Source organism: Pinus tabuliformis, chromosome 7 (genome assembly GCF_031772625.1).
Source record: "Pinus tabuliformis cultivar Carrire ecotype Pingquan chromosome 7, CPIR1, whole genome shotgun sequence".
Lineage (NCBI taxonomy): Eukaryota > Viridiplantae > Streptophyta > Pinopsida > Pinales > Pinaceae > Pinus > Pinus tabuliformis.
The window spans coordinates 265718386-265790474 of NC_142293.1; the positions used below are offsets into that span (position 1 = coordinate 265718386).

Sequence of the window (72089 nt, forward strand, 5' to 3'; positions counted from 1 at the left end):
GAGTAGAGACATCTACTCATGCAGATACCTCTAGTAGGGGAAACTTCGAGCCAGGTGGGCTGAGGAATCACATGCAGCCATACCTCCAGGTAGGAGGTGGGGCGATATAGAGTGATCGTCCCAAGGAGGAGGGGCAAGATCCTTGAGGTACCCAACCTCTTGGATGAGACCTTGCTACGGGAGCCCCGATGTGGAGTAGCAGGAACTGACTGATTGGGTAGAGACAGATGCGGATGGAGCGGCAGAGAGAGCGACAGTGTAGGGAATCCAAGGACCACGCATAGCTAGCAGGCTGGAGCAATGCGAGAGGCACAAGTGTTTTGCACAGTGCTAGGTGGCATAGAGAAGTGTGCAATGGTGCGAGATGCATGGAGATGTTGCAGTAGCGCATATGTCAAAGAGGGAGCACTTGTCAGCAGCAGGTAGAGCTTCAGCATCAGAGTATGTTCCTAGCCCAACAGAGTGGTCAGTTGGGAGTGTTTTTGTTCCAAGTGTTGTTGGAGCAAGTGGACCGGGCAAATGTGTTGCATGCAGAACATTCTAGAGTTGCAGGATAGGGGTTGCAGATAATCCATATCTTGTTTAGAGGGAGTGTTGAAAATGCAACAAGATGATGGAGCTTAGTGGAAAGGAGTCGTCTTCACTAAGTGGGCCCGCAGGCTATTTTTGGCGCAAAGTCTATTTTTAGACATATGGATCATGGTCTATGAGTTGCAGGATGCTATTTGTGGATGATTGGTCATGTTGGTAAAAATAGATGGACTACTATTTTTAAACAAATGGGTGGAGTCTATTTTTAGACTGCCAGTCTAAAAATAGAACAGTCGAATATTATTAACTCTAAATAATATTTGTACTATAAACATTATCTTATCCTCTTGGAGCACTTCAGTTTGAGCTACGGATGTGGCACATGCAAATGCCAGAAGGAAATGTGTTTTTCTTGTGGGTTAGTTGAGTTATTGCATGATGGACTTCAGTTAGAACTCAAGTGATTGAGTTTTGTGGAGTTGATTGAGGAGTTGATGGAGTTGATGGAGTTGTGCTCAGTTTGACTTAGTTGAACTAGTTGTATTTAGTCTAACTGCCAAATACACTAGTGATGAGTGATGTGAATTAATTATTAATTAATTCACTAATTATTAACTCATAAAGCAACTAAAGAATACATCAATTAACTCAGTGCATGGACAGTTCAGTGGAGACAGGTGTTAGAGGTGGAGACAGCTGTCAGTTGTGACTATAGTTGTGCATGAGATTTGCACAATCAATGGATTGAGTATTTCCAATGAGGATTACGTGGTTCAGCCAAGGGAAATACGAGTTTGGATCAACCATTCTCATCTATTCTCATGCAGGATTGTGCAGTGGAGGCAGGCAAGCAGCGGAGGAGATTTGAACCTATGATTGATTCAGATCTGAGCTAGTTTGTGTGTAACAGGTGGAGATAGTACTGAGTACTTGTGAGGAGTATTGTAGTATGTATTGTTACATGTTCTCAATCAATATAATATACAGATAGTTGGGGGTTTTCAGCTGTATGTTTTCCCCGTGATATACTATGTTGATATGTGTGATTGATCCTTCAATGTGCTCATGCGATTGTTTCTGAATACTGCAAATTGATGATCAATGTAGAGGAGGTTATGTAATATGCATGCATTCCGCAATAGTGTATAATCAGGATAATCTCTGTGAATAAGTGTCATATTATTCAAAATTTCTACAAATAATGATAGAAGGTCGATATCATTCTATACAACTTTTTTGATCCCTTTTATAACTTAATTGATGCTCTAAATAAGTTTAAAGGAAAGGACTTATGCCTAGAGTTTTTAGGATGAAATTTTCATGAACATCAAAATTTGTGCTTAAAGGAGGAGTTAAACCCTTAATTGAAAGTTTTGATGTCAACCTATAAGGGTCCTTTATTCTATTCATAATAAAAGGACGAAATTCTTTACTGGGAGACGATCTAATTGACTTGGGAGTCGACCTGTCTATTATTGGACAAGGATGCCAGATATCTGAATTGCAATGAAGTGTGAGAGGTATGAGTCTAATTAAAAGGGTCTGAAGTAAGACTTGTCCAAAAATGGTTTTCATTGTAATCCTAAAAGTGAAGTTCGAAAAAGGGAAATTCTGAGACAAACCTTATGAATATTGATTAAGTGATGGATGGTAAGTAGTAAATATTGCCATAACATTGCCTTGGAATCTCAAGTACTAAATAAAGCCTAGAAGTTTCTTTGAATATTTGTGTAGATGTTGAAGCTCTATATGATAATACTAGAGGAAATTATGTTCTTACAAATTCGGTGTGATAAAAGAGTTACTTGATCATTGCAAACATATTGGAAGTGCATGCAAAGTTGTTGAGACATATCAAGAGGTCAAATATATTTTTCAAATCTTGAAGAGTGATTAAATTATGTGCAAAATACATCTTTTGATATCTTGTTGAAAGATTGAGACTTAATGGGATTGCAAAATATAGGATTTGAAAGATTGAATGGCTGACCAAATTCTTGGAATGTATTGGGTTTGCAAAACCCTGGTAAGGGTTTGAATAAGAATGCCCTAGGGTTTGTGAGAAAATCCCTAGGATTGATCATTCATAATGTTGATACTGAAATCAAGAATGATGAGGTTGGAAAAGAACGCAAGGATGAGTGGGTTTGTAAACCCTAGACTAAGCTTGAATAAATTTTAGGGTTTAGAGTCAAAACCCTAGCTATACAATTAATAACCCTGTCTAGTGTTGGAGATGAAATCCTAGGGCTTATGAATTAATTGCTTCTGCTTAAAAGAAGAAACCCTAGCTCCTAGAAGATATGACATCTTGATAATAATGTTAAGTTTGTAGGTTGGACACAAGAAGGATAACATTAAGAGGGAGCTTACTTGTTCTCTAAAAGTAAGTATCTTATATCTCTCTTTTTAAATTATTACTATTGTTGTTATTCTTCTTGTCCTTGTATATCTTGCTTGGTTGTATTTGTTCTTCCTTGGCCTCCTAGTAAGGATTGCAAGTACATGATGAAGCTTGTCAAGGTTGTGGCAATAAATGAAAAGATTGGAAGAACAAAGCTTGTGACAAGAAGACTCGTATTGAATGAAGCTTTGGACTCGGAGGGAGCAAACAAGATCAACTTGATTGAAGCATGCTTTAATCTATGATGAAAAGAAGTCAGTTATGACTTCCAAGATGAAGATGGCTAGAAGTTTTAAAGAGCAATGTTGATCCAAATCTGATGAAGATGAGCTTGTGATTCTTCTACTATGTATTGATGATATGTTTCTGACAAGGGCTAAAGACTTATATGTCCTATTTAAGAGGGAGTTGTTTTCAAAAAGGCATGAGCCTTGTGAAATATTTGTTGCAATTTGACATAATGGACTGCAAGTCCATGGACATCTCCATGATGAAAAATTCAAAGAAATTGCAAGACTTTGTTGTTGACTTGTTTGATTCTCTAATTGGCTCATTGAACTATTTGTTGCATATTCTGATGATTGCTTCTGTGAAAAGCCATGACTGGAGCTAAATAAATAGTTGGTTGTTCAACATATTGTTCTCTGCTGGAATGTTTGATCAAATGCTAAAATCCACCATGGCTACTTTTTTGCTATTAAGCAGGTTGCTAATGTTTATCTATGTGAGAAGCCTGGAATGGCCAAGAGTCCCTCTTGGAGAGGGAGCATTGATTGATAGCATCATGAATCTTCCTTGGGATGTCGCTAATGTTGGCGTTATGATACAAGTGTTGTCCTTGATGGCAACTCACTCATAGGTCAGTTCAGTTTTGATGAAAGGCAACCCACAATGTAACAGGTCCATTTAGATGTAATAGGGCATTGGTACAGAAGAACAGGAAGATGGAACTAAAGTCTACTAATCAGAATGAAGAAGTTGAAGGTAAAGGATGGTGAAAAGCAGTTTAAGATGTATACGCAGGTCCACTTAGTCAAAACAGCGTATACACGCTGGTTCACAGAACAAAAAGAGTGTATATGTATACACGTACTTTCACAAGAAGAAAAGTGTGTATATGTTGGAAAATCAAGGAAATTCAAGAAGAGACAATACCATGGGTCAATACCATGATATTAGCCCACAATATTGAGCGGAGTAATGACTATTTGATCCCGTCTAAGAATACCACGAGTCCTAAGTGGTTTTGGTCTGAGGTATTTAGAAAGGCTTAAAACTATATAAGGAGGAGAAGATCATAAGGCTAGGGTGTGCAAGTGAAAGGGTTTCTAAGGAATACTTCTATCTGAAGTATATTTTATGTTGCAGGGGCTATGTTTGTGATTTGATCTAAAATATTTTGTGCACCTTGAATTCAATGTTGGATCAGGATCATGAGACCTAAAATGACTTATCATTGAATGATCTGATATTGGTTGGGCTAGATCTGATGGTATACACCTATTTTATTCTTTAAATGTCATGATCTAGGTTTGTCTAAAGTCCGGAATAGCAACGAAGTTATGAGTTAATATTTGCAAATCTATACGTTGGTTTGTCTCAGTAAAAGCGTGTACACACAAGTTGTACTCTTCCAAGTAGTGTATACAAAGGAAAAGCCTTTTGTTCAAATCTGACTGATCTATCTAATCAGTTTTGATGTTTTATTGTTGTTTGTCAATGAAGTCTTCTTAGATCTGAATGTAAAACTGAATGCATAAGGAGTTTGGTATCTGATTAATTGATTGTATAAGTGAGAAGGGTGATCTCTGCTACTATCTTTGTAAAGCTCTGTAAGTTGACAGTAGATGTTTGATATATTGTTGGTTGATACATACTTGATTCAAAAGTTTTATGTTTCAGTAGTTTAGAAGGTATACGCGGGTTTCATTAAAAGAAGTAGCGTATACACGCAAGTTGGGTTCAGTAAAGTAGTGTATACATTCTGATGCATTATTTTTGAGGTTGTCGTTGGTTCTGAATGGTGATGCAGGTTTCTGGGTTCATCACAGTGTTCTGGTGACACTGATCTGACTGTTCAGATTAATTGATTATTGGTTGATGCAGAGTGAAAGTTCTTATGGGTCCAGTATGAAAATTTAATGAAACAAGGCCTTCATGTGTATTGTTGTGTGCCAGGAGGATTTGGTCTAAAAATTTATGAAACATGGTCCCTGGAAAAAGAGAGAAGGTTGTAGCCTTCTGTAGGCTGGCACCTACGTACTAGTAAACACATTGGCTAGTACAAGAGCTATGGGGTTGCAGCTCCCTTCCAGTAGAAGCTGGAAAACAAGAGAAGGTTGTAGCCTTCTACAGGTGGGTGCCTACGTACTGGTATGAGTTTGCACCAGTACAAGATTGTAAACAGATTTTCTTATTATTAAAAGAAGACAGAGACGACAACAGCAGGTGGTTTTTCTCCCGCATTGGGTTTCCACCTTAAATCTTGGTGTTCATGTGTGTTGCTTATGTGTGATTGTTTATTATGGTTTTACTACATTGTTTAACAAGTTACTGATGCACTGATTAAAGATCAACACATGATAAACTGATTAAATCATAAGTTCTCTAGGTATACGTTGGTTTCTCTAATAACAGTAGCGTGTACATGCTAGTTCACTTCACAGAAGTAGCGTATATAAATCTGTTTGGGAAATGAAAAATTATTGAACTGATAATACTGATTCACCCCCCCTCTCAGTATTATTTCAAATAGCTAAGAGACCATAGATTATGGTCAGGAAAATTGTCTCTCCCTTAGGTCAGTTGATCGAGAGGCCAATGCATCTGGTCGGGGAGCTTGGTTTTGAGGCATGTAGTGATCCCTTAGGTTAGTTGACTTAGAGACTAATGGGTTTGGGCGGGGACACTGATTTTGCGACCTCTCCCTTAGGCAATTGCTCAGAGACCTATGGATTGATCGGGGACACTGATTTTGCAATCTCTCCCTTAGGCAATTGCTCAAACCTATGGATTGGTCGGGAAGATTGATCTTGAGTTCCCTTCATTGGGTCGTTGACTGAGAGGCCAATGAGTTTGGTCAGGAAGGATGAGTTCTCTCCCCTGGGTCATGGACCGAGAGATTATATAGTCGGGGATTGAGATAGGGATTCCCCCCTTGGGTCGTGGACCGAGAGACCTTATTATGTTAGGGGAGATGGACCATGTGTAATTATTGGATATGGTTAGAAAGTTTGGCCTCATGAACAATGTTGATTGATGGAACGTGTTTGATGCTATGTATCTTTCCTTATGATGATACTTGTGATCTCTCCCTTGGGTTGTCACCAAGAAGCCTATGGATTGGTCGAGGAGATTGATCTTGAGAGATAATGAAAAGTATCTTCCTAGCTAAGAGGGAGTGTTCGAAATTTTGGTAGCCATGGTCGATATTTTCATCAAAAGAAAAAGAAAATTAAATTTGAATTTAATGACTGTTAAGTCAGCCTCCACATTGATAAAGTCGGTGAGGCCCCTTGGAGGCACCCTTTCAACACCTTTGGAGGACTATAAATATGAGACCTCTCCTTCTCACTTGGACACATCAATGATCTATTGTTCTATCTTTGTTCTACCGAAGGAAAGAGGGGAAGACCGAATTTCAAAAGGAAGGAGGAGAGGCTTGGCATTTACTCTTGTGATTGGTTAGATGTTATTTTGATGTTTTTGTTTCTAGATTGATTGATGAACATTGACTCTCACTCATGATTGATGAACATTGACTCTCACTCATAAGAAAAGATTTCTGGGTTTCTCCCTATGGGTTTTGCCCTGGCATCAAGCCCACTTTTCTGTCTCTTTTCTCATTGTCTCATGGTTATTTTTTACTATTCTTTCATGTTTAATGGCTGAAATTATCTTATGTATAACTACTTAATGATATTGGATGTTATTAATGCTAATAAAATCACTGTTAAAGGAAATTGTTTCTAGTTTCCGTGAACCCTAGAAATATCAACAAGAAACATTACATATCCTCTATTTTATTCATTTTTCTTTGTGAATGTTGAAGGATCAATAATAATGCATAAAATAACTAATTAAATAATGATTCGAGCTTTTTTCTTGTAAAGAACCGTGTTAAGAACAATGTTGTTGCCAGAGTAAAAATAGTGTTGCTGCCAAAAACGATGCCTTACTATAAAGACAACAATCTGAACCCCTAGAAAGCTTATCAAAAAAAATAAAATGAAATATTCATGTCTTTTCATAGCCAAATGGCTCCAAGGTTGTAATTAGTTATTATTATTAACTTTTGTATAGATATATTGATTTGTGTATCTTATTCTATATGGTAAAAATTAATTGATTGACAAATTCCATCCCTGTTATGCAAAAATATAACACAGCTTTATTGACCCTTTATCCCATTTTGTGTGAATCAATAATAAAGTCCACTGTTTTTGTATATCCTTAATGAGATTTTATGCGTGGACCATCACGTTGAAAGTCAATTTTCCCACTTAAAAATTCTGGATTGGTATTCCAAATTTTGGTTTTCCCACTCAATTGAAAATTTTGCATTGGTATTCCATTTGAGATTGGTTAGCATTATCACCCGCCATTATAATTAGACAGTATCTTAAAATATAATTAGACATATCTTCATTTAATTACAATTGCAGTTTCATTGAAATTATCACCTACTTCTAGAAGTAAGGTGCAAAGACATTATAAGAGTTTGAGCCGTAAATTTCCAATTTAGGAATATCAGAACAAATCTCATCATTTGTTATTGTCTTGAGCAATAGGAAAATAAGAATTGATGTAGAATTGACCACATCTGCTTGGCCTGAAATGTTGATAATATTAATATGATTATGATTCATCCAGAAGGCTGTATCCACAAAGCCAGTTAAAATGGCAAAGCACCAGTTAAAATGGCAAAGCACCATCATCAGCGCCACCCCAGTAATCATCATCTTCTTCTTCTTCAGCGTTTACAGCGGCCTCCTTCTTTTCGTTTTCTTTTCTGAAGGCTTTAGCCTTTATCATTCGCCTGCAAAGAACAGATATGTGAGTTCAAAATACTTCCATCACCTTGCCACATCAGTCTTTAGATATCAAACTGAGAAAAACTTAACCAATGTAGGGAAAACTTTTAAAAGCTATTTGTTTCCAAATGACTGTATCTTATCAATTTCAATTTCAAGAATGAGTGTTAGCGCTATGAATTAGAGATTATTAAGCTTACTTGCTAAATTTCATGGGATGGGCTATGACTTTTTTCCCTGAGCCTTTTTTAAAGATGAACTATTCTAAAATATTTTTAACTAGAATATCATGTAGAAAGAATAATTACTCCTTACAACTTACATTCTCCCCATTGTAAAACGCTATTATAAATGAGCTTTTTTTAAGATTAACTATTCTAAAATAATTTTAACTAGAATAACATGCAGAAAGAATAATTACTCCTTACAGCCTACATTCTCCCCATTGTAAAACGCTATTGTAAATGGATATACAAACATGTGCACATTTCCACCTCACACCTATGAACAGGGTATAGTAGATGTCAAATTGCAGCAGATGATTGCATGCATTGTATATCAAGGTTATTTATGTAGTTTTTTCTATAAAAGTTATTTTTCATTATGTTAATAGGCATGTATATTTTGGAATATGATTTTTATAATTTTAATTTAATTATCAATATTTATTAGGTCGATGGTAGGGATTTAATTTTCAATGAATATTTTAAAATATTCTTAGTAGTATACATAAATCAAAGTTTGAGATTTATCTCCACAGTAGTTATGCTCATTTTTCCCCTTTCATTTAAATTGATTAATTAAAAAAAATGCCATATGAGGCAGCGTCATATGAAGTGAGTTATGGTTTCTTCGGCATGTGGTACTGATAAGCCATAGTATTGGTCCATGGTATTGTTAAAAAACTTGTTTAGAAATTAAGAATCTCTTTAGTAAAGTAAAAGTAAATCTCCAAGGTTAAAATCATGTTCCATATTTTTTAAATGTATGTATATTTAACTTATATATTCATTATTTTTTATAATAATTTAAAATAAAGTTAAAAATTTTAGGATTTTTTTTAAATTAGCAATGTAAGATGTATTATGAAGTAACTGTTTTGACGCTTATTATGGATTGATGTCTATCTGTATTTACCAGCCATTTAATTTATATGGCTGTGCTAGTATTTAAGAAAACTGACTTCCCATGTACTATCATCTAAAATTTGTTGACCTACCATGTACTATCATCTAGAGTTTATTGAGAAAAGAATCTTTGATTCTCAAGGGCAAGATTTTGGTGTCTTCAGCTCATTTAGAATATCTTTTCAGCTCTTCTCATCTTGCTCCATACGCGGCCCAAATTAATTACCAACCTTGAAAATATCACAATGCACAGATGACTTGTTTTCTAAGACTGCAAACTTATTGGTAGGAACCTATAGCGAGGCACCAAGCTTTTAATCTGAGGTTTGCTTGTATTTTCGAAAATCTAAGCGTCTTTAAATAATGAAGGCAGTGAAACCCTGCAAACCGCTTTGCTGGAGATAAGAATCAGCGTTTCAGTCCATCTCTAGTAACCAGTTGTATCTATTTGGTAAGTGAGAGCGCTACTGTCACACAACTCCAAACCTTACCATATGGGGAATGGGTCAATTGCTAACAGCCTCCCATAATTTTTTGCTGTTGTTTGCCCATAAGAAAGAAATGCGTGCACAGAAATTGCAATATTATGGGCTTCTTTTTCAGTATGTAAACGGAGAAAATTCGTTCTAACGAGTATTAGTATTCAACAGGCTAATAGTCATCACAAGCTTCATACCCATTCACTCCAACCTTGTAGAGGGCAGAAGTTAAAAGCAAACCGACTACCACCGGAATCTTGTAGCTGGATGACTAATAAAGTTGCATCAATCTTTTGCATCTACACCAAGCCGTACAAGGAAAAATAGATGGATCTCTCAGCTTAAAACATTCATTATACTGTTATATATAGTAATGCTTGTTATGAAGCATAACATCTTTCCAAAAGCACTTTTGTACAAAGACAGATGTCTACCGACATAAAGTTCCCTAGTTTTTCATCATAAAACATTCTGGAGTGGATTTATGTATAAAATTCTTTAGTCGATCAGACCGTTTCAAATGTTGTCAGGATTTTTTCTGCTACCATGTGGGGATGAATGATTTAGGACCGTTTCAAGTGTTGTCAGGATTTTTTCTGCTACCATGTGGTGATGAATGATTTAGGTGATTGTATATCATGATTAAATTTCTTCTACCAATTTTAAAAATTTTCATCAATACATTCATTGTTTCTCTTGCACTGTCCCTTCAAACTTTGTTCTATCATTAGTCATCATGTATATCTAGTATATATCATATATTATAGCTCATCACATCAGTAGAAGCAACCTTCCATGACTCTGCAAGCCAGCACTTATAACCTGAAATCTTCTAGTTATGAATTAGCTAACTCTATGATGTTATATATGTCATCATATTTTTCTCTGCATCTTTAATTAATGCTGAGTATGAATCCCATCAAAGTCAGACGACATAAAATCTAGGGCTATTTGTACTCTAGTTTTCAACCTAGGTCATTAGTGTGGTGATGTCCTATGTTGACTCTCAACTACTAGACCACAGCCCAACAGACTTTTCTTTTCATTTTATCTTATTGCAATCTTCTTTAGCACTGTGGCAACTCATTTTGACTCAGACACCACGTTTAGTTCCTGTACTTGAGCATATATAATGGCCCACCATTTTGTTACACCATTATTTTCCCATAGTCGTCATCATCAATGATAGCTATCTATATAGAAATGATGAACCGTAAATTACAAGTAGAGATTCACTCCCTCACCAACCAGGCAGCGAATTTAGAGTATGAGAACCCAATTTTGAAACGGCCTATGAATGATGCCAAGATCCAAGGGACTCTTCACCCACCAAGAGATTCCCTCCACGCAAAAATCTTAGATCTTAAAAACAAACAACAGGAACTTCTTTCCTAGCGGGCTATTTCCAAACAAAAGGCAATAACTCTGCAAGAAAGCCTCCAGTCCTTGATTCAGATTGTTGGAAGGAAGGATCAACCCCCACCCATGCCAAGGATGTTGAGATGGTTATAGAGGAAAAACTCGTTGAGGAGAACACTAGACAAGCCCAAGGACTAAAACAAGAGGTGATAGTCTCCCCACGACCCCACCAGCTACCCCCCTCAACACTCAAGTCTGGCTGATCATACGCAAGTAGGAGATTTCTTCCTTCGGGATACCTTGAATCTTGCCAACCTAAGTATTGAGGGTGCATGGTTCGTTTTTGACTCTACCCCTTTTCTCTAATTTAGGTTGTCAGGGGACCCTCTACGAGCCCTTCGGGAGAAGCCGCAACTTGTCTCCCTCCCCACAAAGTTTTCTTGGATGAGCATCTCAATCAATCCCAAGCTGCAGAGCTTAAGGGCTCCAAGGAACGGGTAGTAGTAGCACAAGAAGTCAGGAAATGCACAATCTTTAAAGTTTATATAACTCAAGAAAAACATTCCGAATAACCCTCCTCTAGGGTGAACCTAACCTAGTTTCCCTGGATGTTGGGTTTTTTTGGGGAAGGTGAGGAGTTTTTAGAGATATTTTTTATTTATATTTATATTATTTTTAATATTTTTACTTTATTAATATTTTAGAGACATGTTTTTATTTATATTTATTCACTTAAATTTATATGTAAATATAAAAAAAAATTATATGTAAATATAAATTTTTTTTATAAATATAAATATATTAATATCATTAGATTTGTTTGTCCTTTTCCTGTGATTCTTTGTTTGTACTTATTTATTTATTCAAATATACATAAATAAACATCTATTTTGAATTTCTCAGTGTTATTTTTTTATATTAATATTATACAAGAATATATTTAATACATAAATATAGATGTATTAATAAGATTGGTTTGTTTTGGTCTTTATATTATACACGAATATATTTAATACATAACTACAAATCTAAAATTCGTTTGTTTTGGTCCTTTTTTTCTCATGATTTGTTTTTGTACTTTTACGTAAATACATATTTATTAGTAAATAGATATATATTTTTATGAATAATTTATTTAATTTAACCTTTTACTTTTACTATTCTTTATTTTTATTTGAAATTTATTTCATTATTTTATTATATTTGATTTTTTTTATTTCCTTTTCTTATTTGTTTCATTTGAATTAACTATTATTAGTTATTTCATTTTTTATTGTTAAAATTTGAACGTTGTAATTTCTTTTTTTCCATCTTCGCATCTCTATGCTATTTAATTGTTGGTTTAGTTTAGACTCTCCATCTTACTCCCGATGAACCACAAAGGGTGGTTCGAAACACAATAAACTTTCTATGTGATTGATCTGGAAAAGCTCTCAGAGAGATTAGGCGAGTGTTGGAAGTCCCAAAAATCGAGGAAAGAAGAAAAGGTTATGTATGATTGATTTCAACAAGATCAAGGCTCATGAAACCTTCAAGGAAGTCCTCAAGTTGAGAGAAGAAAACTAGGGTTTCCTTCTTAGGGCAAACACCTAGGGCAAGAGATTTTATGGATGAAATTGAAGTGGATGCCCACCAAAATGAGAGATCTTGTAGCCAAGACACTCCTCTTGATGTTTAGGCTCTCCAACCACCAAAAATCTCCTTCCCTGTGTTGAGAAATCTAGAGGCAGCTAGATTAGGTGATTTCTCTTACTTTTATAAGAGCTTGTGATGTCCTTTTATTTAACTTGATTAGCTTCTTCTATAACTTAATTATTATTGTGTTTCTATCATCAAACTGCTACCAAACAATAAAGATCAAAGAGACAAGAGGACACAAAATGTACGCTGCTAGCCAGGGCCAAAACCTCTCCTCTTGAGAGGAAAACCCACAAGAATTCTTCTCTTCTTATAGAATCTTCAAATGACAAATTCCAAGACCTAAGACCCTTAACAAAGACCCCTCCAAGACCAACTCAACCTTCCTTCTTGATGAGCTTTCCTTACACAGCTTACGACGTCAAACTTTGACCTTCCAACAACAACTTTCACCCCAGCAACTTGGAACCCCAGTAACTTTGACTTCCAACAACTTTGTCTTCCAACAACCTCGTCCTCCAGCGACTTTCCAGCGAATTTTCAGCAACTTCAACTTCCAACAACTTTCTAGCAATTTTGACCTCCAACAACTTTTACCCAGCAGCTTTAGAAATTCGTTGCACTTAAGAGAGGGAGAGAGAGAAACCCAAAAACTTTGACTCTAGCTTTCTTCTCGAATTTTGCTTGCCTTAGGACTTCTTCCTTTTAAGATCGAACTCTTTTTCTTGCTTCTTCGCATGTGCTATATGTGTGCTCCAAATGAGGTCGAATGCCTCTTATAAATAGGCTTTCCAGGGGTACGAATTGCCTCCATGGGGCCGACTTGATCTTTCATGTAGGTCCACTCGTTGTAGCTTGTTGACAAGGTCTTGGAGGGTCTTTTATGACTCAAATAAATTTATTTCACATAATACAAGATGCCCAAAGGGATCTTACATGCTTGACAATGACTCTTTTGACTTCATGATTCTATGACAAACCTAGAAGCACTCAATGGGTGCTTGACCTACAAATAAATTTACCTTGAGCATAAAACCCATGCATCAAGAATGAAATAATAAATTTATTTTTCTCTTTTCATCAAATACATAAAATCATGATTACAATAGATATTATAAATACCGAACCTAGTTACACATTTCAACACCCTAGAATTTCACACCAAGCCCTAGTTGACTAGTCTAGCCTTAAAAGGACCGAATTTTAGGAGGGAGAAAAGATGGATGAAAAATAGGATTGATCACCAATGGTTTGGACTAGTGCCTTGTCCCTTGGGTATATGGAGTCAAGGATGTCAAAGATAAGCCAATCTTGTTCCTAAGGAGGCCGAAATTTGATGCCCTAGCACAAATTTCAAGCATTTACCCACTCAAGGAATAATGGAGTTTATGGGAAGAGCTTCAAAGAGTTTCACCACTAGGACAATTCTTACAATGTCATGTATGAGTAATGCATGCAATTTTCTTCTAGCTAGCATTCAATAGATATTCAACAAAATTAGGGCACAATTTAGCATAAACTAGAATTAATCATTCCATACATTAGACATAGAAATAAATATCTTTAACAATTAAGAGCACTTACAAGACAATTATGCAAGAAATCCATCCATTATGCCAAGAATAGCTCCAAATGTCAAAGTGCATCCAAGATCCAATATAATCCAAGAGAACAAGAAGTGTGAGTCTCTCTAAGGAGGCCGAAAATCCAAAGATGTGTGATGATGTGAGATGAAATGATATCTCACAAATATATATGAGGTCTAACATGTGTAATTTAGTCCCTAAAGTTATAAAATAATGTGCAGCAAAACCTCTAAGTCACATGCCGACCTAGTAACCAATGTGAAAATAAAGATAAATCCCTAACAAGAGGGCCAAAACGTTGACATCATGCAAGTGTAGGCCTTTGTTTTTCCACCCCTCCATATATTTCCTTTTACTTTTTCTTTATTTTTCCTTATATTATTGCTCGTAGCTCGAGGAATGAGAGTATGCTTTGTATGATGTATAACAATTATTACCCCATTTAATATGGGGCAGTTTATCGCCCATCAGGGGTTGGGACATGCAAGGGTTCCATGTCTTCTATGAGATAGGGCAACATTGGCCCGGGAACCAGGTGATGGCCATATGATAGATGTAAATCTCATGCTTGGCTTTTGTCCACGTGCTAGTTTATAAGTCGTAGCCATCTTTTGCATTTTACTTTTCCTTTTTATTTTTCTTATGGCCATCATATGCTCTTTCTTTTTCTTTTAGCTACATCAACCTCCCAGGGTGCATTTCCAGACCCTACCCAAGATATGAGGATGTGTGGTTGCCAAATCCCAATGAAACAATGGTTAGTTGACCTAAAGAAGGAAGGTGGAATAAGGACTCAAAATGTATGAAGGGAGTGATAAGCATGGAAAAGGGATAGATGGGACATGCTATCTCAATCATGGATTCTCAAGTAGTGCCACTTCCTAAAGCCAAGGGCCATTTGGGGTGGTCCCACTGAACTAGGATACAAAAATAACCCCTATTTAAGGTGAGGGGACAAGGCTACGGCTAAGACTCTTTCTTCCAAGTCACCCCATAATCCATGTTAAAATGCCCAAATACAAACAAGCATAAGCACCCAAATGCATAATGAATAAAGTATCTTTTAATAAGAAGCCCACCTTCCAACATGTGCTCTTGACAAATGGGCGAGGGAGCATATGACTAATGCAAATGGTAGAGATATGAATGGCACGTCACATCAGCTATAAGGTGGCTTGTTACCACACAATCTAGCAGGGCCCTAAGGAAGGGAAAACCTAAGGGACAACTACTAGACTAAGTGACAACAATGGGACAAAGACCCACTGTCACCTCAGTTAAGTCCCCTGCTCTTTACGGACTTTCACCAATGGGAGAAGCCTTGGTAGGAAGGGAATCACTAAGAATGAATAGATCAATGATTTAGATATAGCGTGGTTCCACAAGGCCCATTCAAATAGAGACACAAAAATGATTCAATGCTTTAAGGAAGCTAAACGCTCTCCAAGAAAGGCCTATGAGGACATCAAGACCTAGGGTTTATGACGATAATACTAGGTCCTAAGGTCAAGACTCTAGGAGATGAGGTAGGACCTCTCAAAGAAGCTCTATGTGATGATTTAACACTTCCAAAAGGCTCTTCGCTCTCTTTGAGAGACCTAAGAAAGACTTGCACTAGACCTAAAGCTTTATGAATAAACGTGGGAAGAAATGCTTCCAAGGTAGTCACTAGGTCAAGGCAAGGGAGGAAAAAGGGGTTCTTATTATTTATTCCAATGAATACTAAGCTCATACAACCCTCAAAGAAATCCCCAAGGTGAGAGAGAAAGACCTAGGTTTTCCCTCTTAGAGTAGCACCTAGGGCAAGATATTTTATGGATGAAACTCGGGTGGATGCCCACCAAACTTGGAGCATAGGTAGCCTAGACCCTAAGCTTGATGTTTGGACCCTCGAATTCCCGAAAAATCACCTCCCTAAAATTTCGTTGCAAGCCCCAGAATTTTCCCTACCTTTAGGGGATTAAAATTTAGGAGAAAATATGGAGAAAAAGGCGTTTAATCACCAAAATCCTTGGACTAGTGCCTAGTCCTCTGGGCTATGGAGTTCTAGATGTGTTAGATTAGCCAAAGTTGTCTTCAAAGAGGTCAAAAGTTGATGCCCTAGCTACCAACCTTCAACAATTATCTAGTATTAGAATATGGTGTTTCATGAAGAAAAATAGCATTTCATCACTAGGAACATTTGTTGCATGCTATATCATGAGTAACATATGCAAGAGCCAACCAAATAGCTTCCAAAAAAAATCAACAAAATTAGGGCATAATAACATTTATATTAGTTGCAGCAATTACATACATTAGACATTTTCAAGAGAAAGATTTTATCAACAAAAGAACATACAAGATAATCATGCAATATATCCATCCATATTCAAGAAGTAGCTCCAAGACAAGATCAAAAATCAGCGCCAAATATCATAGTGCATCCCAGATACTCCAATAGCTTCCAAAGAAAAAGTGTTGTTCTTTTACAAGACAAGAATCCAAGTGATAATGATGAGTTCTCACAAATGAGACTCACTTCTATTTATATGACTCTCAGTCAAATTTGCCTAATGAGTCACCAAAATTATAAATAATGTACCAGAAACAAGTCTTGGTCAGAAGCTAACCAAGTAGTTATCACAAATTATGAATTAGTCATCCATATGCAAGCCAAGTTGATGACGTCATGATGATGTAGGGTCATTGGAGAGCCACGTTGAGTCCTCTACATACCATGATGAGAGAGAGGACTCCAATAAAGATGAATTAGGGGATGGCCCCTAATTTTCCATGCAAGTCATCATGTGGGGAAATGTTCGTCTCATGGGTCTCTGGATGAAAGATAAGCCTGTAAACTACTCCAAATGAGGGCTCTAATGATGGTGCCTGCCCTCCCAAGTCTCAAAGGTGAGACAAACCTCCTTTGGGCCTTGGATCAGTTATCATGATCATGCTAAGTCGGTTGGGGCACACTGGTCCAAGTGCATCATCTCGTGAATAATGTGGGACAATGAACAAATTGTTGAAGTTGTTGAGGGTGCCCATGGCATGAACTGATGCTCTAACACATGATGGAGTGTCGTGGCTCTCAACGCATTCCTTAGGGGTGTCAATATGATCCTTTGGTGGGCTTGGGCCCTAGTTAAGTTTCCCAACCCATGATGAAACTACCTGCCAATTACACATAACATCTAATGTGCTTCCTCACCATCAGGTACAACAGTTCACTAGTGCATCTAAGTGAACCAAGCTTGTTAATCAAGGGCACATTGAGACTTCATAATGGGCTTCCCTTCCAAATTTGGGACTTTAAGCTTGTAATAGCGTTACCTCCCTAGGTAGGAGTGGATAATAAACAACCCTATTAGGTGTTCCCAACCCCTAAGGGAAAGACAGGTCCAAGGTATATCCTTCAAGTGATAGGGATCATATGAATAATGATGAGAAGGATAGGAACACAGGAGTCTCAAAGCCAAATGCCATGGGTTCAAGGATGGTAATGATGAGGAATGTCCACATATTTAGGTGTACAGATGCAGGAGGGAGCGATCGTGGATACATGAGTTGCCCCGGCCTTTACTTTTCCACCCTTCTTCATTTGTCTTTTGCCTTTTCTTGAATTTTCTTTGTACTACTGCTAGGGGCTCCAAGAGATGATAGCATGTTGTGTATGATATAAGCAGTTATTAGCCCCTTAAGGTGGGGTAGTTCATCACCCACCAAGGGTTGGGACATGCATGGGTCCCTCAATGATGTGGGGGCACTCATGGGACCATAGGAACCAGGGTGATGGCCACAATGATAAGGGGTAGAGCTCGTATGTGGCTTTTTCCCGCGTGTTATTTTAATGTCTCGACCATCTTTTGCATTTTATAATACTCTTACCTTTTGTTTCTTACTTGTGGCAATTATATGCTTCTAACGCTCTTTTAGTTGCAGCAACCTTCGAGGCAACATTTCCAAGCCCGACCCAAACATGTGGACAGGGGGACAGGGTGTATCAGTGCCTTGCGGACACAATGATCATGTGGATCCAGAGAGGGGAAATGATGAAATAGGGCTTGTAATGTGTAAAAGGGAGTGAAAAATGTGAAATGGGAAAATGGAACCACGCTACCAAAAGCGGGGTTTCCTAAGTAGTGCCCTTCTTGAAGCTATAAGCCAACAAGGGAGATCCCACGGGATTAGGATTGCGGATTAGCCCCCCATTTAAGGTGAGGGAACAAAACTACAGTCAAAACCCTTCCTTCTTCCAAGCCACCCAATAATCCATGCCCAAAGTTCCCAAGGAAAAACAAGCATAAGCACCCGATTGCACAATGAAACACATACCTTTAGGATTGGATTGTCCACCTTCAAACATATGCTCTCGACAGATGGGAAAGGGGACATATCACTAGATCAAGGAACAGAGATCAAGTGGCACAACACATCAACTACACTGCTGGCTTTCAGGGGCTACTAGCTACCAACTGAAGACACATCTTAGAGAATTTCTCCTATGGGGTCACCCACTTTTGGTGGGTAACATCTGGCTCCAACTAGGACATGAGCTCTCTGTAGAATGCATGAACCATGTACTCGAACAGGGAAATCATGAGAACACCAAGAATCTTATGGAACCGTCGACCTGTATCCTACACATCCCAAACAATGTTGGAACTTGGAACATTTGTCCTAGGCATACTTTTATCGCCAATGTTTTCATCAAATAATAAAACCGTACAGAAAAGAAAATTTATTCTCTGATGCAAACCTATTCTAAATGTACCTACTCTAACATGAGGACATGAGATGATGATAATAGCTATGCAAAATCAACATGCAATGCATCCTACTCGAACATGCATGCTACACTATGCAAATGTTAAGTATAATCATATAGCCAATGTAACCAGCATATCATTAGATCAAAGATCATATTTCCTATCCCTATGATCAATTATGATATACATTTGAAAGTAAACATGACAATCACAACACTCATATGCAAGGCCACAAGGGTGGGAGGTGGGAAAATAACGAAACCATGATTCATGTAAAGGAACAATGGACAAAGGAGGGGAACACGAATCAGGCAAGTTGAAAAGTGTAACTAAGTTCGGTCTTCATAAATATGAAATGTACTTTTGATTCTTGTATATTGTAAAAAGACAGAAAAAATTATTATTGTTATTTTTGTAGCATGGGTTTCATGCTCAAGGTCTTTTATTTCGAGGTCAAGCACCCATCGAGTGCTTCTAGGGCTTGTCCTAGGGTCAAGAAGTCAAAAGAGTCATTGTCATATGAAGAAGACCCCATCGAGCACATTGTAACTTGTAAAAAGAATTATTTTTGTATTTAAGAGAGTCAAATTACCCACCAAGACCAAGTCGACCTCATTAAGGCATGTTGTCCTCCTTGGAAACCTATATATAAGAGGGAACTCGATCTCCTATGGACATTCACTCATCTTCTCATCATCTAAGCAAAGGAGAAGCAAAAGGAGGCTAGTGAAGAAGGAAGAAGGACAAAGGACAAAGGTTTGGATTATTTCTCTCTCTCTCACATGAGCGAAGAAGGAAGGCTAGGGTTTCGATGCTCCAAGATCGAACTTGAGAAAATTGTAGGAAGAAGGTCGAAGGAAGGTTTATTACGTCACCTACAAGCCCTAGAAGAAGGAGAAACCCAAGCAAAGTTCAAAGGAAGCCTTGGATGCCCTGAAATTGCTCACACATGTGGAAGAGGAAAATGTTGCAAGGGCCAAAAATTTCAGACCTGCAATGGACGCCAAAATTCTATAGTTGGGGTCGAAGTTGTGCAACTGGAAGAGATTTGACTAGGTTTGACTTGGACAAAGGAAGCACATCATCAAAAAGGTCTAACTTGGTCTTGGAAGGGTATTGGTCTTGGTCTAGAGGTCTTGGAATTTGTCATTTGAAGAATTTATAAGAAGAGAAGAGATTTGCGGGTTTTCCTCTCAAGTGGAGAGGTTTTGGCCCTGGCTTGCAGCCTACATCCTGTGTGGCCTTGGCTTGCAGCCTACATCCTTTGTTCTTGTGTATTGTTGATCTTCTTGTTTTGGTAGTTGTTTTATGATAAGAACAACATAATAATAAGAGAAGAAGTTAATAATCAAGAAAAATAAAAATACATCACAAGCAGTTATCAAATTTAAGAGAAATCATCCTAATTGTAGCCCTTTAGATTTCTCAACATGGTATTAGAGCTAAGGTTGGCTAAGGGCATGATGAAGATCACTACATACTTGAAGAAATCTTTGAAGCAGTGTTCTATGGTAGTAAGTCATCTCAAGCAAGGTATCAAGGTATTGTGGAATCTCCTATTATCCATCGAGAATAGTATGACCAAGACTTCTACAAAGGACGAAGGGTTAATCTCAACACTTACAAATACATTTGAGGATGAGAATATTTGGGTAATTGACAGTGGAGCATCAAGATATATGAAAAGTGAGCACAAACAACTAAGAACCTTATCAAGAGGAAAATCTTCCTACTCTGTTGAACTTGGTGATAAGAAAAACAATCATGTAAGAGGAATTGGATCAACTTCGTTGGAGCTAGAAAATGGAGGAAACATCCATCTCAATAACATTTTGCTTGTGCCAGGTTTGCAGAAGAACTTACTTTCTATTTCATGTCTAGAAGGTAAGGGAGATAGAGTTGCTTTTATCGATGGAAAAGTTTTGGTATGGGATAAAAGCTCTAGCATCGAAAATGCAAAGATCACTGGGATTCGTGAAGGAAGACTCTACAAATTGGTGACCCCTCTCTCTCAAGCCTTGGTTCACATTGAAGTAAGTCCATGTGAACTTTGGCATAGAAGGTTTGGACACCTTCACTACAAAATATTAACAACTCTAAATTCAATGGTGAATGGCATCCCTGAACTCAAGGAGGATCATGAAGGAGTATGCAAGGGATGTGCATTAGGTAAAAATGTTTAGAGACCATTTGGAAGCAGTGCTTCAAGGTCAAAAGAAATTATGGATCTCATTCACTATGATGTCTGTGGTCCTATGTCTACAAAGTCTCTTGGAGGTCATCTATACTATGTAACATTCATTGATGACCACTCAAGGAAAACTTGGATCTATTTGCTGAAGTCCAAGGATGAAGTATTCGAAAAATTTCAAGAATTCAAAGTTGAAGTAGAGAACCTTACAAAAAGGAGGATAAAGGTACTAAGATCTGACAATGGAGGAGAATACACATCTAAGGAACTCATAGCTTTCTATAAGGAGGCTGGGATTAAGAGGGAGTTGATAGTCCCATATAATCCTGAACAAAATGGAGTTGTTGAACGAAAGAATCGATTGATTGAGGAAAGTGTTAGAGTCATGTTACATGATCAAGACTTGCCTAAATTTCTGTGGGGTGAAGCAACAAAAATTGTTGTGTATGTTCAAAATCGAAGTCCTCACATATCACTAGACAACATGAATCATGAGGAAGCATTCACTGGGAAGAAACCAAGTGTAGACCATCTCCGAATATTTGGTTGTCCTGTCTATATTCACATTCTTAAAGATAAGACAAAGAAGTTGGATACAACAAGCATTAAGGGAATATTTGTTGGCTATATTAACACTTCAAAAGCATATAGGATCTACATAAAGGAAGGACACTGAATAGAAGAAAGCCGAGATGTGATCTTTGATGAAAGTATTGCATTCAAGAAATCAAAGGACCTTCTGATCAACTCTGATGATGAAGAACTTCCAATATTTGAAGAAGGACACACTAGGGAGGAAGAGGATTCAAATCATGAAGAAGTAGGTCTCAGTGAACCTGTTCAACATGTCATCATCCCCAAGAGTAGAAAGAGACCTAATTGGTTAAAGTCTTCTCTTCTAGATGTGGAGGGACATGGAGCATTCATGGGTAACTTTAGAGAAAGTATGAAACCCAAAAGATATGTAGGGTATGCAACCTATATGACAAAGTTAATCGAAGCATAAACATCCACTTTTGAAGAGGTTGTCAAACATCAAGAATGGAAAGATGCCATGAATGAAGAATATCAATCAATAATGAAGGACGAAGTTTGGGAGATCATTCCTAAGCCTAAAGACAAATCTATGGTAAATTCCAAGTGGCTCTACAAGCTTAAACATGCAGCAAATGGAAGTATTGATAAATATAAGGCAAGAATCATGGCTAGGGGTTTCTCCCAACAAGAAGGAATCAATTATGAAGAGACATTTGCACCTACAACAAGATATACAACTATACGATCATTGCTCTCTTTGGTAGCATCGATGGGATGGAACATCCATCAAATGGATGTCAAGACAGCATTCCTGAATGGTACTATCGATGAAGACATCTATATAGAACAACCCTTGGGATTTGAAGTGAAATATATAGAGACTCATGTTTGCGGGTTGAAGAAGCCATTTTATGGCCTTAAGCAAGCACCAAGGGCTTGGTATGCAAGGATGGACATATACCTAACTAGGGAGGTATTTATAATGGTACTTGGTCATTCTCAATCTGAAGAATTTCTCATAAGAAGAATCAGATTGGTAACCCATGTATATAGCATCATAGTAACCAACATTGTTTCCACAGCAAGGTCTTGATTGATAGCTCTATCTCTCATTAGATCAGAGCACAATGTTGGAGAGACCAATGAGTATAGACACCTTCATCATTGTCTCTCAAGGTACATACCCACCCAGGTGTTCACTAAGTATGACCTTCTAGGACTACTCTTATCTTGGGTTCCCAGCCCTCAAAGAATATCGGTCCTCTTGCCTACTCTTGTCTTGGATGCCCTACACATCCTCAAAGAGCATCGAATGCCAAATGATTACCCAATCCTCCATTCTGTCTTCCAAAGTGAAGACAAGAATGTTGTGTCTATCTCTCCCTTTCAACTAGGGAGGATATCATGTGTTTACATTTCTCTTCAAGGCCTTCACCTAGACTTACGGTTGTTAGTCCTGGTCTAGTGCATGATACATGAAATAGAATAACACAACTGTCACTCCTTTTTAATCATGGGTGATCCAATACAAGCTCCCTCTTGATCAAGGACCTATCAGAGCTCCCTCTTAGCTAGGGACTCTTAAGCAACTTCTTCTTCGTGGGTCCTTCAACTACTTGATCAACTTCTCTGCTTCATGTCATGAAAATCAGTTGAGCTTCTTCCTTGTAGGGCAACAGCCATCGACCACTTTCCTCAATTCATCATGTCATTCCTTTCTTCACGGAAAGTGGCCTTCTTCATATTTGGAACCTTCGTTGTATGACTACTTCTTTCTCATCATGCTTCTTCCATCCACCACATGAATGCTAGTTGAACTTGAATTTACAACTCTTGTTCAAGTAGCCTTGCATTATCTAGATATTAATCAAGAAATCAAAGTATCATATTAAATCAAATCATACCTTACGAGATGGCTCTTCATCATGACATCTTCTTGTAGGTATCAGCATCCTGCACACATATTGACACATCTCCCAAAGATATCCATTGTCAAGGGTCTTCATCTTTTTCAGACTTTCATCAGTCTTCATATCTTTCTGGGAGATTTCCTAGTCAAATTTTTTTGGTCTTTTGGATGTTGATTGCCTTCATCATGGTTGCATATCTCACGATCTCTTCCTTCCTCACACATTATATTCCCAGGAGATTTCAATCAGAGTTTCTTAATTGTAGTCAACCACCTCATACTTCATATGAGGACATATTGTGTTGATTTCATCTAGTGTGACTTATGCCTTCTTGTATCCTTTCAGAGGAGGAGATTTTTTTCTCTTGATTATGCTTCTCAAGATAGAAGCAATGATCCATGTTACTTGCAACCGTATGACATGACGTTTAAACATAAGCATACATACCTTATTTAACCTTCAGGTCATCGAGGCTTCTTCCAGCAGCTTCCTTGATTGAAAAGATCTTCAATCCCTTGATCTGCTTCATGTCATCACATCATCATTTCATGGATTCCATAAGTTGGAGTTCCTATTGAATCACTTGCTTCCTCTCTAGATTAGTGAACCCTAAAATGAGAATTCCATCAGAGAATTTTGAGGATCTTGTATATCCCCAGTTGGCAGATGTTTCCTTTTGATGTATGATGAGCCTTGTCCTAGATGATTTCTTCCTTTCCTTCAATGTCCACCAAGGTTCCCAAGAGCTATATCCTTCATGTTTTGTCTGTCATGGATTTTGTCCTTCATGATTCCCATGGTGATGTCACAAGCTCTTGTTTCTAATGCTTCCATGATGCCACGATGCATCTTATTATCATGGTCATATATTTAACAAAAGATCAAGGAACTTATGATAATATCCTTTTGTGAGGGAGGCCATCTTAATCGTAGTGGATATCTATTGCTCCCTCTTTCCTTGGCCCTTTTCTTCAGCTTCATCTTTCCGGCGATATGAGCTTCTTTCCATATTCTTTTCATAGCATTGAATCTTATACTATTATGTCTTTTCCTTTCCTTTCTGCACATAATTGTGTCCTTCAACATTTTTGCCTTCTATCTAACATAGATACCACAAGTTGTCAAATGAGGTAACCTTCTTTGTTCATGGATATTTGTTACCTTGATGATTATCTTCTTATCATCTTTCCTAGATCTCTCAATTGAGATCTCATGAAGATATTCTTTCTTTCTTTGATACCTTCATTTTGTGTAGATCAGGTCTAAGTGATGTGACCTTCTATACTGCATTTTTCAAAGAATGTATCCTCTAGCATTTCATATATCTCTTTGATGTCTTCTTTCTTGGTACATGGGGATGAGAGAACCTTAAGAGTTCCTTCCCATGAATTCAAAGAAATTTTTCGTTGATATGTTCACTGACTTCTTTTACCTATGAGGATTATGGAAATCCTCCTCATTTCATGCAAGGACCTTTGATGGCCCATTCAATCCATAGATCTCCTTGCAATCATGAAGTCATTTAACCAAACTTGATTATAAAAATAAAAGATACTTACTTGACAAGTGAAGATGAACTCTTTTACTTGATCACTTTGATGTTGGTTGGAGAAGATGTATTGGAGTTTCCTCTTGGATGATCTTATCTTTGATGGAAAGCCTTTCTTCAATGGAAAAGGTTGCTCCCTTTTGATGAGGATGATATGTTGCTTCCTTTGGATGATCTTCTTCTAGGGCAAGGAAATGACCCTTGCTTTTATAAACTTGAAGGTGATGACAATGCTTTTTCTTCTTCAATATGCTTTGCCTTCTTTAGTAGTGTAGATCAAGATTGTTGCTAGGGTTTCAAGATGAGGTGATCTTTGATTTTGAGATCCTTTGCATTACCTTGCTTTGTAACCATCTTGATGAGGGTCTAGGTGGTCTTTTGATGATGGTTGTAGAGACACAAGTTCGTGTTGTTGTACACTGTTTGTTGTAGACTTGATCCTTCAATCTTGACAAAACCCTTCAACTTGCTTTGATGCCCTTGAAGACTAATCCTTGTATATCTCTTTGCTACCATTCCTTTGACTTATGAACCTTGGCTTTGATACCATGTTGAAGAATCTAGGGCAATTATAGTTAATGTGATTCTTCTTAGCATGATAACTATTTGTGAGGTGTTTTTCAATTTTTCTTCTTACTCCAATGTTCACTTATTGTTATTAGAGTTTGTCTTCGTTAGTTCATCAAATAGCTACCAAAAACAAAGAGACAAGAACACAAGATGTTGGCATCCTGCCAAGGCCAAAACCTCTCCCTCTTGGAGAGGAAAACCCGCACAAAATTCTTCTTATGGAGATTCCAATTGACGAATACCAAGACCATGACCCTTGACCTACTAGTCCACTCCAAGACCAAGTCACCAATCCTCTTCTTGCTGTTGAGATCATCATCATCATTACTGCTTCACCGAGATATGCTTCCTTCACTGAGATATTCATGAGAGCATGACTGCTGCACCATATCTCCATCTTTACTTCATTCATTCCTGCTCACCAAGATCATCATCATATAGATGAGGTTTCCATAATGAGATATGTATGTATATACATGTGACTGTTGCACCGAAGTCTTCATTATGACTGTGTTCGATTATGACTGTGTTCAGAATGTCGAGACAGAGTATGTCTCTGTTTGATCACCGAGATTCTCTTATCACAGTTATCCGAAGGCTTCAACTGTAAATCTTCTTCAGTATGTCGAGATTGTATCTCTCCATCCACAAGTATGTCGAGACTATAACAGTAAGTATGCCGAGAATATCTTACACGGTGACTGTGTTTAGCATGTTGAGACTGTGATGAGGAGACCGAGATATTTATCACTGTAATTTCTACCGAAGTTGCAAAGGTATCCTTACTCCTGTAATGCGGATCTTTGTCATGTACCCATACAAAGATCACCCTGTGACAGACCTCTGAAAATCTCAGACAAGTCTGAGTTCTTCACTGTTGTTTTGTGGATACCCTAGTTGGGTATTTATAGTAGTTCGTCCTCCATAATTAGCCGATGTGTCCATTGAAAGGATGTGTCTATTATTTGAGCCGACTTGTCATTTATATATATATTTGCAGGCCGACATGACTATGTTTTACATCGTTTTGTTAGTTGATGTCTTCAGGAGGTTGTGCTTGTCTTGGAGGGCCTTTTAGACTAGTATACATTTACACATAGGCTCAAGAAGAGCTCCTTATACATGACTTTGACTCTTTGACTTTCCTAGACCTATGAAATGAGCAAGAAACTCATTCTTATAATTTACAAAAATAATATTTCTTTTTCTTGACAAGTACAAAGATCAAAATTACATTTGTAAATACCAAACCTAGTTACACTTTCTTCAACACAAAATGCCCCAAGGAAAAACAAGCATAAGCACCTGATTGCACAATGAAAAACATACCTTTAGGATTGGATTGCTTAGCTTCAAATATATTCTCTTGACAGATGGGCAAGGGGACATGTGATTGGCTCAGGGAGCGGAGATCAAGTGGCACAACACATTGTCTACAATGGTGATTGTCAGAGGTTGTTAGTTGCCAACTGAAGACACATTTAGGCGAACATTTAGGGTTGACCCACTTTTGGTGGGTAACATGGCTCTTTGGGGTTGATGGCTGCTGGCTAGAAGAGTTGAATAGGAATAGGAGAAAAGTTTCTCCTATGGGTCACCCACTTTTGGTGGGTAACAAACACATCTAGGACAAAAGCACAACTTTCTTTTATAGCCAAAAGTTTTTTTATATTCAAATGTTGCTTGACCAATGTTGACCATGTACATGTCAATCGTCCAAGAAGTAGGGCATCAAGCAGCAGACAAAAACTTTTATGTCAATATCATCACTGTAATCCCAAATTCTACTTTTGTATTGTAAAAATGATTCTAGTATGACTATTAAGTTGTGTAAAAACACGTAGGTAAGCCTATGATTCTTCACAAAGAGTTTCATTCTAGGGAGTTTTTTAACCTCCCTAAATTATTTGTGTTTGTAAACATGAATAATTGGCGGAGTTTTCCTCCTAGATATACCCCAAAGCTAGGGTCGAACCCATTGACGAGGTCTTAGGTGAGTCCTAGTGTTTATCAAATCTATGTATTTTTCATACTACATCATGTATGTTAAACACATACATGGCAGCAACAGAATATGAATAATAAGCATGAGAGTACATCTATTATTGACAATGATATACATTTATAGTACATGGTGTGACCCTTGGATTCATATTCCAAGTGGTCTCTTGGACTCCCTTTGGTTGTTCAGCTTCCACACCAACCCTTAGAGGATTAGGTGTCCAACATTCCCCCCCTTAATCCGAAGGGTTATGTATGAGTCCAAGAAGAGAGTTGTAATACAAAACATGCAAAAATGCATGGCAGCACTAGGTTGAATGTGCTCTCTGAAATGTTGGTATAAAGGGAGGTGGTTTAAGGATGACCACCAACACTGGAACGCTTAGTGCAGTTCCTAGAATTCTTCCAAGTCTGGCAAGAAGCTGAAGTCTTCTGCTAGAAGAAGTGCTCCTCATGAAGAGGGAAACCTTCAACCTTGAAAGGGAGGCCTCACCCCAGATAAAAAGGGAGAACTTCAACCTGAAAAGGGAGGTCTCAACCTGTGATGGTTTAAGGATTACCACCAACTCTGGAATGCTTAATGCAATTCCTAGAACTCTTCCAAAACTGGAAAGAAGATGAAGTCTTCTGCTAGAGGAAGTGTCCTCAATTCTTTGAAGAGGCATCACCAACTGAAGGCATGCTTAGGGGCATCTTTGTCTCTGGCTACAACTCTGAATCTGGTATGGCAGGTTGTGGCTCAGGCTTGCTTGATGTGGCTTTGAAGCCATCACTTCCCCCCTATCAGATACAAGGTCAGATGATGGAGAAAATTCAACTGCAAGATTGTTCAATATTCGTGAACAAATCCTATTGTATGAGAGAAATATCTTCTTGGCTATTGAAGCTCATTGCCAAGAAATGATCCATCCAAGATGAATCTTTGTTCTTGCAGGACGTTTGTTTCTAAAGCATCTGTTTGAAGCATGACTGGTTTTATGACAGTGCTTACATGGATGAAGATCAAAACAGTGATCTTTAATATGGCCAACTCGGTCATAGTGTTGGCATTTAACAACTTGTTGTGGCTGTTGTGGAAGAGGAGCCAAATCTAGAACAGATGAAGGTGAACTGCCATGAAGAAATCCGGCACTCTGAAACTGTATGGGCTTTGAGTAATCTGGAATATGAAAGGACACATCCTTGTCATACTCATATCTAAGACCAGTTTTGTGCTTGTTGTGGACAAGCTCTTCCCAAGGTCTGATGACCGACTTGGGAAGTGCAAACTGAATTTCTGCATCTGCATGTACAACTGTTGCTTCATTGGGTACTAAATCTAAATGAACTTCAATAATATTGACTTGTTGCTGATGGGATTTTATCTCAATGTTCTGAACAGAATGGTGCTTACGACGTTGTACCTCTTCTTGTTGTAGCTTTGTCTCAAGCTACAAAAACTCAATATTCTCCTTTGCATTTTGGAGACAATTTTTAATATTGGAAAGAGAGGTTTTGTTGATCTTAACCATCTCATCAACAATGGAATGTATTAAATTATTCGGTAGTTTCAATACATCATCCGTTCGATCCATTTCAAACCAATATAATCAGAGAAATGTTGTTATCTTCAACTACAAATTGACCTATAAAATGATAAATAGCTGCAACTATTAGATGAGTGGCAACATACCAATATCACCAAGCCACTGTAGCAGATAGCACAGTAAAAATTTCAACGCAGCAAATGACTCGCTGCTTCAATGTACTTCTCAAATTATTCAAACTACTCACACTGTGAAAAAGGAGAGTCAATCTTCGACTTTCTTTGCAAATGAAATTTGTCGACAGTTCTAGAGCCTGCTTACAAAACATCTTTTCATAACATCTGAATACAAATTCAAGATTCACAAATGCAATCATCTATTATCACTAAATTTACTTCAGTAATTTCTAGTGTTTAATGGGGTCTCACCCTTTGAAATCCGAGCAGCACAATGACGATTATGGGAAGAGACTACCTGATGGAGTTCGATTAAGAGGAAATATCAATGTGTTATTACTTAGTGATCCATCCACCGCAAAATCACAGTTCCTTAAATTTGTTGAGAAGACAGCCCCAGTTGTTGTTTACACTTTTAGAAAAGGTTCATCTGTTGCTACTCTAACAGCTTCACGCATGGGCAGCGCCTTTTCATTGCCAAGTTGCGAGATGGGTCGGCAACCCCTTTTCTCACATCACTTCACTTAACTTTGCTCTGGTGTCGTTGCCGATGGTCAGTGGCGCAAAGCGTCTGCAGCAAATATTTTTCTTCCTTTTTTTTCCTTTAATTTTTCCTCTTTTCAGCTCCCCCCCAACTCCTCGACGAATCTTCTTCCTTGACACCATTAAATCCACGCAAGTCTTTTCTAGACTGTGAGTAAGCAGCTCAGTCTTCAAAGCTTATTTTAATATGTATATATATAATATTGTAATTTAGTTAGCAAGAAAGGATTTTGGATTCCACTTTGAATTGATGCAGCCATGGCATCTCTTGTTAGCAAATCTCAGAGAACGTTGCAACTTTACAACAAGGGGAGGGCGATACCAAGAAGAGGGTAATCAATTCGCTCGAAGTGGGAATTAATCAATAATCGCTCAAGGTATGGAGGCCGAAGGCACAGTCGGCTTGGACAAGTCGGCTTTCTACGACCTTGAACAATCGAAGAATTGAAACTTAAAGTAGCTCTGCAACAAGATCCACGTATTCGTTCTTGTTTTCTTCTATGACATGGATATTACAACACCACGCATCCACTGCGTACCTCCAGGAAATACTAGACAATACAACCCAAAACTCTCCAACAATTATACTACAACTACATTCAGGCTAATGTGCATTCCTCTTGTTCCAACCCACGAGCTATTGAGTTCACAGGGAATAACTTTGGAGAAAAGTCATTATGCCCCAAGCATTACTACACTGAATCCAATAAGGGAAATGCGCGAAATACAGAAAAGCACAAGACAAGGGCACATTGCACTCTCGCTGACGTCCAGCTTATAATGAATCTCTGGCCGCTATGAATAAACCTGCAAGGACAATAAATGGGAAGAAATCGTATGCCTCTGGTGGAAAGCAACAATAGGATAGCAAATGTTGATTTGTATTTTGCTATGGTGAATATTGCAAAGGAGATTAGTAGAGAGATGGCACCAGATTTGGTGGTCTCAAATCCTCTGAGCTCTTGGGATCTGATACGCTTAAAATACAATGGGATTCATTTGAACTCTTTACTTCTTCCTTCTGCCTCATACATTCTTCCTCAGAGCAGAGTTGCTTTGCAGAGGAAAAATAGAAAGAATAGACTAGCTGTTGTGGTGCACAGTCCATGCTCACTTCATTACAGCACCTAGAGCAGCTTACCAAACTATTCAATGCAGAAAGCAGAGAATAATGGCAGAAGCTAGGTGAATAGGAGTATGGCAAAGATGTTAGAAATAGTGTCAAACCCGATTTCGGTGAGAGAGAAGTGACAATTCTTAGTGCAACTAGACAGGTAGTGCTAGAAGAGCGCTCAGGGAGGCATGACTGACAGTAGAGAAAAGCCACAAAATTAGTGGTCACAGAATTGAGCAGAGTACTGACTGACTGCAAAAACGCTGAGCCAAGTTGGGAAGAGCGTTACTACGTGTAGAAGATTCCTAAACGCAAATGTGAGCAGAGATTGCAGCTAGAATTTAGCTGAGAAAACATTCATGAAATGCAGAATTGATGGCAGAACTGACCTGCACAGAAAGGCCATAAAACAAGTGGCTCAAATATGAGCAGGGCAGGATATCGCCCGCTCTGATACCATGTTAAACACATACATGGCAGCAACAGAATATGAATGATAAGCATGAGAGTACATCTATTATTGACAATGATATACATTTATAGTACATGGTGTGACCCTTGGATTCATATTCCAAGTGGTCCCTTGGACTCCCTTTGGTTGTTCAACTTCCACACCAAGCCTTAGAGGATTAGGTGTCCAACAATAAAATTTGGTTGAGTCTCAAGTTAGCTTTGTCTATGTTTGTTTTCCCCTTCTAAGGATTGAATTAATTGTAATATCTTGATGTAAAAGTGTTATCTAGGAATATTTTTGGTGAATGGTTCCTCATAATTAGAACACCATTACCAATATATTTTTAGATACACATAGAGGGTGGAAAATTATTAAATCCCCGCTTGAGTCTTTTTAATTTTAATTTCTGACAAAAATAAAAATCAAATTAGCCATAAATTATCCAAAAAATAAAATGAAGGGAAAATTAATTACCCTCCAAATGGAAAATTCATCAAAAAATATTTGAGGCTATTTTCAAAGGAAAATAATTCAAGTCAAAAATAAAATGTCTCATTTCCAAGGCAGAAGGACCCAGTCCAGAAATTTGTTGGACCCAGAAGACTATTTCTTTCAGCAAATCGAATTTTTGGGGCAAGCAGACAATTATTTTGCACAAGTAACGAAAATTCTATTTTTTTAAGGTCTTCCATTGTCCAGAAGTCAAAGTTTGACCCCTACAACATAGTGAAAAAGGAAGGTCAAAATTTTTTGGAGATTTGTGCCAGCTAATCAAGGGATCAATTTTTTTCCTCCAAGATCAAGTCATTGATCAATGCAACTAGCCATTATTTATACTTTGGGGGCTTATTCCCCCTCATTTTTCTATATAAGGAAGCTCTCAAGCTCCTCAATGTATCTTGATCTTGATCTCACTAGATCGAATTTTTTTGTACTGAGCTAAGCTCTACTGCAATTTCTGCATTAATAAAAAGTCTTTGGGGTTTCAATTCAAGGTGTCTCTCGCTTAATGATTCATGGTATGTGTTCAATGGGTTCAACGCCCTAATTTATGCTATCATTGAAGATTATTGTTTCATAGCCAGTGGTTGGACTATCTATTAGCATAAGTATCTTGCTTTAGGTTTTGGGCTAGAGTAAACACTTAGAATTCTTGTCCAAAAAATTTATTACAAATTAATTAAGTTTTTTAATAATCCAGCAGACGTATAAGCTCCAAGAGGGCGAAGAAATCACAAAAATAAATCAGTTGAACTTGAAAGCACACATTACAGTGTTGCGGCTGCTACCTAAATAGCAGTATGATGGTGCGGTGCATTGTAAAGTACTTCTAAGTTCTTCTAAGTATTTAGTTCGGAGTGCCTCTTATTGACATTTGAAAGAAGCAAACTGGTGAGACATTCAGAATGTCACGTTGGTGCTCTCCAATGTTTTCTACAGTGTCGAGTATAATTGGCTAAAAGATCAACCCTTGAATATATATTTGGGTTTCTTATTCCAGCTCGGAGGATGATCTTCTTGTGTTTTCTTGTACCTTTTTGGAACGATTGATTGTTAGATTGCATCAGGACAACAGCATTTCAAGTGATGGAGTTCAAGAACAAATCTCTGAGACATTTACAATGCTAGAGGAGATGTTCATTTTGTCTTCTCCAACGAAAAGGTATACTTTATGAAAAATTTAATGTGTCTTCTGATTTTTTAAAGTGTTTTGACTTTTAAAGAGCTTCGTTCACTTGAAAAAGTGACATTATAAAAGTTAATTCACTTTTAAAAGGAACTTCACTAAAAGTTTTAATGGGAGTCTAAAAGGGTATAAAGTGTGATTTTGTGGAGTAATAAGGTGAAAATATTTTTTTTAGTGTGGAGTGACAAGTGAGACTTTTTTATAAAGTAAGGGATTATTTCCTTGTAATGGAGTGATAAGGTGTATTTGTTAAGGAGGTCATTTTCATATTTCTTTGAAGAAAGCAGGTGAGTCATTTTTTGAAGACAAATTGTTTCAAGAAGTTCTCAAAGTTTGTGCTTGAGAAATTTCATTCACGATGTTGCGAAGGTGAAGATTGATGTACTCCCATACATAAATAAAAACATATCTTTTTGGTGGTGATTGTGTCCTAGATCCGCCCGAAATTGAATAAGGGGATCATAGATACACTTTGTGTCGTGAATGTGTTTGCATGGTTTATGTCGCGTTCATTAAATGCTTTCTTTATCATCTATTTACACAAACTAAATGGGCATAAGAAACACTTAAGTAAAAGCATGCTCAATCAAGCTCCTGAAATCAACACTCTTGTAATCACTTAAGTTCATCAACACAAAGCGTCACATCATCGACTTGATAAAAGCAATCTTCTGCAACAACATTTCACATTATGTAATCAAAGCAATCAAGTTAAGGACGCTACAAATCAAGCACTTCAAGCCTAACGATATCAACATCATCAACACTTTTTGTATCACTTGCAGATAAACATTTTTTTAACCAAATTGTACGGGTGCATTCTCGATTGTAACCAACACCCCAATATGAATTGTTAAGGTGAATACATTAAGTCAAGTTAGTCTTCAACTGAGTCATCAAGATTGAACTTGTCATTTGTCTCTTGGGTGCATTTTCGACAGTGTTCGACACTCTTTCTTTTTTAAAATCAACACATTCAATGAGTACATTCAAGAAAGGACAAAGTGTCAGTAATCAATCAAGTAAGTGCAAGCAAAGCAAGCAAGCGTGACTTCTAATCTTCAAGTAAGCATCAAAACAAGCATGTGTCTACAGCAAGCGCACTAAGATCAAGTGAGCGTGTCAAGTAACCAAATTAAGTGCAAAAGTTCAAAGCACAACATCTACAACAAATGAGCCAGTGTGAAGTTGATTGAAGCATTCACAAAGTGTCAACGAAGCATTCAAGCAAAGCGATCGTTATCAAGCGAGCATGACATCAAGAGTTCAAACAACCAAGTCATACAACTCAAGCAAGTGTTTAAAGCATCAGCAATCAGCAAACAGTACAAGCGAGCCTGTCATTTCAGTGATCAACTCAAGTGAGCAATTTTTTCAAGCATGACTTCTACACCAAGCGAGCCTGACTTCAAAGTAAGCAAGTTAACATGGCAACACACATTCAGTTGTCCCAAATTCTTCACAATTTGATTTTATCATCAGTTGGCGACATTGTGAACGTCGGCAAAACAACTCTTGCTGATATTCAAGTGAATCTACAACAAGCACATGAAACGATTGAGTTCCTTCAACTAGAATCGCAACTGCAGAGAATTGAGTTGCGAGATAAGCGTGTTCCTTCCAAGTCTTTTCCAGATACAGTTGATCATTCGAACTCATTCATCCAACCAGCTTCAAGTGTTGAAGTTGTTCCAGTGCAACTTTCTTCCAAACCCATCATCAAGCCATGGGAAGAAATTCAAAATAATCGAAATTGGCGTGGCTTAGGATATGTCGAAGATGACAACAACTTACATATCGCTGATTATTCAAAGCCCATTCAGTTCGTCAGTGCCGGATTACTTGAACATATCACCTCAGCAAGTTCTCCGGAAGTTGCAGACAGACATCAATACATACAAACTCAAGTTGCAGACAAACCGACATGTTCTCATTGTCAAAGAACCAGTCATCTGGAAGATCAATGTTTTGATCTCCATCCTTATCACCATTGTGGCAAGCAGAATCATTCATCAGAGAAATGCTGCAAACAAGACCAACCTGCCAGATTAAAGATTGATTATTCATGGATTGATCCCTCGGAATGGTCATCCACAGCTAGAAGATTGTACAAGTTTTACAATCGGATTCACTCGCACATATTGCAACCAACAGTCAAATGACGATAGTACTCTCGTGCAGTTGAACAGGTGAGTACAACAGTGAAACTTTCCTACACCTGAAAGGGGGGAGTTCAGATATCAAATGCAGATGATTGTCTCTCCTTTCAGCTGACATAGGGGGAAAATGTCAATGAAATTAACAAGTGGTTGTCAGACTGAAAATCTCAACAACATCAGCGAAGCAGCCAGTGGGCATCTTCATCAGCCAGTGGGCATCTTCATCAGCCAGTGGGCGATCATCATCAGCTAGGGCTATTTTGAACAGCGTATAGGTCTCTCCTTAAGGCTGCGTATAGGAGCCTTTTAGCACAGCGGATAGGGTCTCTTTCTAGACCGACAATTAGATCTTTCCTTGCTGCGTTATGTAGGCTTCCTTCACCATTCTAGGTCTCCCTTCCTTTCTGCGTCTAGGGCTTCTTCATTAGGGCAGCGTAGATCTCTATTAGGGCAACGTAGATCCTTTCTCCATCAAGGCAGCATTATCCCTTAAGATCTCTCCTTCTACTAAAACCCAAAGATAAGTAGAGAGGAAGAGATCCCAAGTTAGTGTGTAAAAATGACTTGAAGGCCACCTCTATTTATACTAAAACATTAAGCACAAGTGGGGTTTGTTTGGTTGCTGGCCGACCTTGAGGAATTGTCCCATAACACAAATAAATTCATATCTCCATGAATACTTATTAGAATCAGATGATCTTTAGATCAATCCTACACCTCTCGATGAGATGCATCCAAGAAAAATATCAACTGCTATTAATAAGATGACCCACATGGAGTTTGGCCCTAGTTTCCAATTTTAACACTCCCTCTCAACTAGGAGAACTACATCTGCTGATCCATATATCTGATTGTACTATCTCTACTATTAGTGCTTTGCACTGCTCTGCTCTGTTGAGCTCTGCTTTGCTCTACTAAACCATGAAGAAGAAGAATTGATCGAGAATGCCTCATACCATTCTCTACTGACCCGAAGTCAGTTTCATATGAGGAGGGTGTGCCATACTAGTCTTACTGACCTGAAGTCAGTTCCATTGATCCCAGATCAATATCACAAGAGAGTGTCTCAAACCACTCATACTAATCCCAGATCAGTTTCATTGATCCCAGATCAATGGAGGTCATCCTACCATAGGGAGTACGATAAATACAACGATGCGTCCATCGATAGTACTACTAATGGTCCCTAACCCCATTTCCGTACTCATTGATCAAATGAGAGGTACTTCCCAAATGAGAGGTACTTCCCATGAGTCCCAAACTGCATGGGTAGGATGCCTCGACAGGAGAACTAATCATCCTGTCCTACAGGAAAAATAATCATCCTGGCTCACAGAAGAACGAATCATCCTGTCCCAAAGTCGCCTCAGGGTATCACAGGGGAAGGCTAAGCTATTCACCATGTACACAACGCACCATTAGGGGAGGGTGAGTCGCCCTATGGTCATGTGTTGCTCCAGTAAGTACCCCAAGCCCCCCAGAGCTCCCAGAGCTCAATGCATGCAACATGCAGGACCCTTATACGAAGGTCTCTCAACGACTCCAAGTCGTTCAGGAAAGTCACAAATTTGACCTTTCCCCAGGGCTTTGACAAAATGTCTGCGACCTGTACATCAGTCTTAATGCGATGGAGCCTCCTCGCTCATTGACTTACGATATCCCAGATAAGGTAGTATCTGATGTCTATCTGCTGGATCAATCATCGAATACGGGATTCCTCAACAATCGAATCCCCCTGGTTGTCACAGAGGATCACAGTGGTATTCATCATGTGTACAAACAGCTCACTGAAGAGCTTCCACAACCAGGCAGCTTCATACGAGATCATACTCGTGGCTATGTATTCGGTCTCGACGGTGCTTCTAGCAACCAACTTCTGCTTCCTGCTCATCCATGATATCGAAGCAGAACCCAAAAGAACCAACACTAAGAAGTGCTCTAGTGATCCTCCATACTGCCAGCCCAGTCAGCATTCAAATAATCATGCAGCTTCATATTTCCGGCAGTGTATCTCAATTCATGAGAGATTGTGCCCCGAAGATATCTCAGAAGATTCTTGGCACCAATTCAGTGAGGCTCAACCAAATATGAGCTCACCATGCTAGCTGCAAAACATATATCCGAACAGAAGTTCACCAAGAACATCAATGCAAATGAGTTTATGAAACTCAAAGGCATTTCCCAAATCTGGTCCGGCATCACCATCATATAACTTCTGAAAGTTAAGATCCTCAAGGTAGTCACGGGCTTGCAATTTACCATTCCATATCCAGAATCCAACTCCCTCTTACTTCTGCAAGTGAGAGGGTCTGCACCTGTCAGAAATAAGTCGTTCTCAGAAGGTGTCAGTATGAGAGGTCTATCATCCACAACCTTCAAACAATGGTTTGGATTGGCTTCACTCTTAGTGAATCTCAGCTTCATCTGACAACTATTAATCCTCTCATATCAAACCCGGGATGATTTGCTTCAAGCCATAGAGGGCTTTCTTCCACCTGCACACATGAGATTCCCGATCATGAATCTCAAACCTCCTCGGGTTGTTCCAAACCTGTGGACCTGCTATATGAGGGGAATGGTCCCCTTGTAAGATTTTCCTTCGGTACATCTCAGACATGTACCTTCATGCTCCTTTTGAATTCAGGCATCTTTGTCATCATCTGACTCACAAACCTCCGGTGCTATGTGTCAACTGACATGGTCCCCAATGGACTTTTTGCAATTTGATACAAATTGCCAACCTTGAACCCACGAGTAAAAGCATCTTTGAAAATTCTATTTTCAAACACATACCTTTCCATCGATGAATGCCACCCTGAAACCTTTGACTTCCATTGTCGAAATGGACACCAAGTTCTTCTTGCGATCAGGTACATAAAAGAGATTCTATAAATGAATCGAGTTACCCTCATTCAATTGAGGGGTAACACCCTTTCCGAGATAGGTGGCATGATCCCACAAATGTTTCCATCTCTACCAAATTAGAGAGAGAGCACCCTTCTATCCGATGGAGTTCCTTGAAGCACTACAATCAATAAGCCAGATTCCCAAAGAATCTGAAGGAGAGGACCAGATAACACTTCTTTATCTTATCAGAAACAACCTTTTATTCTTCATACCTGGGGTTCCTTGGTTCCTTGCTTTCTCTGAAGAGTCAGTCGTTTCCTTGATGACCTACACTGTCATTCCTCTAATCATTGAAGATGTCCCTAGAATGATTGTTATCATCATCAAGTGATGTGTCCCTGCCATTCAGACACTCCTTCGCATAATGGCCAAACTTATTTCAACCAAGGCATCTGCCTTTTCTTCCTCCCTTAGATCCGGACTTCCCATAGAAGTGATCTTCAGGTAGGCCATTAGAAACTTCCGTTGCGCCATTCTGATAATATTCTCTGCTTCGACTTCACCCTTGGTGAATTAGAAGAGGGATGAGGAATCCATTGATCCTTTTGTCCTTTCCCAACTGCCTTCGATGATTGCTCTTTCACTCTTGCTTGGGCTTTGTCTTCACCTCAACTCTGATTCCATGTTAATTTTAGGTATGTTCTATGCTTAGAGCAATTTATTTCAATTTTCATAGTTAGCTCAATATCTTTTTGAGATTAGCAATCACATCAACATTAAAGTAAACTGCAGATAGAACATAAACATAAATCGCAGAAGACAAAGCCAAGACAAGGGGACACAAGATGTGGCACTAGCCAGGGACAAACCCCAATGTGGGGAAACCCTTGATCAATTCTTCTTATATGTTCTTTCAATAGTTCAGCAGAGAGAGATAGTACATATACATCAGAAGTCAACACTTTGGCTTGACAAGATAAGAGATCAGACATCAGAGATCTTCACCATGAAGATGACACAATGCAGTTATACACCTGACACCAAGGACTGCAGCTCGGAGAGCAGCCTTCAATCTTCAACTGATTTGCAGCATAAGGTCCTTCAAGGTGAGACCCTTACATCATCATGCTGCTCCTTGTCAGTTGAACCAACCCATGACACTAGCTCTGTCCATCTTATATTACAGCAGCATCAAACAGTCCTCTAATAGCTTCAGCAGCATGACAGCTCCATATATATTATGCTAATGATCTGAGCACTCAAATACAGCCTAAGGGAAGGAGGAATACACAACACAATTGCAAGTGATTTGCAGATTTGAGAGAGAGATTTTCTTAAGTGACGAGTGAGAGACTCAAGGCTAAAGAGAAGGAAAAGTTTGCAGCTGAAAATTCCAGAGAAGGGAACTTGGTGGAAGCTGAGGCCATATGAGTGACTAAGCACCAGAATTTTGCAGTGGGCCACAAGTGTGCACGAGATCATCTCCAGAGAGATCAAACAAGTCAAAGGGTTCACAAGGGAAGCCACACCTGCGAGAGTTTTAGCGCCCAGGTCGCACATGTAACAGCTGAGGAAGGACAAGGGCACACATGTGAGTGGAGGTCGACTTCTAAAGGGCTGCACGAGTGAGGAGGAACTAACAAAAGTTGCAGATCAATTTTCAGGGAGCCGAGTTCTCCAGGTTCCATTTGCTGTAAAAGATCTATATTTCTCTGTGGGCCAATTTCCCTATAAGGGAGCCCTTATTTATTCTAAGAAATAAAAGTGAAGAATAAATTGGTGGGTTTATATTTTCTGTTGTGTGATTTTGATTCTCTACCTGTGCTTCTGCAGTCAAATTTTATTGTTAAAATACCAGTGTATTTTTATTTAGCACTTTCAGAAAATAATTTATGGGGTGAAATAAATTTCTGGGTCATAAAAATTGCTTGGGATATCAGCTCTGGTATTCAAAGGAAATTAATAGGATGATGTTGACACTTTCCTGTTGCAAATTGTAGCCAAGGACCAGTGAGCCAATGGCTTGAACCCAATGCTTATTCTGTGTCTTTTTGTTACATTTTGCTAAGATGGAATCAATTCTTCAAACTTTGTATATGTTGGCTCTTTAATTTTAGTTTACTAGTTACTTTTTCAATGCCTGATATATGATGTATAATTGTATTACATTTTGACTTGGACGTTGATGATTAAATACAATGGTGATTGATTATCCTATGTGCATTCTTGTTACGTGGTATTATTTAATTAATTGTATAAGTTTCAGATTTGTGATTGATTGTGAATAAGAAAAAAAATAAAGCAACTTTATTATTTTTTATTACTTTATAATTTTAATGTTTTTATTATTCATGTCAAATCCCACTAGCACAATTCGATTTCAAGAGTTTCATTCTATAAGGTGGTCAAGGTTCAAAACTCTTGGTCATTGGGACAGGATACCCAAAAAAAACCACCCATGTTAAAGGTCGGTGTGGCCTAGGCCAGGTGCAATCTCCGGATTATTTGAAGTCTTAGATGCCCCTGAGTCATGGGTTTTTAGACCACAAACTAGTCCTGCAAATCACAGACACACTAGCAAACAAAAAAGAAATATTATTTTTTTTATTCATAAATTTAAGATCTGGGGCCAAGATCCACTATGTTGGGACCTGGCATTCCTCGTGGCATTTCATATACACCTGAACATCCCCACACTCCGATATTAAAAGATGATATCTCCGCCCCTATCTCTAAAAAGCCCGGCAACTTAGGTGAACAATCCTCTGATCCCAGGGTGGCATACAGCCTGAAATTATTTAAATATTAGAAATTACAGATTAACCAGTTACTTTAGGGCATCAAGGCCAACAAGCTATCTAAAGAAGCTCTTTCTCCCCAATCTGGGACTTTCAAAATCTTGGAAGTTGTGGATGGGGTTGTTCAGAATTCCATGGATTTCTTTCTTTTAATCCCTACCCATTCTCTCTGTTCTTCTCAGTCTCCATTTTGTCTAGTTATTGTTACTGTATGATATGGGACCTGGGATTTCTGTCATCCTCTCTGTTCTGCTCAGTCTCCATTTCGTCTAGTTATAGTTACTGTATGATGTGGGATTTTCTGTCATCCTCTCTGTTCTGCTCAGTCTCCATTTTGTCTAGACTCTAGTTATTGTTACTGTACGATGTGGGATTTTCTATCATCCTCTCTGTTCTGCTCAGTCTCCATTTTGTCTACTCTAGTTATTGTTACTGTCTGACGTGGGATTTTCTGTATATCTACAGATTCTGCTTGTATAGCTGTAAAGATTTGAAAGGTCTGATGTAGAAGGTCTCAGTTTTTTTATAGTGTATGTTGTTTACAGTTTACAGTATGGACTAAGGTCTTTGAATAGACCCTAGTTGGGCTGCAACGTGTATATTCACCCTCATGAATATAAATAATTTTTTTTCCTTTGAAAAAACCAGTTACTTTAGGGAAATGCTAAAACCTTTTTTTGTATGAATCAGCAAGCAAGCAAATTCCTATATGAACTCTGATCTTGTGTTACCCATCAAGAATATGTAAATATAGAAGCATTTATTTATGTTGTTTAAAAAAATGTTAATTAACTTTTGGGAGAATGGCACAATCTGAGCACAAAATAATTTGGATTCCCAGAAACTAAAATTTGCATTCTCAGACACCTACATTCTAACATTGGTACGGACCACACCGGCCAAATTATTAGGACAGTATATAAACAAAACGAATAAGGGAAAAACCTACTTGTTCCTGAGCTTCCTTGCACGGCTGGCCTCGGTTTTTCTTTTTGCAATATCCTGAGGGGACTCGAAATACCTCCGGCGCCTGCACTCAGAAATGACGCCCGCGTCCATGACAGCCTTTCTGAATCTTCTGACCACTGCATCTGCCGGCTCGTCCTCCCCCACAAAGACCTGGGCGTTGTAATGCTTGCCCTTGAAGCACATTATATTTGCATATTTAAAGGAAGGATTCATCACCAATTCTTTCACCCCGACCACCGCCTTTTGCCGCCCAGCTGTATTGGACAGAAGACTTATTCTGTTGCCATTCTCACGCTGTGGCATTGGCATTGCACATCGTAGGCCCAAGCCCAGCGCCATCGCTGCCGAAGCCATCCTTGAAATCTTCAGACTCTCGCCAGCCCCTGGCCACTCATATGCTTTATCCGGTACTTTAGCCTTCTCGTCTCCAATGGTTTGGATTTTGCAAAAATCCAATGGAGAGATTTGAATGTGAATCGCGTGAAAAATTAGGAATAATTTTGCCACTTCAACGTAGATGACATCATTTTTTCTCTTGCCTTCATGATTGGTGTTATCCAAAATAAAATTTATCCATGAATTGTACAAAGGTTCAATGTCTTTATGATTTTGTGATTTGAGTTATTGGAATTTTTTAGTACTGAAATTTAAGTATATTTTTTTATAATTTTGATTTGGTAGATTTTTATTATTGAAATTTAATTATGTGAATAGATGTATCTGTTTTAGATAGGGTTTAATTGTTTTAGATATAAGTATTTGAACATGTAAATGAAGATTTCAAAAATTCATCATTATGAGTTTATATGTATTCCCTTTTCATTAAGTTTGGAATGAAAAGAATTTCAAGATCTCAATCATAAATTAATTATAAGTTTATTTTTATTTTTTTATAAAAGTTTGGAATGAAAAGAATTTTTTTAAAAATTGGAAACTTAATAGATATTCAACATAAAGTTATATTTTTTATTACACAAATTTGGACTTAAATAACTATATTTCCCATATTTTTGGAATAATCTTCTTCGAATAGATTATTTAAAAATATCAATAGGGAGAAAGTATACGAACTATAAATTATGAATATCAATAGGGAGAATGGATAATGTAAACATATATCATGTCACTTGCACGAATTAAACTTTGGTGGGGAGGATTCTATTCCTACCTCCAACCACCCGAGATATGTATAATTGACATGATATGAACTATAAATTGTGAATAAAATCCCTTCCTATGCAAGCAATGTTATACTCATGACCTATCTCATTCATGAATGCCCTCTTAATCATCTTACTTCCATAGTTTCAAAGCCAAAAGTGTTAGTTGATGGCACAACCACTAATTGATAGAGTTCCATAATAATTAAGTATATATTTAAATTGACACCACCCCCAACTCCAAAAAAAAAATAGCATAAAAGGATAAATAACATGAAATAAGTATGGCACTTTTTAAAAAATGAAAAACTGATTTTTAGAGTTTCTCGTCGAAAGATGTAATGTACCTCAATACCACGAAATTTACCCCATAAAAATTATAAAAATTAAATAAATAAATCCTATTTAATTTATGTCGGTATAATAGATCATCAACCCCCTTTTACTCAAATTTCACCTAAAGACCCCTGAGCTTGATACTCTTATTAACTAAATGCATGATCAACCCCTTTTACTCAAATTTCACCTCAAAACCACAGAGCTCGGTACTCTTATTAACTAAATGTGATATATATGTATTAAAAAAAAAAAAATCTTAATTTAAAATGTGTTTCTCCTATTAAGAAGGCATCGCATTTTCCAACTTGATGCTATTTGAACACTGAACATAATAGTTGCAATCATACCCCTGCTTTGTATATCCAACATATGCTTGACCTTATGTTGTTTGATTTCTCACCTTGGTTATATTGTCTTTATCCTCGAAACTCAAGTTCTTGAAAGTTTTATTGTGAGTCTGTAAAGGATTAAACCCCCAAGTCGAGAAGGATTAAACCCCCAACCTCATGCTTGAGTTTGCTTGGCCTTATCAGTGTGCCACACATGGTGTGGGTCCTTGACCACATGCCCCCCATGCAGCGTACTACCCTAACCCGACCATGTGGCGTGCCAGAGTTGAACAATTGGGATCATTCGAGGTGATCGAACAGTGGAAATCCTATTGGGCGGTTTGGTAAGGTAGACTACCCTCCTTTTGCAAGCCATTTGCTTTGCTAGTCTTTGCAGTCGAAGTCTCTGCAACTACATATGATGGTTTTAACCCTACAGCCTCTAATTTCAATGGGATTAATTTGATATATTTCCCCTCCTTGCAGGTGACATTACCTTCATCGCAGGCTACGTTAGAGGTAATTTTATGGTTTCCATGGGGGTTTTTCTGATTTAATGTTTTTTGTTTTGGTTTGGACTGGTCTGTCTCAAGAAGAATTTGGTTGATGCATTTTTGCTTTCCCTTGTACTTTTCGTGCTGGTCAACATACTTCTTAAGGGTTTTTGAGTTTTCTCTTAGGCTTCAGGGAGATTACTCTAATGCTCTCCCTCTGTGTTGTCACGGGCTTCCAACATATCATGAGCCAGTTTGGAATCAGATGTTAACGTAAGTAAGGACCCAAGGTTTCTAGTTGTTTCACCTTATGAGAGTTTTTAATCATGTGAGTTCTATTTCCTCCTGAGTTTGTTCGATTCAAGGGTTTTTATTTTAATTTACATCCCTTGAAGTTGTAGTTATTCATCCTCGCATGAGCTTTCTTTATATGCTAAGGGATTTCAAGCCCTTTGGCTTTGCTTGGATCTTAAGAACGATTCTAGGGTTACTCTTTCTACAATTACTCTTTATTTCAAAGGGTTTTCTACTAAATTTTGTTCCAAGGAGCTTATTCTTGGTTTCTTGGCAAGTTTCTCAATAGGTAAAGCCTCTATTCGAATAAACCCTTGACAGCTTAGCAATAAATCTTACCATGGACTCAGAAAATGCATATTCAGGTATTAATTGCAAAGTTTCTTTTCCATTTTTATTGATTTCCCTCTATTACTCATATCAAAGGGTGAATTTCTTCATAATGTTTCTTCCATGAATTTTGTTTGGGCACAAGTTAAGTGCTTAAGACCATTCACATTATGTTACTTACAGTTTCTTTACAATTAAAGGTTTCATAACCAAGAGTTCCCCTTCGTTTAGGTTTAAGAATTATTGTTCAACTTTTAAACTATCTATATACTTGTATTAAGTATTCTCAATCATGGTTATGGGAAATCCTTCTGGTAATTTCACTTTCTAAATTTGTTGTTAAAGTTTATTCAGATTTTGAAGGGTTTCACTAAGAAATACTTGTAGAAGTAATTTGTTATTTGGTACCAAGTTTGTACGTCAAGTTCCGGCTTAAGATTTTTCTGTAGTTCGACGCACTAATCTTACCCCAGGTAACATCACTTCTTCTGCACATTTTTTTCGTTGAGTAGGTAAATGAAAATCCTGATGCTCAGTTTTGGGTATTTGTTTAACAGAGAATTGGTTTTCATAGCTATGAACCCTTCTTATTGCAAATAGGTTTTATTATAGTCATTAATTGATTTTAATTCTTATACCTTCCTTGTAGGTTCATATGGAAACTATTGTCTTTTTCTTTTCAAGGGAACTCCTCAACGACCGTACTTATGGTGGTTACCAGGTCCCATCCATGTATTAACCATATCTTCGTTGGCTCTTCTCATTTCCCTAAGTTTTTCTTTTATCCACTTGGGTCTTTTAGATTACCTTTCATTGTGACTGATTATTTTCTCCTCGGAATTGAATTTGTTCTTCCTTTTTCTTAAAAAGTTCATAACCACACAGGTTCATAAATTTTGTGATCAAACTTGTATATTTATAGGTCTTCAACAGAAAATGATTGTTACAAGATTAAGGTAAGTTTTGATAATCCTATTTTCTTTGGTTTCAAATTTCAATTGGTGGCTAAAATCAATACACCAAGGCATTAGCAATAGCCTATTTCTCTAATAGGTTTGAGCTTCAACCTTCGACCTTTATTTCAAAGTAAAATAATGGGATTTGTTTCTATAGGTCATAACCTCATTTTCCTCTTACCTTCTTGTACAGGCACGAAGAACGGTATGCTCATTCTTGCGCACGCAGCTAGTTCTATGACTCTACATTGTGTTATTTGTCACTGGAATTTTGAATATATTCTCTTCGATTATTCTCTAATGTGTGCACATGCAACTCATTTTGGAGAGAGTTGTATAAAAAGATATGTATTTTCTTCTTAACATAATTTAAGTTCTCGAAAATCTTATATAATATGATCGTGCATATATATATAAACTTCAGGCAATTTCATGAGGATTTTCATTTTATTCCTACATATTTGATCTTGAAATTTTGTGATTATTCTCGAGTGATTTTATTCAAAGTATATTTCATTAATTCATGTTCACTTTACAATTATTTGTTTTTTCTTTCCTTTCTCAAGGGTTTCGCTATTGTTAGTTATTTCTCCCTTACGATACATGCTCAATGTCGTATCCAGAATTTTTTCTTAGGTAATACTTTTTTTTGGTAAAGGATAGTTTCAGGGCTCATGTGGTGTCCCATGAGGATTTTTACCTCGTAAACTATCACTAATTATAATAACCAATTAAGACCAAAATTATCTCTTAGCTCTAACATATCAACGTATTGACACCTTCATGAGATACAATATCTGACCCAAATGTGTTTAATTCCTCGTGAGTTAAAGCAGATATCCTGACTTTTATACAACCAAGATGGACATATGGAGTATAATGTTTGCAAGCTTTATGTTGAAGCTCTTTGGGATCTAACAGAGGAATGGTTTGGATGGCTTGTATAATGTTTGCAAGCTTTATGTTGAAGCTCTTTGGGATTTAACAGAGGAATGGTTTGGATGGCTTCCGTGTTTTCCTAAATTTGACTAACACATTCTTTAATATAGACTTTTATTACAACTTTGAGATGAAATACAGAGAGATCAGAGTACACGTTTGAGGGGCTAATACTAGAAAGCTTCTAGCATGATGAAGGTTGGTTTTCTACAATCTCTAGCTTAGTTGAATTTATTATAGATGATGATGCATTATGAAACAGACTTTGCATATCAATATTTTTTTTTTGTTCATTCTCTTGGACTTCACGAAAAGAGATAGATTTGTGTCCAACTTCCATTTTTAACTCAGAAGAAGTTATAGAATTACCCAAAGAACCAAAAGTTACTGGCTCTGATACCAATTTGTCACAAAGACTTCCTCTAACGAAGAATGAAGGTTGCAGATGAAAATGATTCAGGATTGAGCTACACGAATCTTCAGACATATATAATGCAAACACACTCTTTCAACGACCCCTTGCCTATACGAGAAAACTACACTTGAGGATCCTAACCAAATCTAAGATGAACCTCAGATGAATTTCACAACACAAAGTTTATGCGCTGAGATGTAACACGGAATGGAACTTCTTATTTTTATTAAAGAAATTGGATATTATAGCAGATGGGTATTGCAAAACAGATCCGAGGATCGACAAAACACAAAAATATCTCAGGCCAAACGAGAGATTGACTACAAAGGTATTTACCAGTTATACTAGCTCATTATAAGCTAGAAACCAGAGGGTTCCTGGCATGTTGCAAATTATGTCTATGAACCAAAGTAGTCTAAACCAAATGAATCTTTACCTATGAAAGTTCGACCACTTTAGGTTCTCACTAGGCTCACAAGTCCTGATGCGTAGGCTTCTCAAACTTTAAACTCCTAAACTCTTCCACACTGAGCTCTCTCCATCTCTCTTCAAACTCCTAATCCCTCAAATGGTTCTCATCCCCCTTATTTATAAGAAGTGGGGGGGGGGGGCCAAAAGGAATCCTATGGTACTATTGATACTGACTAGTGTATTTTCTGTAGATGCTCTAAGATGTGGGTCAAACCGCACCAATCATTGGAGAAGTGCTCCAAGTCTCAGAGAATCGTTCGGTAAAGTTTTATAATAATGACTTTTTGGGATAGAGAATCATCCTAAACGTATACAAAGTGGAGATGTAAGGCCTCCATCAATACCTTTATTTACATAGTGGAGATATTATCGGAATCCCACGATACTGGTCACACTCATCGTCAAGTGACTAGACTTTTACATTATTTCACATAGTGGATGCTTTTATCATGCAAAGCCCACGAGAAACGAATATATGTACAATAGTTATGTTCCCAACATATTTGTGCTAGGGAATCTTTGTTTGGCATATCTTCCACTAGTGTCCCATGCTTTAGAAAAGATGCGTCGAACTATCATGGGCTTCCCAAGTACTATTTGATGCTTTATTTTTGTCATGACTAACCATTGGTGATGTTTAGCCATAAAATCCAAAAGAATCCCATCATTTGTGAATATGTTTAAATCTGCTACAGTTTTATAAGGCTGGTGAAAGCAGTCCATACATTCTTCGCATGCTTGTCTGTAATCTGATTGGAAATAAATGGGGTCCATAGTAGTTTTGTTGATGCTGAACCATGTCCACCATGCTTTTAACCAATTTGGTCGATGTAGTAGCTGAGTGACAAATAGTGATCCAAATTTTAAGAGAGTATAATAGGTACCATCTGGTTTGTCTCTACAAAGTAGGTTCCACCATAACTTTTTATATCCAAAGAAATCATAAATAGAATCAAGAAAAATAAGTTCTAGATTGTTTTGAGGCAACAAGAGTCTATGGAAATCTGGATCTCTAGCTGTATTTATCACATAATATTTGTGGAAAATATTAAATTTGTTATTTTTCTCTCCCCAAATTATGTTTAGATCTTTGAAATGAAGATTTAAGGCATCTTCTGCCAGATTTGACAAATGTCTAGAATGGTCAAAAACCATATCATGGATCCATTTGCTCGATTTTGGATAAACCTTTCATTTTGGGACCAAATGTTGTAGATCTCCATGAGGTTGGAGATTTGCATCTAAGACCTTAGTGTTTCGAAGCTGCCAAGTTGGTTTCCAATAATTTATATAATCTTCCCACTTCATGGAGTCTGGAATTTCTCTAAGAGTTTCATGACTGAGAACAGTATCCCATTCAGTTACTATAACCATTAGATGGGTCTGTCCTTGAAGATTTTCTTGCTGAGAAAAGCAGGGATACAATTTGTTCAATTTCAAAATCAAAGTTTGTGAAGAGAGTTTGCCATCACGCAAACTTTGACTCTCTTGGTTTCTTGATATCTTTGGTTAACACCTTCTTTATGGTTGAAGCATTAGTTCTGAGAAGAAATCTTTTGTTTATTAGGTGTATATCAAATTTATCAATGCAATTCCAGACAAATTTTACTTCTTTCTCAATAGTTGAAAAGTTTTTCTCTGTAGGATTCCACACAACTTAGGCAAATTGGATAGTGTATTCTTGATCTTATTTGATTTGCTTGAGGACTCCTCCCCATCCTATGTCGTTGGCATCAATTTCAACAACTTTATAGGGACTTTCATCAGAGATGTACAGAATGGGAAGCATTTTTACCTTTTCTTTAATCTTTTTAATAGCAATTCTATGTGTTGCAATCCATGGTTCTAGATTCTTTTGAAGTCTTTGTTTTAACATCTTTCTATCTTATGCACAATCTTTGTAGAAATTGCAGACATAGTTGAGACAACCCAAGAATTGTTGAAGTTGGGTTTTGTCTTTAATCTCGTTCAAGAATTTGTCTACAAATGCTACTGCATGCTGTTGAAGAGAAATTTGGCCATTTTCTATGGTATGTCCAAGGAATTTGACCTTGGTTTGGAAAACTTCCATATTTTTCTTGCTCAAAACTAACCCACTGCTTTTGACTATCTGCTTGAATTTATTTACATGCTTGAAGTGTTCATCTAATGATTTGGAAAATACTAAAACATCATCAATATATAAAATTAGCCAATCAAAATATGGCCTGAATACTAAATCCATAACTTTTTGGAATTTGGAAGGAGCATGCTTGAGGTTGAATGGCATAACATTCCATTCATAATGTCCAGAGGGGACACTGAATGTTGTCTTGAACCGATCTTCTTCTTTGATTGATACTTGCCAAAAGCCTGATTTCATATCAAATTTTGAAAATATTTTTGCCCCTGCAATTTTTTATATAAGATTTCCCTTATGGGGGATTGGATAAGTATCATCAGCCAAAACATTATTTAACGACCTATAATTTATCACCAATCTAGGTACTCCTCTAATATGTTCAGAAAGTTTATTTACATAGAAGCCATAACAATTCCAGGGACTATTTGATTCTCTTATCAATTTTCTCTTCAAAAGATCTTATATCTCTTTCTGGTAGAGATTTCTATATTCTTCATTCATGGGGATAACTCTACTTTTATAGGGTTTTCCTTTATAATCTACTTTGTAGGGAAGTTCTACAAAGTATTGTTTCCTGTGCCAGAAAGCATTTGGTTCTTCTGCACAACATTCTTTCTCTAACTGTCCCTTTAATACTTCTATTTTTCTGATGACTGCATCTTGCTTCAATCCTTCTTCAATCTTCAAATAGGACTATAGATTCGTGATCTCTTCTAGACATTTTTCTATTTGTCCTAATTCCTGCACAACTTGGACCATGGTTGAGATTTTTGGTGTTGATACAAAAGGCAATGTGATAGCTTGCAAATATCCTTGTTGATCTGGAACAAAAATAAAATATCCAGATCTGCCATCATCTAGTCTTGTTGATCCATGGGGTTCTATAGCTGCAAGGAATGGGTTTCCTAGGATGTAGTCTACTAGAATACCCCCTACTGCAAATTTTATATTTATACAATAATTTTCTAGGTAGAGGGTGGCTTTAGGGACTTCATATTGGAAGTTGTATTCTTGTATTCCCAATCTTGTGACTTCTCTTTTTGCCTTAACCCAATATTTTGCAGGAATTGAGTTTTTATTTAACACATTTAGGTCAACTCCTATGTCTAACAAAGTCTTTAGAATAAATACTTCCCCTTGTATTTTGAATTTGAGCATGACATGGTATGGTTGGTGCTGGACCGCCATGATTTTCATGTTGCTTAATCCTGAGAAATCATCTGTCTTGACCTCATAAATTTCCACATTGGTATTATTTTTTAAAAGAGGCTATTGATGTAATCTTCCTTATTTTATTTCCCCTTTTCTATTCTGGAAACATGAGTTCTAAGTTCACTAATATCTTTCTTCAAATATTTTATTTCATGGCTGACTTCATTTAATGTGAGTATTCTCTACTTATCTTACTGATGGTTTCTTTGGAATGATTTAGTGTTTTTCTCATATGAAGCATCAACAAAGAGGGTCTTTGGGATAGTACCTTTGCTTGAAGGAGTTGAAGTAGACCCTTGATTTTTTATCATAGTCTGCAGAAACGTATCCATCAACTTTTCTTTCATTTATCCTTCAGGGAGCATCTTAATGCCTGCCAGGACTTTAGCTTCTTCATCGTCTGAACTATGTGCCATGCATATTTTTAATTTCTGTTGTAAGGCAAATTCATCTTCAGTTCTATATTCTGATTCTGACTCTGAGCCTTTGCAATGACATTCTTCTAAATCTGTACAGTCACAACAGTCAGCAAGAAAAACTGCTTCATGATCATCTTCAGATTCTGTGTCAGAATTACTGAAACTAGAAGTTTCTGTAGAATCACAATAGTTTTGTCCCATAATATGTATTTCTTATTTGATATGAATATTGGGACAATTTTCAGTTTTATGTAGTTTGGAACCACATTTATAGCACTGGATGTGGACTAAGGGTTTTCTTTCTTCTCTTTTTTGCCTATCCTGTTGGTATTTTCTAACATTTTCTTGGGACTTTTTCCCTCTGTGTAGTTTTGATTCTTCCCCCTGTGGACAATTATTTGAAGTGTGTCCATTTTTTCCACATAACCAATAGGTGAGTCTGTTCCAAGCTTCTTGTTTGTGAGTCCTAAGATGAATATCTTGAGGACCATAATAGTGGGAATTTGGAATTCTTTTGTAGTAGCCTTTTGCTTTTCTTATTCTTTGGGGTTTTGCAGGATGGTTCATTTTTCTTTTTGAGATTTTCTTGAGGGCCTTCTTCACCCTTTTCTTTTGTACAACAGGATCATCTATAGATAGACCATATTTGTTGCAGATAGATCTATTGTCAGGTAGCCTGGACAATTTCTGTATAGATTTATTCACCTTCATATTTGTGCATAGTCCAACCAAGGCTTTTGTTATGATACTATATATTCCCCCCCAAGTATAAGATTCATAGGGGTTTTGGAATACTTCTTGAATTTTCAAGTAATCTACAAATTTAGAAGGCAGAGCTGCAAGATACACCTGTTTCCATAAGAGATTCTTGCTATCTTTTACTTCATAGATTCTTTGAATCCAATCCCTATGGAAGTCTTCATACTAGGACATTTTTTTACATTTGAGATTCATTAATATCAGAGAGTGTTTATTTGATATTTCTGATTTTGCACCACACCAATGTTCAAGGATGAATGATATCAGAGCTCCAATCATGTTATTTTGGGGATTCCCATCTTCATTATGTACAACATCCCCTGCTTCATCTTTAACTATTTCTTCTGCCATTTTATCAACCAATGTTGGAGAGGATTATGTTTCTCACCATCTTCTGAATGTACCAGTAAAACACTGAATTAGTGCCTTACAGGCTTCTACTTCACTTTTACCCCTCACACACATTAGCTTATTTCAATGAACATTTGATTGATCATCTGTCTTATCTAACCAGAACTTAGATTGTCAATGATCCATTCTTTATGTGCATCATTGAAAAATGTTTGAGATTCTGGAAGTTTACCCTTACCACTCAAATTAGGAGTAGGATACCTTGAGTACTCACTGGGAAATGGATCATAAATTAGAAATAGATGAGAGGCAAATGAGGTTTCTGATTTTTCTTTAGGAAAAAACTGGGAAATTTATCTACTGGTTTTTAGATAGAATGTACAGGGACAGGATGACTAAACAATAGTGAAGAAGGAATGTCTTTATCTTTAGACGTAGAAGACATTTTCCCCAATTGTGAGGAAATATTTTCAACCTTTGTATAGGTCAACACAAAAGCTTTGTGAATTTCATTTTCGATTTCCTCAAACTGCCCATCTATTTTTGCAGAGAATGTTCTTGCTTTACTATGACCTTCTCGTGCAAATCCTTTTATTGTAGAAACAGAAAACTGGAAATCATTTAGACTTTTATTTATACTGTTTTTAGAGACTTGCAGAGACTCTACTTGTTCTACATGATCTTCCCAATATTTGTCATAGGTTAGCATATCATCAAAAAATACTAACACACTTTCTTAGAAAGGTTTTGGAAATAGAATTCATCAAGATTTGGAATGCTTAATGAGCAGTGGTAAGGCCAAATTTCATAACAAAAAAATCATAATGACCTTAATGTGTTTTAAAGGTTGTTTTAGGAATGCCTTCTTGCCTCATTCTGATTTGATGATATGACACATGGAGATACAGCTTAGTACAAAAAATTACTCCATGTAATTCATTTAATAATTCATCAATGACAGGAATAGGAAACTTATCTTTGACCATAATTCTTGACAGATTTCTAATAAGAACATGTCAATCCCAAGAATCCTCTAAGTTTCTTAATGTTTTGAGGATTGTCCATTCAATCATAGCTTTAATTTTGTTAGCTTTTGTTGTTATTTGACCATAAATATTGACAAAACTTGCATTAATAACATGTTGACCCTAAGAATCCTCTATGTTTCTTCAAGATTTTGGGGATTTTCAATTCCATCATAGCTTTAATTTTGTTACAGTCCACTTTGATGCCTTTACGAGAAACAATATGACGCAAATATTCCACTTCTTGAACATGAAAGGCACACTTGGATGGCTCTGCATATAATTGTTGTTTTTCCATTAGTTTTAAGACCCTTGTCAACATGTTGTACATTGTCTTCCTGATATCTTATATAGGTTAGTATGTCATCAAAAAATGTTAAGATCGATTGTCTTAGGAAGGGTTTGAAAATAGAATTCATCAAGATTTGGAATGTTGACTGTGCATTAGTAAAGTGAAATGGCATAACCAAAAAATCATAATGATCTTCATGTGTTCTAAAGGATGTTTGGGAATGTCTTCTTGCCTGATTATGTTGTGATGATATCCCACATGGAGATCCAACTTAGTACAAAAAAACTGCTCCATGCAATTCATCTAATAATTCATCAATGGCAGGAATAGGAAACTTATCTTTGATGGTAATTTTGTAGAGTTATTTATAATGTAAACACATACACCATGAACCATCCTTGTTTTGAACCATCACCATTGGTGAAGAGAAAGTGCTTTCGCTAGGTTGAATGATGTTAGCCTCAAACATTTATTGAATCATATGCTCAATATCACTTCTTTGTGGATATCGATACCTACAAGGCCTAATGTTAGGTGATACACTTCTTGGTTTTCACAACTTGCATTACATTTGAAGGATATTTTTGGTCTCTTTTAAATAATTAGCTTTACTTTCATATATATATATATATATATATATATATATATATAACCAAACAATTTTTTCTACTCATTGTCTAAGGATGCTTTGCACTTGGCCAAAGCTTTACTTATCTTAGATGAATTTACTAAGAACATCTAGTTTCCTCAAGTATTGTAACCTTTTAGACTTTTGATCTTATTTTTCTATTATGTTGTAATAAGTTAGCTAATGATGACATATTTTGATTAGAACTTAGATAAAAACTTAAGAATTTATAACATCTTAAGAAAAAGATACTGATAATGGGCTTGTAAACCATAGAAAACCATACATTTGTGCATCAATACCTAAAGATTATAATTTCAATTCATCAAGTGTGTTTTTTCTTTGAAAAAAATATACATATACATATATATGGTTGTTTATTTTACATTGTGACTTTACATACTTACCACCATTACATCCCTTAATCATTTTATTTTGGTGAAGCAATTTGTTGGTGATAATTTAAGGAATATAAATAAGAATTATAGATATATGGCACATAATATATCATAATAAAGTAGATGCATTAATGTTGCTAATAAGGAGATAAAATTAGAGGAACATGGTAAAACATTGCTCCCATTTTTTAGTGAGCATGACACACTATTGCAAACTTGACAATGACCTTTTGACACTCAGGATGTATATGCATTACATGTAAGATATGTACATTACAGGTGATTCCTTCAACCTATCTTAGGAGAACCATTAATTTGTGTCTAAGTACAATGTATTCAATAAGACACTTTCATTCCATATATCCCATTGAGCTTGAAGAATATATCAATAAATTTAGTAAAAATGTATGACTTGTTTATGCCATAGAATCTGATTTCCCTCAAGGTTGGTCCTTAGTTGTAGTTCCAAAATATTATGTTTTGGGGAAATGTTGCATTTGATTGCAATTTCATTCATATTTTTTTAGGTGCATCTATGTATAATAGAATTAAGGGAATAAAAATTGAGAAGATATAGAAATGACCAACCATGATATTTGAATTAGCCCAAGTCACTAGTATGTCTTTCTAGAGGTGCAAGACCATTGGGAGGGTCCATAGGAGTCTTTTCTTGAAGGATTTCCTTGCTCCTCTTTGAAACAATAACACCATTTTCATAAGTTGTTTGGAGTTGCCTACCATTTGCTTGTTTAATAATATTTCTTAAAACTGAGGTGTAAATACAATTCAAATACGAGAAATAAATCATGAGAAATATAGATGAAAATATTATATATGGTTTCATGGGAGGTTTGGCCAAAGTTATGCCAAAGGCAGGGAAAACATTGGTAGTTGCAATGGAGGTGCCATAGGAGTAGAATCCTTTGGCCTTGCAATTGTCGTTGTCTCTATGTAGCACTTTTGATTTTAGTGGTCTTAATGCCATTCAAGAACTTGCCTATTTCTTTAAACCGGGCTATCTTTGATAGGGTTATCTATTACTTTTTATCATCACAATTGCATATACTTTTCCACAAATATTGGAATTGCAACTTCTCTCCTTAGGGTGCATTTCCATGACTGCTTGTTAGAGTAATTATATCAACTCTTATACTTGCATGTTCACAATCAATAGTGTAGTGAAAACTTGAGTGGACCTAATGGTTAAGAACATGTGTTTCGTCTTAACAAGTCATAGGTCCAAAACCAGAGGTGGGATAGAGCTTGTAAATGTTCATTAATTAGTGCATGTAGTGTGTCCAAACCACTAGGTGCGCAACACCTTCCTCAACATCCATAGACTGTAACAACACATAAGTGCCCAAACTCTTCCAAGTTCCCCACTTCTTTCTCTTTCCCCAACACTCCAAAACAAAAACCACGTATCTCCCAAAAAGAGCCCCTACCATTCTCTACACCCCTCACACACTCCTATATTTATCCCTCATAAATCCCCAAAATATCCTCCCTCCTTAATGGCTTGCCTACCAAGTCATTAAGCTTCCCTATTTGGCATCATTGTCCCCTTTAAAGCTTCACCTACCCTATTAATGTTAGGGTCTCAGATTCTCCACCTTGCAAGATAAGGCAACACATTGGGTTCAACAATTTATTAAATCTAGTCAAAATCAATGAGTCATGAAGAACCTTGTTTAATTCAATATTAAATTAACATAAAGTTTCATTAATTGAACATCAATCAAACTTAATCAATAATAATAAGTTTCATTAAAGATTCAACTAGCTTAGTAGACCATAGAATACTAATTTATGCGAGGTGTGTGTATGTAGCTAGCATATGCATACCTTGTACATATACTAATAATTCTAACAAGAAATTATACAACAATCAATCTTTCAACACTTAAGGCTATAAACTAAGCATAACATAATAGGATTAGGGAGTGAGCATTACATTTTCCAACCGTCTTGCTCTTTAGCATGTGTACAGGGAGACAAATATGGAAGCTGATAGTTTCTCTAAAGTTAGAATTCTTATGTAGCCTAGTATGTGGATGATAACAAAAAATGGGAATGGTGACATTTTGGAATATTATCACCCTCCTTTTCATGAAGTAATGGGGACATTTCATACTATTATCACTTTCCTTTTTCTGAAATAGTAATGGGAGTAAGAGATGCTCCCATGACTTTTTCTCTTTGATCAAACCTACTTTTTAACAATTTCGATTATATTTTTAAATATTAAATCATATATCTATATCATAGAAATATTGTCTAAATAAATAAATAAATTATTTTCTTAATGTATTAATTTATAATATTTAAGAATAAAAAAAGTCAAAACAGAGACATAATATCCAAGCATGCCTTCTGGGAAATTAGGAATGGAAATTCAGCCAAATTCTGGGAAGAAGCCTGGCAACAAAGGGAGAAACTGAATGGTATTCAGGGACTAAGAAACACATGCCAGAGGGCTAAAGAGGAGGGTTTGAATTATGTTAGTGAGTTCTGGAATGAAGAACACCAAGAGGAGTTATGGAGAACTTGGAAAAACCCGGAAGAATGGGATAGGAATATTGATGCAGAACAAAGAGAGCTGTATATAAAAGAAATGAAGACAAGGAAAATAGCTATCAAAACAGGTCCAGACATATTGAGATGGGGTCATTCAACGAAAGGAACCTTCACGATCAAAGAAGCCTACAATCTCATCACGTAGCAGGAACAAGACGATCTGACACCCCTATGGAAACAAATTTGGCAAGGAAATTGGTGGCCAAAAGTGACTCACTTCCTATGATTGGTGTGCAAGGGCCGCATTTTAACATGGGATCAACTTCAAAAGCGCAAAATTCAGGGTCCTCCCAGATGCAGTCTTTGTAAATAGGATCAGGAAACGTCTGAACACCTTTTGAATTCTTGTCATTTTTCCTAGCAGCAATGGGAAGAAATCTGGGGACTCTTTGGAAGGATAAATAGAGATCATCAGAACATCAAAGAAACAATCAAACAATGGGGGCGCGGTCAATTCACGAGCCCAGTGGTGAGAAGAGCCTGGAGTCTAGCTGTTGGTATGAATATGTGGATGATATGGAAAGAAAGAAACTGTAGAATCTTTCAAAACAAAGAGCTACCTCAAACGCAGGTTTGGAAAAGAACCCTAAGTCATATCAGAGAAACTATTCTAGCGGAAGCTTGGAGTCAAGAGGATTGGAAGACGACATCTGATGAAGAACGGATTCTGGCCAAGCTAAATCTAGATGAACGCATGGTAGCTCCCTAGATATGGAAGCCTCCTGGCTCAAATAACAATAGCCCTATCCATTTCTCTTGCCTTACTGCAGGTTTCATCAAAATGAATTTTGACAAAGCCTCCAAAGGCAACCCGGGGCCGGCGGGGCTCGGAGGCATCTTCCAGGACAACCAGGGCAGGACAAGATGGGTATACTCAGGCCATGGTGGTGTCATGAGCAATAATGAAGTAGAGCTTACGACAGTCTATCAAGGCTTAAGAACAACGATAAGAATTGGATACCACAACCTAGAGGTAGAGGGAGACTCCCAACTTGTTATTGACATGATAAGGAAACTTAATAATGGTAATACTTGGGACAAAGTTGCGAAAAGCTGGAGGACGGCTAGCCTGGTCAAGGAATTGGAAGCCATTATAAATCGATTTGAATATATGATCATAAATCATGTAAGAAGGGAGGGTAATAGAGTAGCTGATTTCTTAGCTAATTGGGGAAGTAATGAGCAAGGAGGCAGTCTGGATAGTATCTGGCCACCTCAACTTGAGGAGCCCAGATTGGAGCCCCTCAAAGCAATCCTTGCCCAAGATTACCATGAAGACACGAACTCAAGATAGCAGATACAGGTGGCCCCCGATCAGGGTGATGAAAGGGGAGCGTACGAGCAGGAGGACAGCGCAGGGGAGAGGACGGCAAGGATGACCACCTATTGCCTTTAATCAGGATCAACCAGACGTGGTGGCATCCTGCATGACTGCGGGAATTTCGAGGAAGAAAAGGGGCAAGAGTGTGGTGGGAGAGGTAGGAAGAATCGGTGGCGGTAGTGGGATGGGATGTAGGGTAGATGGGAAGGGGTACATGAGGGTGGCAAGGGTAGGAAGAGAGCCCAGATTGCAGCGAAGGAAGGAGGGGAACAGGGCAGCGTGAGCGACGAGATCTTCTGCGGCCGAGCTCAATTCCGGGTATGTTTCCTTTGGCTTACCTCCTGCAATTTACTCTGTTACGCATAGTATGTTGGAGGAGGGGGGAAAGATGGGACACGCAGGGGAGGGGCTGTGTCTGGGCGGGTCTGAGGACTGCGTTGTGAGGCAGCGAGAGGAACAAAGCATAGGCATGCCTGGGGAATGTATTAGCAGGGCAAAGGGCCAGCCCTGGAAAACTAAGGTTGAAATCCATGAGAAGGACAGGATGGCAGAGGGCTTGACCACCAACCTCAGTCCAAGGGGGGAGAGACCATCGATTCTCCAGAGTGACGAGGGAGGCTGGAGTGGGGAAGGAATGCTAAAAGGCAAGGACATGTTGGGTTATGAGAAGATCGAAGCTCCTAGAAAGCTAACGTTTGTTGTTGACAATTGTAAGCAGGAGTCAGTAAAGGAAAAGATGGCACGCCTGGGTAGAGGTCGGGGTCATGGGGGCAGAGGACGCCAGAGCCAGCCGTTTAAAAGTGATCCTTCAACTTCGACACTGGTAGGTCAGAGAAGAGGCAGGATATATATCAAAACGAATGTACATGAAGTTGCTCGCACATACAGAGAAGGGACGGACACTGACATTCGTCAACTCATCCAGGAGATGGAGGATAGCATCATGGAAGAAGATTCTGAGCTAGAGATTGAAGAATGGGGGGATATTGTCCCAGACCCAGGGCACACCAGAGGCAGGGTGATGCTATACAGACAAGCATTGCACGTGTACTAGGTTATGAAGCGTTTACTGGCCAGAGCCCTCGAGCAGGTGGTGGGGGAAATCGCAGAAATAGCACAAGGTATGCCCAATATTAAGAAGGACATGAAAAATCTGCAAATTATCATGATTATGCAAGACAGTAAGCTTGAGGAGATCCAACAACGTTTGATGAAGCTGTCTCAAGCGCCAGGTGACTCTGCTGCTGCACCAGCTATTGTGGAATCTGATAAAGATGATAGAAAGGAATAGTTTTTTAGTTTCTAGTTTTGGGTTTTTAGCGGATAACATTCTCTTTTCCTATGTTTTATGTTAGTTCGGAACCTGAATAGTGTTTCTAGATGTGAAGTTTATTTAGCTTGGATTAAAAGACTGGTAAAATTTTGTTACTGGATGGCATACAACAGACTCAGGTGGCCAACAAACTTGGTTTCCCATTTGGGCAATTTGAGGCCACCATATTGCTGTACATGGAACAACTTGTTTTATAAATAGAAAAAGAAGGAACTACCGCATCTTACAAAAAAAATATTTAAGAATAAAAAATAATAAAGATATTCAATGCAAGACATTACAACATAAAATCGACAATAAGAAATTATTTTATGAAAATATTATAGTAATAATAGATTTTAGAAAATGAGATAATTCCACCAAGCCAGCTCGTAAAAATATAATTAAAAATAGATCACTCGGCCACAACTCATTGTAGAGACATTACAACATAGAGAAAACATTTTCTAAAAGATTTATTAATGTTGGATTTTAGAAAATGAGATAATTCCACTACATGATTTTGTATATATATACCTTGAACAAGGGTCACTACACAGCCTAGTCTTTTTCCGATGTCAATTAATGCAACTCATTTATCAATTCATTCGTTTCGCAAAACAAAGCTGAATAACTAGCGTTCCTTGGTGCTTAGTTTAATAATTTAATTTTCAATGGCAATAAAATAAAAATTCATTGTAACTAACCATAGTTGCAGGTTTTAGTCATTTGATATAATGCATGTTTTGATGAATATAAATTACATATGCATTGAAACCATGTTTTTATATTGTGATATAATATTTTTTTCCCAAAGAAAAAATCGAACTTTTTATAACAAAATAAAAAGTTACATAGTATATGTCGAAGCATTCAATTTGCTATATGATTGAAAATCATAGAGCTCTACAGGAAGTGTCTTCCCTACCTGTCCAAAACCATGAGTAAGGAGATATGCCACTGATCTGAAAACATGGACCTCCTCATATCGAGGAAAAAAAGCCCGTCTCCAACTCAAGCAAAAACATAGTATACAAGTTTTAACATAAGTCTGAGCGTCTCCATGGAAATATAAAAACAATGCATCTATTTCCCGGGTCTCCTCATCGAGGAAAACAACCCAAACAGGAAGTAGATACATAAGTCATGCAACAACTGAAAACAGTTTATATAATAAACAGCTACAAGAAAGATAAAACATCATAACTGCTGGGAACAAAATCAGGTTTTGCAGAGCCTGAAGAGTCCAAAGTGTCAACAGACTACTACTAAGGAGGCTGATCCGACACGCGGATCTCACCATGGTCCTCCTCCACTCTTCTCCAACCGCCCATATCTTGTTGCAGACCCTCTTTAGAAAGCTTGCCTGCTGTATCATTGTGTTCCCTGTAGATGTGGCAAGAGAAAATACATTAAATGAATGCTTTAACCACTGAGTCTCTTCTAATAAAGGTAACAATATATAGTTTTGACATCTGCTTTGCCCATTAAACCATTTAATAACATTCATAGAGTCCCTAAAGATCTGAACTGTGAAGATGTTCCTGTGAATAAGCCAGCATAAAAGCAATTTTAGAGCAGACAACTCCGCAAAATTATTTGTACCATTGCCTAAACCCACAGAGGCTTTCAGGCTTTGGTTTTGATTTATATGAATAACCAGCCCATCAAAATAATCCCATGGAATACCATCCTTAATTTGTTCCTCTCTAACATGTCTAGGTATCATCTCAGCTTCAGGTTCGGGAATATTTGTGTAAATAGAAGTACATTGAATTGCAATAGCCTCAGGAGGGGTGTCATTTTCTAAGAAAATGATCCTATTCATGGAAATCCAGATGCCCCATGCGATGATGGGAGGTAAATTCCGCAAAGTACCCTCTGGGTATAGATGCCACCATTTATGCCAAACATGTAAAAATATTTCCCCTTCCTAGACTACATTCTTCTGAATGAGCTTCCCAGCTTCAAGCCACACTTTTTTAACAATAGGACAATCTATAAATAGATGCCTAATTGTTTCGGATTCATTTTTACAAAGTGAGCATCTCCTCGGTCCTGACTTATATCTGGCTTGAAGGATGTCCCATGTTGGGACCTTTCGCTTGAGAATACACCAGAAGAAAAGTCTGGCTTTAGCAGGGCATTTTAGCTTCCACAAATGCTTGGCCCACCATTCCAGATTCCCCCAACCTTTCTTTGACATAAGGAATTTATACCCAAATTTTGGGGAATAGGACCCAGATTCTGCATGGGCCCACACCAGTTGATCCGGTCTATCTCTCAGTCTCACATTTGACCTGGAAAGTTCTAGGGTATAGGCCTTCCAATCATTCCACCACTGGGGCAGAAGATCCAGTTCCTCTCCTGATAGCCACGCTTGACCCCAGATTGATGAGTGACCATGTTTCTCTATCTGATTGAGGAAATATATTCCTTTGGAGTCGAGATGCCTGATAAGGTCTGGGGATAAAGAAAAATTTTCATTACAGCCTACCCAGGGATCTTTCCCTATTCTAAGATTCTCCCCGTTTCCAACCTGCCAAGACAGACCTTGTTCTATGATCTTGAAAGAATCTATGCTAGCCTTCCAGACCACAGAAACATTCTCTCTTCTCTTAATGGGATTTCTTATCCAGTCTTCTAGCTCTTGAAAGCCACTTGAAACTCCAATGAGTAATTATGGCTTCTATTTTTGCTAGTAGCCAATTCTAGTCCTGTTTTCGATAAGCATTCGGTTTCAACCAGAACCCCAGATACTTAAAAGGATCATCGAGTTTGTGCACATCAAAGGGTAGGACTGTTGAAATTTCGCCCATCTCCTGTCTGTTAAAGCCTTCTAGAATCAACTGTGATTTCCTATAGTTCACTTGCATTCCTGTGGCTTTCATGAAAAGATCTAGAATCCTCTTAAGTTCCTTTAATTTAGGTATGTTCCCATTACTGAAGAGTAAGATGTCATCTACAAAGAGTAAATAAGAAATGAACATATTGATCGCCACTTCCAAACCTCTTATAGCTCCATCCCTTTTAGCCTTCTGTACTAATTGCTTAGTCCTTCAGCAACCAGTAGAAAGAGAAAGGGCGATAGAGGGCATCCTTGTCTCAATCCCCTTTGCCCTTTGAAAAAAGATGAGGCTACTCCATTTATCAGGACCGCGAAACTAACACTTGTGATTCATCCCATAATCCACTTGATAAAGTCGATTTTGAAGCCCAGATGTGTTAATAACATCCTGATGTAGGTCCAACTAATTCTGTCATAAGCTTTTGATAGATCAATTTTCACAACCACCCCTTTCCTTTTCATCAGTTTGATGCTATGGATTGTCTCCTGAGCAACTCCAATGGCCTCATGGATCTATCTGCCATCCAAAAACCCAAACTGTTAATTTGAAATACATCTTGACAAGATAAGCTTTATTCGAATTGTTATCACTTTTGCAATGATTTTGTAAATGCAGTTACAAAGTGATATAGGCCTAAAGTCTTCAAAGGAGACCGGATCTTCTTTTTTGGATATAAGATCTATAAAAGTTGAGTTTAAAGGAGGATAAACAACACCTTTCCTCTTGGATTCTTCGACCACCTCCGTTAATTCCAATCCAATTTGGTCAAAAAAATGTTGGAAAAGTTCTATTTTCCACCCATCCGGGCCTGGGCTCTTGTCTTTAGCCATTTATTTAATGATGCTTCCAACCTCCTCCTTTGTGACTTCTCCCGTCAGCTCCTCCGCTTCTTCCTCCTCCACATATCAAGGAAAGCATTGGGCCATTCTGATCACTTCTGCCAACGTTACTTCCCCTTGATCAGTGAATAATTTCTGGAGATGGCTTCTCCCCATGAGTGAGAGAGATTCAAATGTATTTGCTTCTCTGCCTTCATCATCCTTGAGCTTCCAAATGGTGTTCGAGTTCTTCCTTCCTTTGGCATAATTGTGGAAAAATTTTGTGTTTTCATCTCCTGCCTTTAGCCAAATCGCTCTACTCTTCAACCTCCATTCCTCCTTTCTTGCTAGCATAATTTTACTTCGTTGACCTTCCAACAACAGAATTCTGTCCTTTTTCTCCTGTGTTTCATAGCCATCAGAATCAGGACTTTCCAGGTCTTGGAGTTCTAGGCCAATTTGAATTAGATCTTCATTCTGTTTCTACACTGTTGCTTTTTTCAATCTCTTAAGATTTTCCATGAATAGGAAGCCCTTATCCTCAATGGAGTTCATACATGGAGTTCTCCAGGTTTCTCTAAAGAGTTTATTGAAAGAGTCCTCCTGCAGCCATGAGGAATTGAATTTGAAAGGGGTTGTTGGCTTATGTGGAGGCTTGGAAAGCTCAAGAAGAATTGGAAAGTGATCCAAGTTTCCTCCCTCTCCCACCCACTGATGGAAAGCCGGAATCCTTGAAGCTAACCCTTCACAAAGAAGGAACTGATCCAACCTTTTTGCAATTCTAGCTTCACCTGTTCGACGGTTCCTCCAAGTGGGCCTTAATTTCAATAGGTTTACATCCATCAGATTATGGGTGTTAAGCATATTCGTAAAAAAATCTGATAGCGAGTCTTCTCTGGCTGATGGTCCCCAAGTTTCAGCATTTCCAATAGAAAAATTGAGATCTCCGCCTACCACTAGGTTTTGATTCCTCATCACAGATTTGGAGAGAAGGGAATTCCAGAAAGAAACTCTCCCTTGGCATGGGCCGTATATATTTACTATCATCAGAGGAATTCCTAGATCAGAGGATAGGACTTCCATACCCAAAGCATGCCCCATCCCCCACAGGTTAATCAATTTCAATCTTCCTTCCCTGATGCCCATGGCAATACCTCCTGAGTGTCTTGTGGAATCTATTGCCTGAAAGCTCCATCCTGGGAGAATAGAGGTTAACATTGTCGATACTTCCTCACTCCTGCCTAAGGTTTCTTGCAGCATGAGGACATCAGGATTATATCGATGGACAATTTCTTTGAGAGCCAGTTTTTTAGGTTTACTGGCTAAATCCCTACAGTTCCAGGAAAGAAGGATCATTTTATAACCTCCGCACAGCGTTTCACAGCTCTAAGAACCCTAGAGATAGACATTTTTTTCCCATCAGCCACATCCATCTTTGCTTTCACCTGAGCTTTTGATAGATCATATTTTCTACCTCGAGTTTTCTGCTTGGTACTCAAGGTCAGATCCATACCTAAACCCCCTACTGGTTCCAGGGAATTCGGATTTTTGTCATGAGAACGGAGGTTATAATGTTTTGAACCTGGAAGAGGAACATTCCTCTCTTTACTCCTCTCAACCGGAACCCCTTCACAGTTCAAATCTAATTTGGGGATGGAAGTAATGATGCTATCAACTTGTGAATACTCAGTAGATATAGGACAATTATTAAAAAGAGCACTAGAAATAAAACTAGCTTCTTTTATTGCTAACGATGGATCTAAGGATGGATTACTTGAGTCCAGGTGCATACCCTTCGCGTCTTCAAAGAGGGTTGATACTGGAGCTTCAATGGAGTCCTGAACCAACTTCTCGGGCTCTTGCGTTGTACAGGAGCGACCTCTCAAGCTGAAATCTCCTGCTGAGCTGGCTCCATTATCTTCTCCTCCTTACTCCTGTCCAATTCCATGGGGTCCAGCTCTTAATCCTCCTCTAACCGCGAGGGCCTTCCCTTCACTACATCCAAAAGATCCACCTTGGCTTTCTTCTGTTTCCGCCTACGGCGAAACCCCAAAGGGCAGTCTCTTGCTAGATGACCATACACATGATATCTATGACATTTAAAAGGTAGATGTTCATAGTCCAAAGGTTGATAAAAAATGAAATCTTTATATTGGATTTTAATGTTTTTTGCAAGTCCTTTTCTGGGATTCAAACTCACCGATATCTGAGCCATCGCCTTGTCCCTTGTTTGAAGAAATGACATATTTGTTTCTAAGTATGATTTGAGGTGGTTCCCTATGGATATGAAGACTGGTTCCAGCCATAAGAAAGGTGGCAGTCGAGGAACGCACCCAGACAGGGGTTTCCTCGACCTTCTCTCGCTGCGCGTCGAACAAGGGTGTCCAACGTTTGAACATTATAGGGTGACTGCCGAATGCCCAATTCTTCCCCAGCACCCAATCTGCCGCCTCTTTTTTCCCAAATCTTACCATGAACCAACCTTTTGCCAAGACTGTGACCTGGAAGCCTTTGTCTGGAGTCGACTGCCATTGCTGCGAGGTCCAATTTTGGATAAATTGAGCAGAATGTTTCTTTCTCCTAGCTTTGCCCACCAGGGTACACTCAGCCACCTCAATGGCATCTTCTATCTGAACATCCATTCCCAAAACGAGATTTGCCATAGGCTCTTTTTTCTTTATGATTTTCTGCTTCTTCCTTTTTTCCCTTGTCTGCCTCTTGCTTGAACCCTCCTCCCTGATCTGGGTGACTACAACACCATTTGCTGCTTCTTCCTGTTGTAGGAACGAATTCTTCCCTGTGCCTGAGATAGGGTTTCCTCTTTCTTCCTTGTCTGTTATAGTCCCGCTTCCGGAACCTCCCGCTAGCCCTTCTGAAAACCCCAAGATCCCTGATTGTTCAGGGAGACCTCCTCCATCTTCATTAACGGGGACTTCCTTCCTGTGGGACGAGCCCCAGCCAGACCCTTTGCAACCTTTCCCAAATGCCAACCTAGGGTTTAACAGATCTCTGGCTAAAATGATTTTACTAGCGGCCGACGGCTGTTCCGCTTCGACAAACCCTAAATATGCTATTTTGAGACAGATTCCGCTTGAGTATAAATGGTCTCCTGGGAAATCGGCTCCTAAGACAAAGAAAATGTTGTAGCTCCTTGGCTGCTCAGCACGGCCAGCCCCAGACTTTCCTCCAAAAGACCTATCGCTTTCCTGTTTCTCCAAGTCACTTCCGAACCGAATTTAGTATTTCTAGGGCATCCAACTGGCCCTATGAATCGTTTGATGTTCTGTGTAGTTATATCCATTCCCCATATCAACAGAATGTCTTCCGGTTCGGGATCGAGATCGACGGTTTCGCTAGGTTTGACCATGATTAAATAAATTGCATCTAAGTAATCGCGAATAACTTGTCCGCAAATGGTCTATTTCGCCCTCCTTCGTTGACAGGGAGCAACCTTGAGCAGCTTGGAGACAGTGACAGTGCGAGGATAACCGGGAAACAAACCCTCGATAGTCTTTTAGCTGCCATTTTCAGAGGGGGAACATTCGCGGCCCATGTTCCCAGGCACCCTACCTACGTCCCTCCAGCTGTCCCCATCTGCTACCTCTTCTTGCCACCTGCTCGTCAGCTACCATAATACTATCCTCCTCCCATACACACCTGTTTTTGTCACAAGCTTCAAGCTCCCACCTACAGGACCTTCTATTGTGATATAAATTTACAAATATATATTATTAGTAATTTTTAATAGGTAGGAATGCATAATATCTCAAAAACAAAAACAATTTTTTTCTTGGATGTGTGCTTATGTTACTGCGATATGTCATATATATATATATATATATATATATATATATATATATATATATATATATATATATTTTAAGTTTGATGATAGAGTTGGTAGCAATATTGGAAACTAAAAAAATAAACATTATTAAATGATCAAATTTCTTTTACATCAATTATTTCAGTAATACAAAAAATAAATATATAATAAATACTGCAGAATATAGAGGGTAACTTAAAAAAACTTTGGTAAAATCGAATTGCAAGGGGCTCTAACTGGGTTTGGAACAAGATTTTCAGTTTATGAAACTTGGTAAAGCACATTTACACAAAACTATGAATATAAAAATTTATTTAATTTTCTTAGAGTAAAAGCACATTGACATAGATCCCCTACTTGTCTTTTTTGCTGGCATGAGACCACAGGCACAACCCATGTAGTAGTACCAAGAGCTCAATAGTTGCGAAACCCAAAACACGAGAGAGGGTTTCCATGCTTTTGAGGGCAAGTTTAAGGGACGCATTGCTTTACAGGTACCAAAAAGAGCTTTTCATCGTAGCCAAGGATATGTACACGGGGCAGTGGTTTATTGCGGTAAGAAGGCCAATCTTTGATACTATGATATCCAATACAAGACTAATGATATCCAAGAGAGGACTAGGAGACATGTTTGTTGTTATGTCTTTGTTGCCATTCTTGTTTTTAGATTTGGCACATGGCTAGGAGAACTGTTTGCTAATATGTCTCTATTGTGATTGCCATTTTGAGACTTGAAATTACAAGAGCACATTCATTCAGATTGATAGCATAATATAACAAATTACAACATTTTGAATGAAAATAATTCAATGCTTAAGGCAAGAGAGTAGAGTATAGCAAAAGTTTTCATTGGAAGTTTCTCAAAATATTTTGACTAAACAGAATTCAATGTTTATAAAACTATTTAGTTGACAAGAATCGAAACTCACATATAGTAAGACATAGAAAAATTTGTGGACAATGTTTCAAAACATTTAAGTTTTTTTGTGCTTGAACATAGTAATGTTCATTGTTCCTTCGACATTGACATTTAAGATCTATAATAACCTCACATATTATTTTTTGCACTTTTATGATCCCTACATTAGGAAAAAATAATACAAAGTTCTTATTAATGTTTACATAAACTGGAAAATTGTAACATTTTGTTATATGAGATAAAAGTAAACTTGAGAGGAAGGAGATGATACCTGAGGAGAGAAGAGGAAATTGCTAGTTGGAACTTTGGATTGTTCTGTTTTGTTTGTTGTTTCTCTCAACATCCAGAATATCATTATCGCCATTGAGATTGAAAAGACCATGTATCTGTAAATTCTATGGAATATAAATTGTTGTTGTTTTTTCTGTAGATATTCTTGGTAAGACATAGTAGCTAATTCAGGTAGTAGTTTCTTTAGAACTAGCCTGTTTCTGAGACAATGTCACAGGATGTTGTTATCAGGAGTTCTTATAGTGCAATTGATAAAATGCAGAAAAAGAAAAGGGGTTTTCTGTTTGCACTTAACACAAAATATTGACAGATCTTCTATCATTGTAGAGGAAGACATTGGGCAACTGCATACTGCACAAACAAGTTCAAATGGTGTTGAGTATGCATTTGCAATGACAAGTATTCCTTGCACATGTTAGAAAAGAAAATTAATCAATAGATTTGTGGCAAAAAATAAGTAACTGTCATATCAAACATAAGTTGGCTATTGGGTATGTATGTACATGGATTTGTTTGTCAATTATTTTTTTGAGGTCAGGTTCTATCTCAGTATTCAAATGCGTAATGAAAGTGGCCTGCGTTGTACAAAATATTTTTTCCTTGGCATCTTTTCTTTTTGTTATGTTTTTGAAGAGCATGGTTGGCATATCTCTAGATTGCAATAACTATTCTATTTCATTGTAGACAAATGCAAAATTTTCAAATAGTTGTAGTTGTAGTATAAAGTATGTTTTCAAAAAAAGAAGAAAAAAAGTAATTTTTCAAATTGCGAGTAGACAATAAGATGAAGTGCATAAGACTAATGGATGAGTGGTACAAGGTTGAGCATGTTATCGATGCTTTGTTGTCTTCAAAGCTCCCGTCTTTAATTTTTAATGTATACGACATTCCAACTTTTTGAGTTGTTATAAGCACTGCAATTGCTTGCAATTGGGAATGTTTCTATGCTTTCTCCCATTTGTTTTATTGTTGCATTAGGAACAAATTTGTATTCTGCACAAACTATCTCAATTTTTTCTATACTGCTCATGTTGTCTAACAACAGAGTGCGGTTGTAATTGCCATGGTCATAGTTTGCTTTTGGTGCAATATGATAATTTGTGACTGTAATTCCTTTTCCTGGCATGATCCTTTGCTTATGTTTCTCGATGAGGTCACTTGGAACAACCATCGTCATTGTCATCAATCCTTGTTGATCATTCAAATCAGCACACAATATTTGACAACTTTTTGTTGCTTTGTCCAGAAATGTGGTGTAGACTACCATGACATCACCATGAAACAATTTTCAAGATTTGTGGATGTTCAGTTCTTCAATTGATATCGGAAAGGCTAGCAATGCATTCGTGCCATGCACAGACCATGCAAATTAGATCCAATTACAGTGAGACAATGTTGATGTGTATATGGAAGAAATGACAGATGCACAAAAACAATATGAATAGGTTGACTTGCCTTTATGTGCTTCTTTTTACAATTGTTTTGCTTGTTTTGTTGTTGCGTTGCTTTGCTATTCAAACCTACAATTTTTTTTGTTGCCATGCAAGTGTCAATGGGTGGGAAAAACACAATTAGTAACAATGGATACATGCTAACTAGTATATATATATATATATATATATATATATATATATAAGGAACAAAAGGAAGGTAGATATGGTATTTGTAAATACTTACCATTTTTGTCTTTGCTCGTTGTAGCTTTGATCCATTTTGATTCTATAGCCTAAAGTAAATTTCATTTGAAGCTTTCTTTGCATATGGATGCAACGGATGCTTGCAAAAGGACATTAGTAAATGGTTAAGGTTCAATGGCATCAAAAAGGGGGGAAATGGTTTTATTGCAAATATGGAAAGTTTTCAAAATGTTTTATGGTTCATTTTCATATATATGGTCCATTATGAAACAAATTATGTCATGATTTGACCAATATGTATCCAGTTTGTAGATATTGTAGCTATGTTTTATGTTAGGCCATACATGATCAATAAGCGATGTGTACAAATAGGAATTTGTATCTAGAAGGAAACGAAGTTTGTGGCTATGCATATAGTCTGTTAGTGTCTTAGTTCTATTGTTGCTTTGACACATGTTAACATTGAAATCTCCTACAATGAGCATTGGTTCGCCAATAGTTATATTGGAGAATGTTTTTTCAATAATAATTAGTAAATTAGGCAATGTAGCATAGGGTGTTGCACAAACATTAGAATTATGTTTTCCATAAGTGCTTGTACATTGCCTTCTTCAAACTACACATGTTCAAGGATTGTTATGCCTTGTTTGAATCATATGAGCAATCCATATTTGCTATGGTTAGATATGCAAGTGCAGGATTTGAACATTTGTTGTAGTGCATCTTGTTTCAAATGTGTCTCTGGACAACACAAGATGTCAACGTCCACTAGATCATAGTCATTGAGTACATTGTTAATATAGGTTTTTATGTTTTGAGTGTTTAAAGACATAATTGATGTGCATGGATGTGTGTGCAAAGGCTTATACTTGTAATCTAGTTCCCATTTTGCATTTTGTCGTAGACGATCCATTTCAATTGCTATTTTTTTTTCAACTTTGATGTTTTGTTTCTGTAAAGGCTTTAACAGGAACAAGGATTGCATGTTCCTAACACGAGATAGGGTTGTGTAGACTAATCCATGAGTTTGTATTCCAGAAGGATAAAATGAAATGTTGTTTAGTGTGAGGCCATATGAACTATGTATTATGCGTGCACATGCCAATTGAACAAGAAATTGTTTTCGTACTTTGATATACCCTATCATTGTTGATGTTGTTATTGGTTTTGCTATTCGCAATATAGGGATCCAATCTTTGGAAATGCCTTTGCTATATAAGCTAGCCAATTTTCTTGCTTGGCGATGTCCTATGTTCGTATCGATAAACTTGATCCATATGACATTAATATCATTTGTTTTTGTATAAGCTTTAATGATTACATCTGCTTCATTTACAAGGCCATCTTGTGAATCGTAATTGCCAGCATAGATTTCAACTAACATATTTAATTTCATGACTATTTCTGAAGGCAATGTTGTTGTATGTAAATGTGAAGGAAAATCATCATGGTTGATTGCATTGATGCCAATTTCTTGTCCGGGAAGAAGTGCCAACACTCTTTTGTTGTGCAAAGCAACATCTTTATTTTTATAAAAGAGATAGGGAAAAGCAAGGTCAATAGGTGCAAACCTAACACAATTTTTGTTCAAATATATTAGATCATCTTCTGTTTGAGTGTTTGTGCGCATTCTATTCAATATTGAGATGAATTTCTCGTTTGTTTGA

General features: G+C 37.6%; 1 protein-coding gene and 1 long non-coding RNA gene across 2 annotated transcripts; one reads left to right on the top strand and one right to left on the bottom strand.

Moving 5' to 3' along the window:
• Positions 1-7552: 7552 nt before the first annotated feature.
• LOC149246885 (small ribosomal subunit protein bS21c-like) lies at positions 7553-42430 on the bottom strand. Its single transcript, XM_089455779.1, has 2 exons — positions 41920-42430; positions 7553-7973 (listed from the first exon to the last, which is right to left on the bottom strand). The coding sequence occupies exons 1-2, from the start codon at positions 42291-42293 to the stop codon at positions 7850-7852; spliced, it is 498 nt and encodes a 165-aa protein (XP_089311905.1). The 5' UTR covers positions 42294-42430; the 3' UTR covers positions 7553-7849.
• Positions 42431-44130: 1700 nt separating this feature from the next.
• On the top strand, positions 44131-46453 carry LOC149246886 (uncharacterized). The gene is made up of 3 exons (XR_016265600.1): positions 44131-44286; positions 45535-45617; positions 45808-46453. It is a non-coding gene; the product is annotated as an uncharacterized LOC149246886 (long non-coding RNA).
• Positions 46454-72089: the final 25636 nt, after the last annotated feature.

What these genes read in the sequence shown, in the direction of transcription:
- LOC149246885 (XM_089455779.1), bottom strand. Translation starts at nt 42,293, where the DNA reads ATGGCTTCGGCAGCGATGGCGCTGGGCTTGGGCCTACGATGTGCAATG. An exon ending in GCAAGGAAGCTCAGGAACAA is followed by an intron (nt 7,974 to 41,919) that starts GTAGGTTTTTCC and finishes TGTTCTTTGCAG; the next exon opens with GCGAATGATAAAGGCTAAAG.